Genomic DNA, 72089 nt, shown 5'->3' with positions numbered 1-72089 from the left:
GTTATTCACACATCCGGGTTTTTTATGGAGTGTGTGTCTGTTGCAAGAAACTCACAGCATGTTCTACTCTGGTCTGCTATTCCGGACCATACTCATCCATTGAAGTCTATAGGTGCGTGAAAATAAAACAGACAGCACATGGCCAACATCCGTCTGCTGTCTGTTTTCAACTGAACGGTTGATAAGAAATGCAGAGAAAAAAAGAAAAGTGAAACCTGGAAGTGCATAAAAAGAACAGAACGGACGAGAAAAATGGATGACACACGGAAACCACACGGACGCAATACGGACGTTAATATGCATTATAAGAATGTCCTTTTGCATATGCAAATAGGACATTGAAAACATGCCACTCGGCGGGCACACACCATTCCCACAACGCAGTTAACACACTGGACACATGCCACACACAGACACCACTCATAAATTGGACACACACTGACCACATACTACACATCCACTCACACCGCACAGATGCTATTTACACACTGACCCATACTGCACACACGCCACTCACCCTGGACACATACCGCACAGACGCCACTCACACTGAACACATACCACAAAGGCGCAACTCACACTGAACACATACCGCAAAGGCGCCACTCACACTGGACACATACCGGACAGACGCCACTCACACTGGACACATACCTCACTGACACCACTCACACTGGACACATACCTCACTGACACCACTCACACTGGACACATACCTCACTGACACCACTCACACAGGACACATACCTCACTGACGCCACTCACACTGGATCCCCCGTTGGGCCAGTCCAACGGTGCCCCTAGGGAGTATGACAGATTACTAATAACATTGGCGGAATTGCTGAGTGGGTTTTTTTCTCCCCGAAAAAATAAAATAATAAACGTTTATCTATAAATTATATGTACCCTAAAATTCCAATAAACAATATTATTCGTTCTTCAAAAAAACAATCCCTCACGTGGCTACGATGATGGGAAAATATAAAAGGCATGGCTCTTGGAATGCAATGAGATAAAAATTATAATTTTTCAATAAAATACGCTACTATTGTGCAAAAGTAGTAAAACATAAAAAGATATAAAAAATAATAAAAAGTGATTGGTCAGGAATGCCCAAAATAGGCTGGTCCTTTAGGAGTTAGGGGTATTCCCTTTTCTGACATTTAAGGCATATCTGCAGGAGGTTTTGTGGGTGATCCTGGGCGGATCAGGGTTTGATAAGACCCACAAATAGAGATTCAAATGTTGGGAAGTATGAATCCCACCCCTAGAACCCGCACCTATGTGGAGAACGTGGGTACCTCGACCCCTGTCCCCAGGGCCGCCATCAGGAATTTCAGGGCCCCCTACAGCTAAATTTTCTGGGCCCCCCTACCATGGCACCGCCTGTTAACGGTACTCCGTCCAGCACTATATCATGGTACCCAGGGCCGCCATCAGGGGGGGTATTAGGGGTACTGATGTCAGAGGCCCGGCCAAACCTAATTGAAAAGGGGGCCCGGCAAACTGCCGCGACTTGCCTTTGGTAGAAAAAAAACAGGCCCCTGCAATGGGGCCCGTTTTTTTCACAAAAAGAATGTCATGAGCTGCGGGCCCCCCTTTCAATTAGGTTTGGCCGGGCCTCTCACATCAGTACCCCTAATACCCCCCCTGATGGCGGCCCTGGGTAGCATGGGGGTCGTCATGGGGGCCGTCAAACACAGCCACCCGTGCGACCGATTGCATGCACCCGCAAACTCCCGCGCATGCGCACCGGCGACCGCCTGGAACCGCGCACCGAATTTTGAGGCAGATTTTGACCTGCCCACACTATCTTGCCGCGTTTTTTGCCCGCGGCGATTGATGACAGCAGACAAAAAACGCAGGGAAAAATGCATTTTCTGCCTCCCATTGATTTAGATGGGAGGTCAGAGGCAGAACCGCGGCAAGAAAGGACGTGCTGCTTTTCATTTTTTCTGCGACTGGCTCCCATTGATTTCAGATTAAATCAATAGGAGGCGGTTTTGGAAGTTTTTTGGTGCTGATTCTGACGCAGTGTCCGAGTCAATATCAAGGCCCAAAAACTCTGTGAACTGGGCCTTAGGGCAGATTCACACGAGCGTTGCGTTTTTGCGCGCGCAAACAACGCGGCGTTTTGCGCGCGCAAAAACCATTTGACAGCGGCGTGTGTCATCCGTGTCTGATGCGCGGCTGAGTGATTTTCGCGCAGCCGCCATCATAGAGATGAGGCTAGTCGACGGCCGTCACTGTTCAAGGTGCTGAAAGAGCTAACTCTTTCAGCACCCTCGACAGTGAATGCCGAACACAATATCGCAAAACCTGTAGAAAAAAAAGAAAAAGTTCGTACTTACCGAGAACTTCCCGGCCGTTGCCTTGGTGACGCGTCCTTGGTGACGCGTCCTTGGTGACGCGCCTCTCTTGACATCGGGCCCCACCTCCCTGGATGGCGCGCCAGTCCATGTGACCGCTGCAGCCTGTGCTTGGCCTGTGATTGGCTGGAGCTGTCACTTGGACTTAATTGTCATCCCGGGAGGTCAGACTGGAGGAAGAAGCCGGGAGTTAGCGGTAAGTCAAAACTTCGTTTTTTTTTTCTACAGGTTCATGTATATTGGGATCGGAAGTCACGGTCCATGGTGCTGAAACAGTTTAACTCTTTCAGCACCATGGACAGTGACTATCTCCTGACGTCGCGTACCGATCATTTTTTTGCCGGGTTCGGCCAAAACGAGTTTTGCCGAACCCGGTGAAGTTCGGTACGCTTGTCCGGCTTCGCTCATCGCAAAGACACTCCGTTTGGATGTTCGGAAACAGAAAAGCACGTGGTGCTTTTCTGTTTTCATTCATCCTTTTCACTGCTGTTGCGCGAATCACGCTCGTCCCACGGAAGTGCTTCCGTGTGGTGCGCGTGATTTTCACGCACCCATTGACTTCAATGGGTGCGTGATGCGCGAAATACGCAGAGTTATTGAACCTGTCGCGCTTTTTGCGCAGCAGACAAACGCTGCGCAAAAAGCACGGACTGTCTGTACTGCCCCATAGACTTGTATTGGTCCATGCGTGCCGCGTGAAAACCACGCGGCCCGCACGGACCGAATACACGCTCGTGTGAATCCCCCCTTATTGTTAGGGCTTATTCAGATGAACGTGTAATACATCCGTGCAACGCCCGTGATTTTCACGTGCCTCGCACGGACCTATGTTACTCTATGGGGCCGTGCGGACTGTCAGTGATTTTCACGCAGCGTGAGTCCGCTGCGTAAAACTCACGACATGTCCGATATTTGTGCATTGTTCGCGCATCACGCACCCATTGAAGTCAATGGGTGCGTGAAAATCACGCCCAGCACTTCCGCAGCAGTATAAACTATGAATGAAAACAGAAAAGCACCACGTGCTACAAACATACAAACAGAGTGTCATAATGATGGCGGCTGCGCGAAAATCACGCAGCCACGCATCATACGCTGCTGCCACACGGAGCTGTTATGTACCTTTTGCATGCGCAAAACGCCACGTTTTTGCACACGCAAAAAAGCACACGCTCGTGTAAATCCGGCCTTAGGGTAGGAACACACTAGGCATGAACGCTGCGGATTTTATGCAACACATTTTATTGTGGAAAATCCGCAGCGTATCACAGTCGCAGCAGAGTGGATGAGATTTGAACAAATCTCATCCACACGCTGCAAAAAAAATGGACCTGCAGTGTGGCTTTTGCCTTTTTAAGCTGCAGCATGTCAATGTATTCTGTGGGATCGCTGCTCCTCTGTTGCGGAAATGCTGCGGTTCTGCCGCAAAAATCACAAATGAGAAAAAAAAAAGGCACTTTTTTAAATTTATAAAAAAGTTTAGACTTGCCCCGGCCGTAGTCCTGGTGACGCGATCCTCTATTCTTAGCGCAGCCCCGCCTCCTGTCATGACGTTTCATCCCATGTGACTTCTGCAGCAGTCACATGGTCTACCGCGTCATCCCAGGAGGCGGGGTTACGTTCAGAAGAGAGAGATGCGTCACCAGGACTACGGCCGGGGCAAGTCTAAACTTTTTTTTCCCTGCAGGATTCCCGCAGCGGACACGCCTCACGAAACCTGAGCCACTATTTGGTGCGGTTTTGCTGGCAGAATTCCCTGCGACTACAGGGGCGGATAAGCTGTGTAGTTTTACTCAGCATATCCGCCTAGTGTGTCCCTTATGATGTCGCTCCTGGAGCTGCTGCCGGTCTCTAAATAGGCAGTTGGTCCAGTAGAATTTGGAATTATATTTTTTTGTGAACAAGCTTAAAAAAATACAAAACTTTTGTGTTAGGGCCTGTTCACATCACCGTTCGCTTCCATCACGGGGTTCCGTCTGAGGTTTCCGTCGGGTGAACCCCGCAACGGAAAGTGAAAGTGACAGCACAGCTTCCATTTCCATCACCATTAGCGCAGTCGACTACGCTATTGATTCCGTCCGAAAACCAGCCGGAATGGTGACGAACGGAAACCATTAGCGATGTTTCCGTCACCATTGAGATCAATGGTGACTGAAACGGAAGCTGTGCTGTCACTTTCACTTTCCGTTGCGGGGTTCACCCGACAGAAACCTCAGACGGAACCCCGGAACGGAAGCGAACGGTTATGTGAATAGGCCCTAACACAAAAGTTTTGTATTTTTTTAAGCTGGTTCACAAAAAAAAATAATTCCAAATTCTACTGGACCAATTGCCTATTTAGAGACCGGCAGCAGCTCCAGGAGCGACATCATAAGGGACACACTAGGCGGATATGCTGAGTAAAACTACACAGCTTATCCGCCCCGGTAGCCGCAGGGAATTCCGACAGCAAAACCGCACCAAATAGTGGCGCAGGTTTCGTGAGGCGTGTCCGCTGCGGGAATCCTGCAGGGAAAAAAAAGTTTAGACTTGCCCCGGCCGTAGTTTAGGTGACGCGTCTCTCTCTTCTGAACGTAGCCCCGCCTCCTAGGATGACGCTGTAGACCATGTGACTGCTGCAGCGGTCACATGGGATGAAGCGTCATGACAGGAGGCGGGGCTGCGCTAAGAATAGAGGATCGCGTCACCAGGACTACGGCCGGGGTAAGTCTAAACTTTTTTATAAATGTAAAAAAGTACCTTTTTTTTTTCTCATTTGTGATTTTTGCGGCAGAACCGCAGCATTTCCGCAACAGAGGAGCAGCGATCCCACAGAATACATTGACACGCTGCGGCTTAAAAAGCCAAAAGCCACACTGCAGGTCCATTATTTTTGCAGCGTGTGGATGAGATTTGTTCATATCTCATCCACTCTGCTGCGACTGTGATACGCTGCGGATTTTCCACAATAAAATGTGTTGCATAAAATCCGCAGCGTTCATGCCTAGTGTGTTCCTACCCTAAGGCCGGATTTACACGAGCGTGTGCTTTTTGCGTGCGCAAAAACGTGGCGTTTTGCGCATGCAAAATGTCCATAACAGCTCCGTGTGTCAGCAGCGTATGATGTGCGGCTGTGTGATTTTCGCGCAGCCGCCATCATTATGACACTCTGTTTGTATGTTTGTAGCACGTGGTGCATTTCTGTTTTCATTCATAGTTTATACGGCTGCGGAAGTGCTGGGCGTGATTTTCACGCACCCATTGACTTCAATGGGTGCGTGATGCGCGAACAATGCACAAATATCGGACATGTCGTGAGTTTTACGCAGCGGACACACGGACACACGCTGCGTGAAAATCACTGACAGTCCGCACGGCCCCATAGACTAACATAGGTCCGTGCGAGGCGCGTGTAAATCATGCACGTTGCACGGATGTATTACACGTTCGTCTGAATAAGCCCTAACAATAAGGCCCAGTTCACAGAGTTTTTGGGCCTTGATATTGACTCGGACACTGCGTCAGAATCAGCACCAAACAACTTCCAAAACCGCCTCCCATTGATTTAATCTGAAATCAATGGGAGCCAGTCGCAGAAAAAAGAAAAAGCAGCACGTCCTTTCTTGCCGCGGTTCCGCCTCTGACCTGCCATCGAAATCAATGGGAGGCAGAAAATGCATTTTTCGCTGCATTTTTTGTCTGTTGTCCTCAATCGCCGCGGGCAAAAAACGCAGCAAAAAAACGCGGCAAGATAGTGTGGGCAGGTCAAAATCTGACTCAAAATTCTTTAAGGAATTTTGAGGCAGATTTTTTCGGCCTGCAAAATACTGTGTGAACAGGGCCATACATAAACAGCACTTTGAGACACTTTACTCACCGTGTCAGAAGAGCTGCTCCCACTCCAGTCCTCGTCAGGCGATGTCTTCGGTCCAGATGTCGTCCTTCACCTCCAGCCTCCAGCCTCCAGGCTCCAGGCTCCAGAAAATGGCGGGGATCGTAGAACTGCCGCCGCGCAACAACTAGACTCCTCCCCCTCGCCTTACGCAGCCACGCTCTGAAGAAGAAGGAGGAGGAGGCGGAGTCGGACGAGGAGGACGAGGAGGCGGAGGCGGACGAGGAGGACGAGTCGGAGGCGGGCCAGCAGGTAAGTAGACTGCGCCGCTGTCCAGTGTGGCTGTCCTTCCCCCTAGATCTTGTGTTGCGGGCGCACCGCCTCCCTCTCGGCGGCGCGCCTGGTCGTTCGCGCGTGGGCGCGCGCGCTTGCGCTCGTACGCGCGCAAGCGGGCGGTGTTTCGCGGCGGTGATGAGAGGGGGCCCGCAGCTCACGGCGGTGTTTCACGAGAGGGGGGCCCGCAGCTCACAACATTGTTTTGGTGAAAAAAACAGGCCCCATTGCAGGGGCCTGTTTTTTTCTACCAAAGGCAAGTCGCGGCAGTTGCCGGGCCCCCCTTTCAATTAAGTTTGGCCGGGCCCCCTACAGGAGTACCCCTAATACCCCCCTGATGGCGGCCCTGCCTGTCCCACCTGGTGAGGATGATTGTAGAGGTAGTGTGCATGTGCATGGCTCTCCCCATTTACTTCTATGGAAGTTACTGAATTAGTTGAGCACGCACCTGTCAGACATTTATGGCATAACCTGTAAATATACCATAGATTTCTGAGATGGGAATATCCCTTTAAGTAGAAGAGTTAGGGTATGTGCACACGATGAGAGGCTTTTACGGCTGAAATGACAGACTGTTTTCAGGAGAAAACAGCTGCCTCGTTTCAGCCGTAATTCCTCCTCCTCGCATTTTGCGAGGCTTCTCTGACAGCCGTAAATTTTGAGCTGTGCTTCATTGAGTTCAATGAAGAACGGCTCAAATTACGTCTGAAAGAAGTGTCCTGCACTTCTTTTGACGAGGCTGTATTTTTACGCGTCGTCGTTTGACAGCTGTGAAACGACGACGCGTAAATGACAGGTTGTCTGCACAGTACGTCGGCTAACCCATTCAAATGAATGGGCAGATGTTTGCCGACGTATTGTAGCCCTATTTTCAGACGTAAAACGAGGCATAATACGCCTTGTTTACGTCTGAAAATAGGTTGTTTGAAACCCAGCCTTTGGGTATGTTCACACGCACTGTTTTCAGACATAATTCGGGCGTTTTACCCGAAAAATCGGAATCCGACGGAGCATTTTTCACGGCATTTTTTACGCAGTAGCAAAATACGTCTGAAATTACGGAGCTGTTTTCAGGCGAACACAGCTCCTGATTTTCAGATGTTTTTTAAGCCACTCGCGATTTTCGTGGCGTTTTTTACGGACGTTTTTGGAGCTTTTTTCGATAGAGTCAATGAAAAACGTCTCCAAAAACGTCCCAAGAAGTGACCGGCACTTTTTTTTCGCGCCCGTTTTTTTAAATGTAAAAAAACGGAGCGAAAAACGCTCCGTTGGAACAGATCGCCGTTTTATCATTGAAATCAATGGCCAGATGTTTGGAGGCGTTCCGCTTCCAATTTTTCTGCCATTTTTCGTCCGTTTACGGCTCGAAAAACGTCAGAAAATAAGCTGTGTGAACATACCTTAAGGCTACATTCAGACGATCATATCCGATTTGCGCGCGTAGAAGAGGCAGCGTTTTTGCTACATTTCATGTCCGTGTGCCATCAGTGTGCGTTGTGTATTGGCATCAGTGTGCTTTGCGTGTGGCATGTGTTTTTTCACGTCCGTGCAAGCACTTTTTTTTTTTCTTTGTCTGCATTTCTTTGTAACTAATGCGTGAAACACAAACAGCATCCGTGTGCGGTGCGTGGTTTTCACACACCCATAGATTTCAATGGGCTACTAGGTGCGTGAAAAAGCAGCAATATAGGACATGCAGTGAGTTTCCTGCAACGGACACACGCTGCGTGAAAACCCACGCATGTCTAAATAGCCCCATCAAAATGAATGGGTCCGTGTGCTGTGAGTTTTAACAGACAGCACACGGACGAGGAACACGCTCGTCTGTATGAGCCCTGTATATATACATGTAGGTGTTGCAGATTTTCGCTTTTATGATAGAACAATTATGTCTTCTAAGGGTATGTTCACACGCACTATTTACGGACGTAATTCAGGCGTTTTACGCCTGGAATTACGGCCGAAAATACTGCTTGAAAGCGTCGGCAAACATCTGCCCATTCATTTGAATGGGTTTTACGATGTACTGTGCAGACGGTCATTTTTTTTACGCGCCGCTGTCAGATGACGCCCGTGTCAAAGAAGTGCATGTCACATCTTGGGACGTAATTGGAGCCGTTTTCCACTGACTCCATAGAAAAACAGCTCCAATTACGTCCGTAACGCTGCAAAAAACGCCTGGACATGCCATTACGTCTGAAATTCAGGAGCTGTTTTCTCCTGAAAACAGCTCTGTAATTTCAGCCGTAACAGACGTGCACGTGTGAACATACCCTGAGGGTATGTTCACACGGCAGCGTCCGTAACGGCTGAAATTACGGGGCTGTTTTCAGGAGAAAACAGCACCGTAATTTCAGCCGTAATGGCATGTTGAGGCGCTTTTTGCTGCGTCCATTACGGACGTTAAATGGGGCTGGTTTTCCATGGAGTCCATGGAAAACGGCTACATTTACGTCTGAAGAAGTGACAGGCACTTCTTTGACGCGGGCGTCTTTTTTACGCCTCGCCTTTTGACAGCGGGGCGTAAAAAAAATGACCGTCTGCACAGAACATCGTAAGACCCATTCTAATGAATGGGCAGATGTTTGCCGACGCTTTTGAGCCGCTATTTCGGATGTAATTCGGGGCAAAAACGCCCGAATTACGCCCGTAAATAGTGTGTGTGAACATACCCTAAGTATTATATGGATGCTCTTCATACTTGACCGTCTCTGATTGTATTATAAGGGTATGTTCACACGCAGTGAGCAAAAATGTTTGAAAATATGGAGGTGTTTTCAGGCGAAAACAGCTCCTGATTTTCAGAGGTTTTTTTAACAACTCGCGTTTTTCGTGGCCGTTTTTGGAGCTGTTTTTCAATGGAGTCAATGAAAAACACCTCCAAAAATATCCCAAGAAGTGTCCTGCACTTCTTTTGATGACCCGTCATTTTACACGCCGTATTTTGACAGCGACGTGTAAAATAAAAGCGCGTGGGAACAGAACATCGTAAAACCCATTGCAAGCAATGGGCAGATGTTTGTAGGCGTATTAGAGGCGTTTTTTCAGGTGTAATTCGAGGCGTAAAACGCCCGAATTATGTCTGAAAACATTGTGTGAACATACCCTCAGTCGACACAGAAGTATCCACTTTTATACTACTGAGGTTCTGTTCAGAACAGGGGTCCTCTGCTGTGAGTGTCTGTTCCTGCATAGCATATCAGATTTGCCTGGAGTAGCGGCATACATTGGGAAGGGACTGGCGTGTCATGTGTCCTGGGGTGCTGGGTGCCAAAAGGGACTGACAACAACAAGCCACTCTGCTTTGGCCAGCGTATTTACATACAGGGCTAGGGCAACAAACTGAAACTTCACCCCAGGTAAAGGAAAGCCTGGCAACAACTCTGCTATAGGGGTGTTGTTTTAACCCCTTCCCGTATTTGGACATAACTGTTTGTCAAATTTAGCTGTGCCATTCTACAAATAGGCGTCCAAAGTGCTGAAGGAACGGCCTAATAGATTGCTTTTTAGTTTGTTACTCACTGGCAATAATGCTTTGGTGTACGGAGTATAAACTGCTTGGTGAACGACGTAAAAGAAAAATGCCTTGTGGTAGGCTTAGCTACAGGGTCTAACAGACCGTGTCACACATGGACCCTGTATCTAAGCCTACCACATGGTATTCTTAGATACATGGCCCATGTCTGATCCTGTCTGATGGGCCCTGTATCTAAACTTACCACATAGTAGGCTTAGATACAGGGCCCAAGCAGACCGTAATTTTATACAGTATAAGATTACTGTCTGCTGGGGCCCTGTATCTAAGCCTACCTTGTGGTAGGCCTAGATACATGGTCTAACAGACAGTATCACACATTATCTAAGCCTAAATTGTGTTACTAATGGGTTTTTTTTGTGTTTGTGTTTTTTTACAGGTTCGGTCGTTGGACTACGTCAGATTTGAGGACTACTTCGATGACGGCTTTTTTAAATTTGAATAAAATGGTTAATGAGGGTTGTGTGGGTTTTTTTTTTTTAAGTTTGAATGCATTTTAATCCTCCGCCTTGCAAATCAGCAAACTATTGTAACTGAATACAATGCAAATATAAAGATTATTTTTCCTGTGTGAGTTGCAGGCGCACACTCTGGATAAATATTTCTGTACTAGTAATCAGGCAAAAAAGGACTATTGCAGAGATAACATGGGCAACCTATGAACTGGGAGGAAGGGCATTTTCGTGTTGAAATGTTTTGATTAGATAACTTATTTTTACCAAAAATAAAATAAAAAAATAAAACGTGAGGGAATTTGAATATAGCACAAGACAAAAGGCAAATGACTTTTCACGATTCTTAGCAATATTGAGGTGATTGACAGCGTCCATTACTAAGGTGGGGCTTAAATGCAGTCCACTCTGATCTTTTATAGACTTTGGTACAGCTCCCAAGTCACGATTGCTTGACGCAGTCTCCTATGAAAGAATACTCAGAAGGCGTCTTCTTAAACAACAAATCCTTTTCTTAGTGATGGAGCCGCTCTTCGTAGCCGTGTCTGCATGGGACTGGTATCCAAGCACTACTTTTGGGGGAAGTCCTAACCTTTCCTTGTAAACTCTCCCTATATGTGTAACAGCGTCCCTGTTTTCACATTCAGTAGTCCAGATCGTTATTTTATCTCCTTTTGCTCTAACATTTAGAAAGCTCCACATAAATCATCACTGTGTTCATCAAAGGACTCTCCAATAAGGCACATGAGCGTTTCTAACCAAAAGCGATCTAGGTCATTTCTTCTTTGCTGTTTATTCAGAGTAATTAGCCATCTTCCTCCACGCTTATTCTTTTCATCCTCCCACATGGGTTCAATCCCATCCTTAAAGAGCGAGTAGTCACAACCTGACAATAAGTTACTAGACAACTGGATATGATTGTAAAGCACCCAAAAATCTTCAACTGTGTCAAACTTTGAAATTACACGAAGACTGGCCTGCCAAGTTTTGCTTTTGTCATTTTTGAAGAACCACCGGGCCCATCTGTTCTGTAGTGGATGCTTAATGTAGTGCTCAGGGTTAACAATCTCCTGACTAGTCTCAGTTTCCGGTTCCACGGTCACCATTTTAGATAGATGTGACTGCACAGCAGCCGCTGGCAGGGAAGAAGAGGAGACGAGCTGTGTAGGGTTTTTTAAATTTTATTTATGTCTGTATTTTCTTTTACATTTTATTACTACCACTTTAGTAATGGACGCTGGCTGATTGACAGCGTCCATTACTAAGGCGGGGCTTAGTGTTAGCTGGTGCAGAGGCTAACACTAACCCCCATTATTACCCTGTGTAACGTCTATGGCCGAGGGCCATCGCCCAGACTTACCCTCTGATGGCCCCGGCCATGGATATTCTCGGCGACATCTCCCACCAGGGAGACGCCGGTACTCACTTCTGTGTTCTGGGACTGTTTCCCGAAGGGCGTGCGTGCCCGTGCGTGCACGGCCTTAAAGGGCCAGTGCGGGTCCAGCTGTGATTACTCAATAATTAGCCCAGATTGCTGCTGGACTATAAAAAGGGCTCTGCCCACTTGATCCTTGCCTGAGATTTGTTGTCTACCTAAATTTTGTCTTGAAAATGGTCTCCCAGTGTTTTCCAGTTCCCAGTGTTACCCGTTCCTGCTGCCTGTACCCTATATCCCGTGCTATCGTATCTACAGAGAGAGTCAAGTCGTGTCTTCCGCTGCATCTACTAGCCCTCTACAGTGATAGTCAAGTTGTGTCTCCGCTACTGTCTACATTGCTTCAGGTACCCGTTCTGGACTATAGACATTGTTTTGTACCTAGTTGGCCAGCTGCTAAACCGCTACGCGGTATGGCCTGGTGGGCCACACCCCGCGCCGTGACAGTACGCTCAGGCCAAGGACCCCGCTGGTCAATTCAAGGGCATAACACCCTCCCAAGCCATGTGTAATGACGGGGTAGGGAGACAGACAGGTGAGCCCTAATCTACCCGCCACTCAGTCCCTGCCTACTTGCAACAGCCCGTCCTAGGCGACGGCGTACAACTGGGCGACGGTCCCTACGCTCAATAAGTGCATGACAGACAAACAGACAAGGGTACACAGAAGCTAAGGGAAATGGGGCGGTTGCCCACGGCAACACAGTGAGCAACAAGAGTAGTGAACGAGTCGAGTCAAACCAGGAGTGTATGAGGTACAAATCGCAGAGCAGGAGCGTAGTCAGTAAAGCCAGGGTCAAAACGAAGCAAGGTCAATAATCATAGCAGGAGCAGCAGAGCCAGGAAACAGGAAAGAATTACAGGCACTGGAGGAGCAGGAAATGCAGGTATAAATAGACAGAGGGCGGGAGCTAGCCCCTGTCTGGCCAGGCTGTGATAGGCTCTCCCACTCCTCAGCCTCCCAGCCTGACTGGTAGAAGATCGTGTCACTCTCTCAGACTTAGGAGCAGGTACAGACTGATTACCCACGGGCGTCGACACAGAAGCTGTGTCTGGCAGATCCTTTACACCATGCAGGCGGACCTGCAGGATCTGCGAGCACGACAGGATCAACTCCTTGTGGCAGTAGAGTCCATAGCACAGCAGCTAGGGCCGCTAGCTACTTTCTTCACTGCTCCTATTCAAGCTCCTCCGATCAACCGTCCTGCTACACCTCTTGGCAGCTCCGGTTCGGATCCTCGGTTCTCGCTGCCATTGCCATCTCGGTTCCATGGAGAGGCAAGTTCGTGCAGGGGGTTTCTGAACCAATGCCATATCCACTTCACTCTGCATGCCCGAGCATTCCCTTCGGACCGAGCCAGGATCACCTTCATTATATCTCTACTTGCCGGCAAGGCCCTGGCATGGGCGAATCCAATCTGGGAACGACAGGGACCCAAGACCAGAGACTTCCAGGGGTTCGTGCGGTTGTTCCATACCGTTTTTGAGGAGCCTGGACGAGTCTCGTCGGCAGCCACTGCTATCTTTAACCTTCGCCAGGAGGACGCCTTCGTGGGCGAATACACCATGCAGTTCCGGACCCTGGCAGGAGAATTGTCCTGGAACAATGAGGCCTTGGTAGCATCCTTCTGGCATGGCCTTTCGCCCGAGATCAAGGATGAACTTGCTGCTCGAGATCTACCAGCTGCCTTGGACGACCTGATTCTACTTGCTACTCGAGTGGACATAAGGCTCAGAGAGAGATCTCAAGAGGTTCGACAGGAGAGACGGCTTCCTAGACTGGCGCCCAACTTCCAGCAACCCCTCTTGCCTTCTTCTACTGCTGGCCATGTTGTGTGTCTCTGTCCCCAGAAGCCAAGAAACGCAAACCCTGGGCGATACTACATTTAATAGAGAAATCTCCTCTAAACATTCCTGTTACCATCGTCGCTGGCGAGAGACCTCATCCAGTGTCTGCCTACCTGGACTCTGGCTCTGCAGCCAATTTCATCTGTCAAGACCTTGTGGATCTTCTTCAGTTGCCCACTGTTCTGCTGGAAAGACCGTTGTTCATTGCCTCGGTAGATGGACTGCCTTTGCCCGACCCAGTTTTGTCTGTGACCAAGCCGTTAAGACTCCAAGTGGGAGTCCTTCACTCTGAACTCATCTCCCTGTTTGTCCTGCCCAAGGCCGTCAACCCCGTGCTGCTGGGTTTGCCTTGGCTCCGTCTACATGCCCCAGTCCTGGATTGGAACTCTGGAGAGGTTCTCCAGTGGGGCCCCAAGTCTCTCGACCGCTGTCTGGTGCATGTTCATCCGCCTCAGTCTCCTCTGCATCAGTTACTGGCAGGGTTGCCTCCTTGTTAATCTCAGTTCGCAGATGTCTTCAACAAGAAGGAAGCAGAGACATTGCCACCACATCGAGCATATGATTGCCCTATCGACTTGGTTCCTGATTCGTCCCCTCCTCGCGGTAGAGTATACCCTCTCTCCTTGCCTGAGACCCAGTGTATGTCAGCCTACATTAAGGAGAATCTGGAGAGGGGCTTCATACGAAAATCCTCATCCCGGCCGGAGCCGGGTTTTTCTTTGTCAAGAAGAAATATGGATCCCTCCGACCCTGCATTGACTACAGAGGCCTCAACTAGATTACGGTGAAAAACAGGTACCCTTTGCCTTTGATTTCAGAACTGTTTGATCGCATACGGGGTGGCAAATTTTTTTTCCAAGCTAGAGCTGCGGGGGGCTTAGAATCTAATCCAGATTCGTCAGAGTGACGAGTGGAAGACTGCATTTAATACACGTGATGGACACTACGAATATCTGGTCATGCCCTTCGGCCTGTGTAACGCCCCCACGGTGTTTCAAGAATTTGTCAATTACATTTTTCATTATCTCCTCTATGTCTGTGTTGTGGTGTATCTCGATGATATTTAGATTTTTTCCCCAGATCTTGTGACTCATCAGGGTCATGTCCGCCAGGTGTTGCTTCGATTAAGGGAGAATCATCTTTACGCCAAGCTGGAGAAGTGCGTGTTCGAAGAGAAATCTCTACCCTTCCTGGGCTATATCATCTCTGATCAGGGTCTCAAAATGGACCCTGAGACGGTAAAGGCTGTACTGGAATGGCCACCCCCCAAGGCTTAAGGGCCATACAACGCTTCCTGGGATTCGCCAACTTCAACTTCTCTTCTTTGACTGCTCCCATCTCCACCCTCACTAAAAACGGTATGAATGCCAAGGTATGGACTCCAGAGGTGGAAGTTGCATTTAAAACCTTAAAAAAGGCCTTCACGTCAGCCTCTATTCTTCATTACCCTGATGTGTCCCTACAGTTTTCATTGGAGGTGGACACTTCCTCTGTTGGTGCCAGTGCACTTTTGTTCCAGAGAGGTTCAAAAGGTAAGACTGTGGTATGTGGCTACTATTCTAAGCTGTTTTCTCCCACAGAGCGCAACTACTCGATTGGGGATCGGGAGTTACTGGCCATGAAGCTGGCCCTGCAGGAGTGGAAAGCCGCAGCTCATCCTATTCTGGTCTTCACGGACCATAAGAACCTGACCTATCTACAGACGGCTCAACGGCTGAATCCTCGTCAAGCCAGGTGGTCGCTGCTGTTCTTTGCTCGGCTCCGGTTTGAACTCCACTACCGACCTGCCGACAAGAATGTGAGGGCTGATGCCTTGTCTCAGACATTTGAAACAGAGGACACTGTGGAGTCTTCACAGAATATTATTGATCCTTCCTGCATCTACTCTGTTAACCCTCTGCAAGTTAGAGACATTCCTCCAGGAAGGACTTTTTGTACATCTGGCAGACAGAGGAAGAATCCTTCGCTGGGGTCCCAGTCCCAAGCTGGCAGTTCACGCGGGTGCCTGTAAGACCCGAGACCTAATTGGCCATCAGTTCTGGTGGCCCACGCCGCCCAAAAGACGTCATGGACTTTGTCTCCTCCTGTACGGTGTGTGCAGCAAACAAAGTTGCCCACTCCAGACCGACCGGTCTGCTCCAACCAATGCCTGTGCCCGATGCCCCCTGGCAGCATGTTGCTATGGACTTTGTCACTGATCTGCCTCTCTCTGCGGGATGCAGTGTGATCTGGGTGGTGGTGGGTAAATTTTCTAAAATGGCTAATTTTGTTCCCCTGACTGGTCTGCCTTCTGCTGCTCGACTGGCCGACCTCTTCGTTCAACACATCTTCCGTCTGCACGAATTGCCTCTGCATATTGTCTCGGATCGAGGAGTCCAGTTCACCTCGAAGTTCTGGAGAGCACTCTGTGGCCTCCTCAGTGTAAAGTTGGACTTCTCCTCGGCTTATCATCCTCAGTCCAATGGACAAGTCGAAAGGGTTAACCAAATTATTGAGAACTATCTGCGGCACTTTGTCTCCAGACGGCATGATGACTGGGTACCGCTGCTCCCGTGGGCTGAGTTCTCCTATAATAACCATACTAGTGAGTCAACCACCTCCAGTCCGTTCTTCATCGTCTCCGGCCAACATCCTCGTATGTCCCAGGTGCCTGCAGCTGACTCTACCTTCAGGGACTTTCTACAGATATGGCAACAGACACGATCTTCTATTCTGCTGGCGGTGGACCGCATGAAGAGAAAAACAGACACTAGAAGACGAGAACCTCCCCAGTTTCTTCCAGGTACGAAGGTCTGGCTGTCTTCCAGGAATATTCGGCTGAGGGTGCCATCTTGCAAGTTTGCTCCCAGGTTCCTCGGACCCTTTGAGATTCTGCTACAGATCAATCCTGTGTCGTACAAGCTTCGGCTGCCTCCTACCTTCAAGATCCCTAACTCCTTCCATGTCTTCTTGCTGAAGCCCGTTGTCCGGAACCGCTACTCCAGGACTCCTCGTTCCGCAGTGGCTCCTGGCGGTTCGTCTGGGACTTTTGAAGTGAGGGAGATCCTGGCCACCAAGAAAGTGGGAGGAAGGACGTTTTATTTGGTGGATTGGAGGGGATTTAGTCCAGAGGAGAGGTCTTGAGAGCCAGAGGAGAACATCAATGCCCCTGTCCTCGTGAAGAGATTTCTCTCCCGCTCTGGTCCCAAGAAGAGGGGGCGTAAGAGGGGGGACACTGTAACATCTTTGGCCGAGGGCCGTCGCTCAGTCTTACCCTCTGACGGCCCCGGCCATGGACATCTGTGTTCTAGGCGACATCTCCCTCCAGGGAGACGCCGGCACTCACTTCCATGTTCTGGAACTGTTTCCCGCAGGGCACGCGCGCCCGCGCTTGCACGGCCTTAAAGGGCTAGTACGCGTCCAGCTGTCATCACTCAATAATTAGCCCAGAATGCTGCTGGACTATAAAAAAGGGCTCTGCCCACTTGAACATTGCCTGAGAGTTGTTGTGTACCTAAAGTTTGTCTTGCAAATGGTCTCCCAGTGTTTTCCAGTTCCCAGTTGTAATGGCAGGAAGGAGGTGAAGGGAAAGTGAGCCCTAATCTACCCACCACCCTGTCCCTGCCTACTTGCAACGACCCGCCCTAGGCGACGGGGTACAACTGGGCGGCGGTCCCTACGCTGTCTAAGTGCACGGGAGAACAAACAGGGAACACGCAAGGGAAGGGGCAGTAGCCCACGGAACGCCGCGAGGAAACGGAGCGGTGAATGAGTTGTCAGGACCAGGATGAAGTGGAGTATTCCCAAGTGAGCACGGAGGAGGAAGCAAGCCGGAGGCAAAGCAAAGCGGGTTAAGCAGAACAGCAGCAAGGCAGAAGCACGGCAGAAGCAGGCTGGAGCAAGCAGCAGTGGGGCCAGGAATCCAAAAGAATTACAAGCACTGTGGAGGAGAACACAGCAGGTAATAAAGGACAGGGGGCGGAGCTAACTCCGACTGACCAGGCCGCGATAGGCTCTCCCACTCCTGAGCCTGCCACCCTGGTTGGTGGGAGATGGTGTCAGTCGAACAGGTCTGGCCTCAGGTGTGGATTGATTAATCCCAGGAGTATACCTAGACGTAGTACCTGGCAGATCCCTAACACCAGTGTTACCCGTTCCTGCTGCCTGTATCCTGTATCCTGTGCCTCTGTGCCATCTAGAGTTGAAGTCGAGTTGTGTCTTCCGCTGCCTCTACTGCGTCACGCCCCACCGGGTGTCTGCCTGCTGCCGGAGCCCTATCGTCAACCTGAATCACCGCTACTGTCTGTATTGCCTCAGGTACCCTTCCTGGACTATAGACTTTGTATCGTACCTATTTGGCCAGCTGCTATTCCGCTACATGGTGCGACCCAGTGGGTCCACACCCCGCGCCGTGACACCCATTTGAACGCTCAATGCTGTGGGCAGAGGCTAAGAGATTGAAAACCTCTGTATTTTATTTACAAGAAACGCATCTGAACCAATCAGATATCTTTAGGCTTAAGCATAAAAATTTTCCGCATATTTATACTGTTCTGGCCGTTTCTAAGAAACGAGGTGTAGCTATAGCGATAGACCAATCAGTAGCCTTTAAAGAGGCTCTGTCACCGCATTATAAGTGTCCTATCTCCTACATAAGGAGATCGGCGCTGTAATGTAGGTGACAGCAGTGCTTTTTATTTAGAAAAACGATCTATTTTTACCACTTTCTGAGCGATTTTTAGCTTTATGCTAATTAGGTTCTTAATGCCCAAGTGGGCGTGTTTTTACTTTAGACCAAGTGGGCGTTGTACAGAGGAGTGTATGACGCTGACCAATCAGTGACCAATCAGCGTCATACACTTCTCTCCATTCATTTACACAGCAGATAGCGATATAGCCATATCGCTATGTGCAGCCACATAAACACACTATAACGTTATTGCAGTGTCCTGACAATGAATATACATTACCTCCAGCCAGGACGTGATGTGTATTCAGAATCCTGACACTTCTGAATCTTTTCTGTGGGATTTCCAGCAAGGCAAACATAATCTCACGAGATTACGCTGTAAACTGTCATTTAAAACGAGATTACGTTTTCCTTGCTGGAAATCTCCCAGAAAAGATTCAGAAGTGTCAGGATTCTGAATACACATCACGTCCTGACTGGAGGTAATGTTTATTCATTGTCAGGACACTGCAGTAACGTTATAGTGTGTTTATGTTTCTGCACATAGCGATATAGCTATATCGCTAGTGCAGTGTAAATGCATGGAGAGAAGTGTATGACGCTGATTGGTCACTGATTTGTCAGCGTCATACACTCCTCTGTACAACGCCCACTTGGTCTAAAGTAAAAACACGCCCACATGGGCATTAAGAAACTCATTAGCATAAAGCTAAAAATCGCTCCTAACGTGGTAAAAATAGATTGTTTTTCTAAATAAAAAGCACTGCTGTCACCTACATTATAGCGCCCATCTCCTTATGTAGGAGATAGGCCACTTATAATGTGGTGACAGAGTCTCTTTAAGCAAGACTCTGTTCACATAGACTCGGAAGGGCATTATATTAATTTTGTTTGTCAACTTAATACTATTCAATATACTATTGTTAACATTTATGCGCCAAACACTCACCAAACCAGATTTGTAAACAAAATACTCAGATTGGTACAACAACATATACGGGGTTATCTTTTGATGGTTGGATACTATAATAAAACAATGTGGCCCTCTCTTGATTCGTCAGCTTCAGGCGCTACTCACTCTCTCTCAGATTTGTTTCAAACCATCTCTAAAGAGGGTTTGATGGATGTGTGGCATTTTTAACATCGGACTGAAAGGGATTATACATTTTTTTCTCATCCTCATGCCACTTATTCTAGAATTGATATGTTCTTTACTGACAAACCTTTGTATGACCGTACTATTTCTTCACATATTGGTCTGATCACTTGGTCAGATCATGCCCCTATCACACTTTTGATATTTGTAGGTTTTAATAAACCTCCTACTTTTCCTTGCAGGATTAACCATTTTATTAGCTTGGCAGCAAAAGATAAAAAAGAAAGAGCATCTAAACGTCTCCAAATCTCTAGTGAAATTCTGCAACTCACTCAATTAAATAAAAGTCTGATATGCCCTGCTAGAACCAAATTGATTAGTCATCTTCAGAACCAACGACATCAACTTGACTATAAATCCGATTTGGCTTTGAGAAAATTAAAAACCAAGTATAATAGTCATAGTAACAATTAGGAGCTCTTTTGGCGTCATAACTAAAGCATCAATTCTATAAAGCGAGAATTCCCTACCTCTATAACCAAAATAATAATTTACTACTTAATCTTCAAGAGATTGCAAATTCAATTGCATAATATTATTCCTCCCTTTATAATTTAAATTTAGACTCCTCCACTCCTCAACCCTCCCCGAATGCCATTGAAGATTTTTTGGCTTCTGTTTCTCTACCGATTGTCACACCATCTCAATTAGAAGATTTAGCTAAACCCTTTTTATTAACAGAAATTACTGCAGCCATAACGAATTTGAAACCACAAAAATCCCCTGGCCCTGATGGCCTTACTAATGAATATTTTCGAAAATGTCAAACCACCCTTGCTCCACATCTCCTCCAGTTGTTCAATCATATTCACTCTACAGGGAACATTTCTCCGGAAATGCTAAGGGCCACGATTGTTACTTTACCTAAACCGGGAAAGCCAGCAGATAGGCCGAATTTTAGGCCCATTAGTTTGCTTAATACAGACTTAAAACTATACTCGAAGATCTTGGCTTCTCGTTTGACTAATATATTACTGGACTTGGTCCACAAAGACCAGGTTGGTTTTATTAAAAATCGATTTTCAGTTGATGGAACTCAACGTTTTATTGATATCATGGACTGGGTGGAGCGCCGTCGTATGCCTTCTCTGCTCCTATCGTTGGATGCGGAGAAGGCATTCGACCTCGTACATTGGGGTTACCTGGATGCTGAACTAGCTAAATTTGGTATTATAGGGACAGCGCAAGATATTATTAAGGCGTTATATACTACACCCTCGGCTACTGTACTAACTTCAGGGTATCAAGCTACACCTTTTACAATATCCAATGGTACTCGCCAGGGTTGCCCTCTCTCACCGTTAATTTTTACTCTTATTATGGAACCCTTAGCGCTTTTCACCACAAATACAGGGAATTACTATCGGCAATACCATACATAAAATAGGATTATTTGCTGACGATGTGCTTATAGTGTTATCTGACCCGTGTGACTCCCTTCCTCAAGTTATAAAGGTGTTGAACCATTTTAGTTCTATATCTTATTATAAACTCAATGTTAGTAAATATCTGATCCTGAATATGGGCTTATTACCGGAAACCGTACAAACTTTCCAAAATAAATCTTCATTTACGTGGTCCTCCCAGGGCTTATCTTATTTAGGTATTAAATTGATGTACCCTGTGTCACGTTTAAATACCCTTAATTATCTCCCGTTACTTACCCAATTGGAAAGGGAACTTGAGGACTATCTTAGGTTTGAAGTTTCTTGGGTTGGTCGTATTGCAGCTATAAAAATGTTAATTTTGCCAAAAATGTTGTACCCTTTTAGAAATCTTCCTATCCCGCTACCTGTCTCTTATATGACTAGATTACAACCAGTGGCGTAACTACCGCTGTAGCAGCCATAGCGGCTGCTACGGGGCCTGCAGCATGAGGGGACCCATGCCACCCGCCTGCACGAGCCCCCCCCCCCCATGGCCGGAGGCTCTGCTAACAGCTGCTATGGCTGCTACAGCGCGACACCACTGACGGGGTTGTTCCTACAAAAGACATGCATCCCCTATCCATAGGATAGGGAATACATGTTGGATCGCTGGGACACCCAGCGATAAGGAGAACGGGGGACCGAAAGTCCCCTGAAGTTCTCCATGACAAACCTCGGACTTCCAGGGTCTGTCGGCAGCTCCATAGAAATGAATTGTGCACCGGTCACGCTTGTGCGCATGCGTGACCAGCGCTCCTTTAATTTTTATTGAACTGCGCAGACCCCGAAAGTCCGAGGTTTCTCATGGAGAACTTCAGGGGACTTTCGGTCCCCCGTTCTCCTTATTGCTGCCAGCGATCACACATGTATCCCTATCCTGTGCATCTCTTTTGTAGGACAAACTATAGGCCGTTTTTTTTTTGTTTTTTTGGGGGGGGTTGGGGGCTGTATGGAGTTATTTACAGGGGGGTCTGTATGGCGTTATCTACAGGGGGCTGTATGGCGTTATCTACAGGGGGTTTGGGGCTGTATAGCGTTATCCACAGGGGGGCTGTATGGCGTTATCTACAGGGGGCCTGTAAGGCGTTATCTACAGGAGGCTGTGTATGGCGCTATCCACAGGGGGGCTGTATGGCGTTATCTACAGGGGGCCTGTAAGGCGTTATCTACAGGAGGCTGTGTATGGTGCTATCTACAGGGGGGCTGTATGGTGCTATCTATAGGGGGGCGCTGTGTGGTGGAATCTATAAAAACTCTTATGCATTTGATTCCTAATTTAGACCTATATAAGACTGGGTTCACAGAGTTTTTTGAAGGCGGAAAATCTGCCTCAAAATTCCATTTGGAATTTTGAGGCAGATTTTGCTCTGCCTGCATGCCGATTTTCGTGGCGTTTTTTGCCCGCGACCATTGAGCGCCGCGGGCAAAAAAACACAGCGAAATAGGCTTTCTCTGCCTCCCATTGATGTCAATGGGAGGTCAGAGACGTAAACGCCCGAAGATAGGAGATGTTGCTTCTTTTTCCCGCATTTTCGGCCGTTTTTTGCCGCGTTTTCTGTGTGAACTGGCCCTAACTGGGAGAAACAGGGTATTGGAAATCTGGTGGATATTAGAAGTGGAAGTTTTTTGTCAGCCTTTGCAGAGATCACAAGTAAATACTCTATACCACAGGTAGATTTTTACAAATAACTGAGAATCCGGCACTTTATGCTCTCTATTGATATTGGCGCTAATCCTCCTAAAACTCCTTATAAATTATATTTACATCATTATAGTAGAACTGCAAAAGGAGTTTCTAAGGCATATTTAGCTATCTCGGAGATTCTGCAGAACAAAACTATATCGTGCCTATCACACTGGGAAAACTATTTCAATCTAACCCCAGGTTCTGTAGATTGGGACTCAACTTTCCTTCTGGCACCTAAATTATCCAGATCCACTCAACACTTGGAAGCTACGAGGAAGTTGTTGTACAGATGGTATTTCACACCTCATCGTTTGTCTTTGATATACCCAAACTCTTCCAATTTATGTTGGAGGTGTTGTAACTCCGTTGGAACTCTCAGACATGTTTTTTGGGATTGCTCTCATCAGATTGTTTTGGTATAAAACTACTGACTACTGTTTTACAACATCCGTTCATATGCAGTCCAGAATTGGCCTTACTCAATGTAGGTGTTGCAGATTTTCGCTTTCATGATAGAACAATTATGTCTTCTAAGTATTATATGGATGCTCTTCATACTTGACCGTCTCTGATTGTATTATACGAAGCTGTTTTCAGGCGAAAGCAGCTCCTGATTTTCAGACGTTTTTGCAAGTACTCACGTTTTTCGCGGCGTATTTTACGGACGTTATTGGAGCTGTTTTTCAATGAAGTCAATGAAAAACGGCTCCAAAAACCGTCCCAAGAAGTGACATGAACTTCTTTGACGCGGGCGTCTTTTTACGCACCGTATTTTGACAGTGACGTGTAAAATTACACCTCGTGGAAACAGAACACCGTAAAACCCATTGAAAGCAATGGGCAGATGTTTGTAGGCGTGAGGGTATGTGCACACACACTAATTACGTCCGTAATTGACGGACGTATTTCGGCCGCAAGTAGTGGACCGAACTCAGTGCAGGGAGCCGGGCTCCTAGCATCATACTTATGTACGACGCTAGGAGTCCCTGTCTCTCCGTGGAACTACTGTCCCGTACTGAAAACATGATTACACTACGGGACAGTTGTCCTGCAGAGAGGCAGGGACTCCTAGCATCGTACATAAGTATGATGCTAGGAGCCCGGCTCCTTGCACTGTGTTCGGTCCGGGACTTGCGGCCGAAATACGTCCGTCAATTCCGGACGTAATTAGTGTGTGTGCACATACCCTAATGGAGCCGTTTTTTCAGGCGTAATTCGAGGCGTAAAATGCCCGAATTACATCTGAAAACACTGCGTGTGAACATACCCTTATTCTTTATCTTGTATCATCTACAATGGTGAGCTTCTGTTCTGTTGGTTATATTTCTTGTTTGTTTTTATTTCTATGTTATATTTCAGCACTATCTTATTATTTTTGTGTACACATTTCTGTGTGCATAGGAATGTGTATTTTGACCTATCCCTGTATACTTTTTGATGTGTCTCGATGTAAAGCCTTATCTCGCAAATGTTATCTCTCGATGCACATTTTACATTCCTATTTTGTACGATTAATGTACGACCTTATCGTTCGCTATGCTAATGTGTACTTTGAATATGTTCAATAAAAATGTTTAAAAAAAAAGATACCCCCTTTAGTATTTCTTACATGACCCCTCACTAGCAATGTTGACATGTGGCTGCGACCCAGCTCGTATATGACCCCCCCCCCCCCTTCCCGTACATTGTGCTGAGAAGAGCTTTTTACAGTAACCATGTGACCTCGTCACAGGCCATTAAATACAATAGCTCTGCTGCAGTTGGATGAAGCGTCTAAAAAAGTGGTGTGATCGCCATGCGCCAAATATACTAGGGGTTAATGGGTACCATCACTTTTAGGCTGGCACTCCATGGCTACCTGCGTTGCATGGCAATGCGTTGTGATATTATAGGAGATTATAGTGCAAACTTGCAAGTGACATGTGAGCCGTGTTTGTCAGCACTGAGGGGAGCGACTTCAATATGATTTCTCTCATAATCACAAAAAAATCCAACATTGATGGATTTTTTGCGTTCACAAAACCGCAGAAGCATACAATGTCATGTGATACCATAAACTACAATTGCATGCAATATTGCGCCATATCTCACTGAAATTTAGCGTGCACGTATGATAATCGCTCGCTTTTAAACCTAGTGGAAGTCTGGTTTTGCATCTACCTCTAGGGTTTAGAAAACTCTCTAAAAAAAAGAGCCCACATTTATTAGGCCTCATGCACACGAACATAAAAACGCCCGTAATTACGAGCCATAATTACGAGCCATAATTACGGGCCATAATTACGGGCCCATAGACTTATATTGGCCACGGGTACCTTGCCGTATGCTTACAGGAAGGTGCCCGTGCCGTTGAAAAATATAGAACATGTCTTATTTCAGGCCATAATTACGGCACGGGCAGGTCCATAGAAGTCTATGGGGCTCCCGTAATTACGGGTGGCTACGTGTGTGCACCCGTAATTACGGGAGCGTTGCTAGGCGACGTCAGGGGATAGTCACTGTCCAGGGGGCTGAAAGAGTTAACTGATCGGAAGTAACTCTTTTAGCACACGGGACAGTGACTACCGCTGGAGTTAATAGTATTAACCCGTTAGTGACTGGCCCATAGTGTTTCTACTTCGGTCACTAACGGGCCATATTCCGATGTAATAGACTTTTTATGTCGCTGCATCGGAATAAATAAACAGAGCAGGGAGCTGTCAAATCTCTCTGCTCTCAGCTGCCAGAGGTAGCTGAGGGCTAGGGGCGTCCCTGCACGACCGGGTGAGATCGATATTAGTATCGATCTCACCCGTTTAACCCCTCAGATGCGGTGCACAATAGCGAGCACCGCATCTGAGTGGTTTTGGAGAGAGGGAAGGAGCTCCCTCTCATCCCACTGACACCCGGCGATAAGATCGCCGAGTGTCTGTGTCTCCGATGGCAGCCGGGGGCCTAATAAAGGCCCCCAGGTCTGCCTGTCGTGAATGCCTGCTAGATCATGCCTCTGGCATGACCTAGCAGATGCCTGTCCATTTTAACCCCTAGGCGCACCAGGACGCAACTGTACGTCCATGTGGCCAGTGTCTTAAGGCACAGGGACGTACAGTTACTGCGTGGTTCCCGGTGCACACTGTCGGCGACAGTGTGCACCGGGAACCGGGAGGCCAGCTGTCCCTGACAGCTGACACTCCGCTGTATGCCGATCAGCGGCTTATTTCCGCTGATTTCGGCAATTAACCCCTTGATTGCGGTGATCGATTGCAATCACCGCATTCTGGGGTTTCTAGCTCATCGGCAGACCTCACGATGAAATCGGGAGGTTTGCAGATGGCTAGTATGGCGATCGGAGGCCAAGTAATGGCCTCCGTGTCTGCCATGTACGGAAGCCTATCAGGATCAGCCTCCTGATAGACTTCCTGTCAGAGTGACAGAACGTCACTGCCGTTCGCGATGCACACTGTCGATGACAGTGTCTGTGACTGTGTCTGTGACAGTGTAGGTGACAGTGTGCATCGAGAACTGGGAGGTCAGCTGTCCCTGACAGCTGACACTCCACTAGTTGCCGATCAGCGGCTTATTGCCGCTGATTTCGGCAATTAACCCGTTACATGCGGGGCTCGATTGCGATCTCCGCATGTAGTGGGTTTGTAGCACATCAGCAGCCCCCATGCAATTGTGGGGGCTACTGATTCTTGTGATGGCCCCGGGTCTGCCATGTATGGAAGCCTATGAGGATCAGCCTCTGGCTGGTCCTCGTAGACTAACTGTCATAGTGACTGTGACGTCACACTGACAGTTGGAATACGTTACACTACCTAGGTAGTGTAATGTATTCTAGCAGTGATCAGAGCTGCAGGTAAAAAACGAAAGTGTAAAAAGTAAAGAAAAAATTAAAAAAAAAGTTAATAAAAATGTTTTACAAAAGTGTAAAAATAAAAGATTTTTTTTTCCTATAATAAGTCTCTTATTATAGGAAAAAATGAAACCGTTCAAAAATAGTACACATATTTGGTATCACCGCGTTCGTAACGACCCACTCTATAAAACTGTAATGTTATTTTTACCGCACGGTGAAGGCCGCAAATAAAATAAACTAAAAACAATGCCAGAATCACTATTTTTTGGTCACCACCCCTCCCAAAATATAGAATAAAAAGTGAACAAAAAGTCGCATGTACCCGAAAATAGTACCAATAAAAACTACAACCCGTCCCGCAAAAAACAAGCCCTTACACCGCTTTTTTGACTGAAAAATAAAAAAGTTACGGCTCTCAGAATATGGTGACACAGAAAATAAATGATTTTATAAAGAAGTGATTTTATTGTGCAAACGCTGCAAAACATAAAAAAAAACTATATACATCTGGTATCGCCGTAATCGTACCGACCCGCAGAATAAAGTAAAATTGTCATTTATAGCGCATTATGAACGCCGTATGAAATAAAGAATTTAAAACGCCAAAATCACTGTTTTTGGCCACCAAAGCTCTAAATAAAATGTAATAAAAAGTGATCAAAAATTTGCATCTACCAAAAAATGGTACCAATAAAAAGTACAGCTCGTCCTGCCAAAAATAAGCCCTCACACCGCTCAATTCATAGAAAAATAAAAAAGTTATGGTGTTTGGAATGCGGGGAGTGAAAAACGAAAATGGAAAAGCAAAAAAGGATCAGTCCTGCAAAGGTTAATTAATTTCTATTAAAAAAATTAATTATTACCACATGTGCGGTATTGTCGTACGGGCGACTTTTTCTCCTTTATCCCTTGTAAAAATTAAAAAATTCAACATTTTAGTGGACAAAAATGTTTATATTCATTTTCACGGCCTAATAATACTAAATTCTGCAAAAGACCTGTGTGGTATGAATGCTCACTATACACCTAGAAATATTCCTTGAGGGGTCTATTTTCCAAAATGGGGTCACTTTTGGGGTGTTTCCACTATTTTGTTCCCTCCAGGGCGTTGCAATCGCGACATGGCACTAAAAACCAATCCAGCAAAATCTGTGCTCCAAAATCCAAATGGCGCTCCCTCCCTTCTGAGCACTGCCGTGGGTCCAAACAGCCGTTTATTAACACATATGGGGTATTTCCGTAATCGGGAGAAGATGCTTTACAAATGTTGGGGTGCATTTTCTTCTTTATTCTTTGTAAATATTAAAAATTTCTATCTTATTTCAGAAAAAAAGTAGATTTTCATTTTCACAGACTAAGGGGGGATTCACACGAATGTGTATTCGGTCCGTGCGGGCCGCGTGGTTTTCACGCGCCACGCACAGACCAATACAAGTCTATGGGGCAGTACAGACAGTCCGTGCTTTTTGCGCAGCGTTTGTCAGCTGCGCAAAAAACGCGACATGTTCAATATCTCCGCGTATTTCGCGCATCACGCACCCATTGAAGTCAATGGGTGCGTGAAAACCACGCAGGTCGCACGGAAGCACTTCCGTGCGAACCGACTGAAACAGCGCACCAGCTGTCAAAAGGATGAATGTAAACAGAAAAGCACCACGTGCTTTTCTGTTTCCAAACATCCAAACGGAGTGTCTTTTTAGATGAGCGAACCCGGACAACCGAACCGAACTTCACCGGGTTCGGCCGAACTCGTTTTGGCCGAACCCGGCAAAAAAATTTCCGGTACGCGACGTCAGGAGATAGTCACTGTCCAGGGTGCTGAAAGAGTTAAACTGTTTCAGCACCATGGACAGTGACTTCCGATCCCAATATACATGAACCTGTAAAAAAAAAACTAAGTTCTGACTTACCGCTAACTCCCGGCTTCTTCCTCCAGTCTGACCTCCCGGGATGACAATTCAGTCCAAGTGACAGCTCCAGCCAATCACAGGCCAAGCACAGGCTGCAGCGGTCACATGGACTGCTGCGTCATCCAGGGAGGTGGGGCCCGATGTCAAGAGAGGCGCGTCACCAAGGACGCGTCACCAAGGCAACGGCCGGGATGGAAGTTCTCGGTAAGTACGAACTTTTTCTTTTTTTTTAACAGGTTGCTGTATATTGTGTTCGGCATTCACTGTCGAGGGTGCTGAAAGAGTTACTGCCGATCAGTTAGCTCTTTCAGCACCTTGGACAGTGACGGGCGTCGACTAGCCTCATCTCTATGATGGCGGCTGCGCGAAAATCACGCAGCCGCGCATCATACACTGATGAGACACGGAGCTGTCAAGTGCCTTTTGCACACGCCAAACGCTGCGTTTTTTGACCTGCGCAAAACGCACACGCTCGTGTAAATGAGGCCTCACGCTGAGTAAAAATCACGCACATGTCTGCACGGCCCCATAGACTAATCTAGGGCCGTGCGACGCGCGTGAAAATCATGGATGACACACGCAGCTGTCAAATGGTTTTTGCTCGCGCAAAACGCTGCGTTGTTTGCGCGCGCAAAAACGCAACATTCGTTTGAATCTGCCCTAACTCCAATAAATATAGCAAAATACCTGTGGGGTCAAAGTGCTAACTATACCCCCAGATAAATTCCTTAAGGGGTCTAATTTCCAAAATGGGGTCACTTTTGGGGAGTTTCCACTGTTTTGGCACCACAAGTCCTCTTCAAACTCGACATGGTGCCTAAAATATAATCTAAAAATAAGCAGGCCCCAAAATCCACTAGGTGCTCCTTTGCTTCTGAGGCCGGTGTTTCGGTCCATTACCGCACTAGGGCCACATGTGGGATATTCAGAAAAACTGCAGGACCTGGGCAATAAAAATTGAGTTGTATTTCTCTGGTAAAACCTTCTGTGTTACACAATTTTTTTTATTACAAATGAATTTCGGCAAAAAAATGAGAAATTTGTAAATTTCCCCTCTACTTTGCTTTATTTCCTGTGAAACGCCTAAAGGGTTCAAATACTTTCTGAATACTGTTTTGAATACTTTTAGGGGTGCAGTTTTTAAAATGGGATGATTTATCGGGATATTCTAATATATAAGGCCCTCAAAACAACTTCAGAACTGAACTGGCCCCTGTAAAAATCGCCTTTTGAAATTTTCTTGAAAATGTGAGAAATTGCAGCTAAAGTTCTAAGCCTTGTAACGTCCTAGAAAAATAAAAGGATGTTCAAAAAACGATGCAAACATAAAGTAGACATGTGGGGGATGGTAACTAGTGACTATTTTGTGTTGTATTACTATCGATTTTACAAGCAGATACATTTAAATTTAGAAAAATGCATATTTTTGCAAATTTTCTCAAAATTTTGGTGTTTTTCACGAATAAATATTGAATTTATCGACCAAATTTTTCCACTATTATAAAGTACAATATGTCACGAGAAAACAATGTCAGAATCGCTTGGATAGGTAAAAGCGTTCCGGAGTTATTACCACATAAAGTGACACATGTCAGATTTGAAAAAATCATCTGTGTCCACAAGGCCAAAACAGGCTGCGTCCTAAAGGGGTTAAACGGACAGGCAGTAATACACTGCAATACAGAAGTATTGCAGTGTATTATAAATGCGATCAGATTATCGCATAGTGAAGTCCCCTAGTGGGACTAGTAAAAAAGTAAAAAAAAAGTTTAATAAAAAGTGAAAAAAAAAAAAGTGAAAAAAAAATGAAAAAACCCACTTTTTCCCCCTTACAAATTTCTTTATTGTTAACAAACAAAATAAAGTAAAAAAGTCACACATATTTGGTATCGCCGCGTCCGTAACGACCCCGACTATAAACTTATTACATCACTTAACCAGCACGGTGCACGTCATAAAAAATAAAATAAAAACACATGCAAAAATTGCTGTTTTCTTTGAATCCAGCCTGAAAAAAAAATGGGATAAAAAGTGATCAAAAAGTCGCATTTACTCCAAAATGGTACCGATAAAAACTACAAGTCGTCCCGCAAAAAAAAAGTCCTCCTACAACTGCATCGGCGAAAAAATAAAAACGTTACGGCTCTTCAAATATGGAGACACAAAAACAAATAATTTTGAAAAAAAAGTGTTTTCACGGTGTAAGGGCGGATTTACACGAACGTGTAATACGTCCGTGCAACGCGCGTGTTTTTCACGCGCCTCGCACGGACCTATGTTAGTCTATGGGGCAGTGCAGACTGTCAGTGATTTTTGCGCAGCGTGAGTTCGCTGCATAAAACTCACGACCGGTCCTATATTTCTGCGTTTTTAGTGCATCACGCACCCATTGAAGTCAATGGGTGCGTGAAAATCACGCGCATCACACGGAAGCACTTCCGTGGGACGTGCGTGATTCGCGTAACAGCCGTCAAAAGTATGAATGAAAACAGAAAAGCACCACATGCTTTTCTGTTTACAAACATACAAACGGAGTGTCATAATGATGCTGGCTGCGCGAAAATCACGCAGCCGCACATCCTATGTGATGACACACGGAGCTGTTAAGTGCCTTTTGCGAACGCAAAACGCTGCGTTTTTTGCGTGCGCAAAAACGCACTCGCTCGTGTAAATCCGGCCTAAAAGTAGTAAAACATGCAAAAACTATAAAAATTTGGTATTGTTGCAATCGCAACAACCCGCTGAATAAAGTTATTGTTTTATTTATATCACACGGTAAACGGCGTAAATTTAGGACGCAAAAAAGTGTGGCAAAATTGCTGTTTTTTTTCTATTCCCCCCCAAAAAAAAGTTGATAAAAGTTAATCGATAAACTCTATGTACCCCAAAATGGTGCTATTAAAAATTACAACTTGTCCCGCAAAAAAACAAGACCTTATACAGCTATGTCGACGCAAAAATAAAAAGTTATAGTTCTTTGAATGAGACGATGGAAAAACGTAAAAAATGGCTTGGTCATTAACGTCTAAAATAGGCTGGTCATTAAGGGGTTAAATGTTAACTTACCTGCTTCTTCCTCCAGTCCGGCCTCCCGGGATGACGTTTCATCCCATGTGACCGCTGCAGCCAATCACAGGCTGAAGCGGTCACATGGACTGCTGGGTCATCCAGGGAGGTCGGACTGGATATCAAAAGAGGGACGCGTCTCCAAGACAACGGTACGTATGAACTTCTTTTACTTTCAATCGCTGCGGAAACTCTGCCCGAAAGGGCTGCCCCTTCTCTCTTTCCAGCACTGATAGAGAGAAGAGGCTGCCGATTAGTGCAGAGAAAACGGGTCAGTAAATACGGGTTGAATACTGGTGACACCGGACCCGTATTTACCGGCACGGGTCCGTAAATACTGGTGGAATACGGGTCGAATACGTGTGACAAAGGACCCGTATTTACGCCAGTATTTACGGGAGGAAAAAAATACGTTCGTGTGCATGAGGCCTTACCGGGAACATTTATTTCAGAAAAATTGCGAATTCCAATAGTATCATTTTCAAACGCGCTGGGAATATGAAAGCTGGAATCTGATTGGTTGCGATGGAATATACTGCCGCTATTTTCTTAGGATAATTTTTTTATGCATACTGTGTACCTGATGAAACTTTAGACAGTCAAAAAAGAACACGGAAATGGTGATAACCTAGTGTAGCAATTGCGCACTGTAGGAGCCAATCAGATTTCAGCTTTTATTTTTCCAGAACAGAAAAAATAAAGATGAAAGCTACGCTCTGATTGGCTAGTATGGGAACAGTTGCTCAGTTAGAGAATCAAGTTCCAGCTTTAATTTCTCTATTGTATATAAAAAAATTAAAGCTGTGCTCTTATTGGTTACTATGTGCACCTGCTTCCATAGCAACCAATCAAATTCCAGCGGTCTTTGTACTACCGCGGGTTGATAAAAAAAAGCCGTGATTTGATTGGTGGCATAGTTTCCACATGAGGCAGATCTCGGTAATGATATAGGACTTGTATAGCCGCCTCTTCAGGTTCCGGTGTCATCTCCCGGTCGCTCAGTCAGAGTGTGCTGAGTGGGAGGCTCCAGGCCCGGGCCAGCCCTCTATAGACATAGATGTGTGCTGGCACTGCCCACAGGGAGGTGTGCCTCTTGTATAACTGCGGCGGGGGGCACGGGGCATCCGGCTCACACTAAGGGAATGCTCGTACTTCTGTCTAACATGGCTGCCCTGAGAGCTGCGACCCGGCTGCTGACACACAGTGAGTGCAGGGTCTGCTTCCTGCTCACCCCGGGTGTGATTACACTGAGGAGGGGACAGGGAGCGCCGGACACTGCAGCTGTCTCCTTGCTACACTCTGTATACTGACCTGTACACTGTATTCTATATACTGCACTCTACATACTGACTCCTATATACTGCACTGTATACACCGACTCCTAAATACTTCCGTCTGTATACTGGACTCTACATACTGCACTGTATATACTGATTCCTTATTTACTGTATACTGCCTCCTGTATACTGCACTGTATATACTGACTCCTATATACTGCACTCTACATACTGACTCCTATATACTGCACTGTATACACTGCCTCCTGTATACTGCACTGTATATACTGACTCCTATATACTGCACTCTACATACTGACTCCTATATACTGCACTGTATACACTGCCTCCTGTATACTGCACTGTATATACTGACTCCTATATACTGCACTGTATATACTGCACTCTACATACTGACTCCTATATACGGCACTCTACATACTGATTCCTATATACTGCACTGTATATACTGCACTCTACATACTGACTCCTGTGTACTGTATATACTGCTTCCTATATACTGCACTCTACATACTGACTCAAATACTTCTGTCTGTATACTGGACTCTACATACTGCACTGTATATACTGATTCCTTATTTACTGTATACTGCCTCCTGTATACTGCACTGTATATACTGATTCCTTATTTACTGTATACTGCCTCCTGTATACTGCACTGTATATACTGAATCCTTACTGTATACTGCACTGTATAAACTGAGCTCTGTATAGTTCATTCTATATACGGACTCCTGTATACTACGCTGTATATATTGTCTCCTAGATATTGTGTACTGTGTATACTGCCTTCTATATACTAATCTGTATACTGCACTGTATATATGTCTCCTATATATTGTGTACTGTATATACTGCCTTCTATATACTGACCTGTATACTTCCCTTTATATAAGGCACTCTATATACTGACATGTATATTTTATACTGCCTTCTATACTCTATATACTGCATTGTATATGCTGCCTTCTATTTACTGACATGTATACAGCACTGTATATACTGACTCCTACACTGCACTTTGTATACTGACTCCTATACTGTACACTGTATATACTGAATATACTGAATTCTATATACCGACCGGTATACTGCCTTGGTGTGTTCTGTAAATATCTATCTCTGTCCTGTATCACAGTCTATATTTTATATATATATACATTACTACATTGCTCTTTTTTTTCAGTCACATAAAATATTGAGAATTCTGTTATTCTGCTTTTTAAATCTGATTCATGTCAATCTTATATTGTAGATGTCACGGCTTTCAATGAGAGTGAAATCCACAGGATATGTCCGATAGATGCGGGTTCCACCTCTGGGACCCCCACCTATCTCTAGAACGGGGCCCCCTAAACTCCCTTCTAGTTTTTTGTTCTCATTCTGCCTCCCGGCCACTTACTGATTACACGGTCGGAGTTCCGGAAACCTCGTAACGCGCTGAGCTACGCTGTTTCTGTAACTCCCATAGTAGTGAATGGCAGTTACGGAAGCAGCGAAGCATGCGAGCTCCGTTATTTCCGTAACTACCCTTCAGTTCTATGGGTCTTACGAAAACCGCATAGCTCAGCGAACTGCGCTGTTTTCTCCTTCGTGGTCGGTAATAAGCCGGAACACAGAGGTAGAACGGGGTTTAGGCCCCCCATTCTAGAGATAGGTGCGGGTCCCAGAGGTGGGACCCGCATCTATCTGACATTTATGACCTATCCTGTGTAGTGTAGTGGAAAAAACGCCATGTCCAGATGTTACATGTAAGGCCTCGTTCACAGCCTTGAACCGGAACAACGAAAATACTGCAAGTGTCTGGCGTCTTCGGAGCCTGACAGAACACATTGACTTTAATGAGTTCTGTCCGGTTTCCGCCATGGAGTCCATCGTTTTACCTGAAACCATAGTAGAGCATTCTGCGCTATTTTTTTTCTGGTATTTTTGGTCGCTAACCGAACCTCCAACGCAGATGTGTGAATGAACGTCATGTGGATTGTTTGAGATCTGACGCATACACTAGACCTATCCATAGAGTGCTGGGGACACGCGGATCCTGAAAGTGTGTCCTTTTGGCATTGGCAGGACTGGTATATATTGGTTTACCATTTATTATTTTGGATTATTATCTGTATAAGGAGGGGTTGTCTGCCGCACTTTCCTATAAGGGGTCACTGGAGGCAGGGGATATTACATAATGTTCATGTCATAACACTGATCAGATAAACACTAATGGAAAGAGGAAGAATTATTTAACCCAGGGCTTCATTTTCTACAGACACGTCTTGTTACTTTATACAGGATGTTTGCTTTGCAGGGGCAGGATCTCCGCCATGGCTGGTGTACATGTCTTACGATCCTATCATTTAAATGCCTCTTAGGCAGAGACCACACCAACGGCCCTAATAATCCTCACTCACAACATCGTGAACGCTACCATAGGGTCTATTCATACTGCGTTTGTAATGTATGTGCACTGGGAAAGCTCCTGGGCCATATGTCCGTGGTATCCATGGGACCTCATCCACCTAAGGGTATGTTCACACGGCTTATTTTCGGCCGTTTTTCTGGCCGAAAAATCGGAAGCAGAACACCTCCAAATATCTGCCTATTGATTTCAATGGGAAAAACGGCGTTCTCTTCCGACGGGCCGTTTTTTTAAGCCTTATTTTCAAAAAACGGCACGTAAAAAGAGGCCCGCGAAAAAGAAGTGCATATCACTTCTTGAGCCGTTTTTTTGGAGCCTTTTTTGCATTGACTCTATAGAAAAACGGCTCCAAAAAACAGAGTGAAATACGCGAGTTGCTAAAAAAACGTCTGAAAATCAGGAGCTGTCTTCCCTTGAAAACAGCTTCGTATTTTCGGACGTTCTTAGTAAGCGTATGAATTTACCCTTAGGGATGCAAAGCGTTCTAACGACATGTGTTGGGCCTGTCTATGTCTGTATACTTTTTTTATTATTTTTCCAACTGTATGGAATACGTTTAACGTATACATTATTTTTACTTGATGGCACGTGATTGTCTTGAAATGTTCTAATGACGAATTGTATAACTTAACGCAATTCATGAAAAGTTAAAAGCGGACATATCTGTACCTCTGACCTACATTGCAAATTCGGTGTGAATAAACCCTGAGTTATTACCGTGCAGTAAATAAAAAAAAAACAAGAACATTATATATAAATATATATAGAGACTAGTATAGAAAATCCATTACACGGGTTTGCTAGCAAAAGCAATGCAGTGGTCTGTTAATAAATATATATATATATATACTCCCCATAGCTGCCCCCACACAGTATAATGCCCCCATAGATGTCCCCACACAGTATAATGCCCCATAGATGTCCCCACACAGTATAATGCCCCCATAGATGTCCCCACACAGTATAATGCCCCATAGATGTCCCCACACAGTATAATGCCCCCATAGATGTCCCCACACAGTATAATGCCCCATAGATGTCCCCACACAGTATAATGCCCCCATAGATGTCCCCACACAGTATAATGCCCCATAGATGTCCCCACACAGTATAATGCCCCCATAGATGTCCCCACACAGTATAATGCCCCCATAGATGTCCCCACACAGTATAATGCCCCCATAGATGTCCCCACACAGTATAATGCCCCCATAGATGTCCCCACACAGTATAATGCCCCCATAGATGTCCCCACACAGTATAATGCCCCCATAGATGTCCCCACACAGTATAATGCCCCCATAGATGTCCCCACACAGTATAATGCCCCCATAGATGTCCCCACACAGTATAATGCCCCCATAGATGTCCCCACACAGTATAATGCCCCCATAGATGTCCCCACACAGTATAATGCCCCCATAGATGCCCCCACACAGTATAATGCTCCCATAGATGCCCCCACACAGTATAATGCTCCCATAGATGCGCACACACCGTATAATGCCCCATAGATGTCCCCACACAGTATAATGCCCCCATAGATGTCCCCACACAGTATAATGCCCCCATAGATGTCCCCACACAGTATAATGCCCCCCCTCCCTCCCATACACAGTATAATGCCCCCCCTCCCTCCCATACACAGTATAATGCCCCCATATGTACGGACCAAATAGAAAAATAATAACATACATACTTACCTATCCCCGTTCCCACGACGGGTGGAGGATCTTTTGCCTCCTCTGCACTGTGCTCAGTGTGCTATGAGCGGCTCAGCGAAGGCAGGCGCGATGTAGTGACGTCATCGCACCTGTCTGCACCGAGTCCCTCACATCGCACAGACCAGAGGAGGAGAAGGATCCTCCACTCGGCGGGGGAACGGGGATAGGTAAGTATGTATGTTATTATTTTTCTATTAGGTCCGTAGATATGAGATCATTATACTGTGTATGGGAGGGAGGGGGGGCATTATACTGTGTATGGGAGGGAGGGGGGGCATTATACTGTGTATGGGAGGGAGGGGGGGCATTATACTGTGTATGGGAGGGAGGGGGGGCATTATACTGTGTATGGGAGGGAGTGGGGGCATTATACTGTGTATGGGAGGGAGTGGGGGCATTATACTGTGTATGGGAGGGAGTGGGGGCATTATACTGTGTATGGGAGGGAGTGGGGGCATTATACTGTGTATGGGAGGGAGTGGGGGCATTATACTGTGTATGGGAGGGAGTGGGGGCATTATACTGTGTATGGGAGGGAGGGGGCATTATACTGTGTATGGGAGGGAGGGGGCATTATACTGTGTATGGGAGGGAGGGGGCATTATACTGTGTATGGGAGGGAGGGGGGGCATTATACTGTGTATGGGAGGGAGGGGGGGCATTATACTGTGTATGGGAGGGAGGGGGGGCATTATACTGTGTATGGGAGGGAGGGGGGGCATTATACTGTGTATGGGAGGGAGGGGGCATTATACTGTGTATGGGAGGGAGGGGGCATTATACTGTGTATGGGAGGGGGGGCATTATACTGTGTATGGGAGGGAGGGGGGGCATTATACTGTGTATGGGAGGGAGGGGGCATTATACTGTGTATGGGAGGGAGGGGGGGCATTATACTGTGTATGGGAGGGAGGGGGGCATTATACTGTGTATGGGAGGGAGGGGGCATTATACTGTGTATGGGATGGAGAGGGCATTATACTGTGTATGGGAGGGAGGGGGCATTATACTGTGTATGGGAGGGAGGGGGGCATTATACTGTGTATGGGAGGGGGGGCATTATAGCTACGCCACTAATTACTCACATCTCCTTCCTCAGTCTTCTGGCTGTGGGCGGAGCTAACTGCTGGTTGGGCTGTGGGCGGAGCTCTATGTGAGCTTCGGACACCACGTCCTTCTCGGTTATATAATAGGTGTGTGTGTGCGTTCGTTCGTTTGTTCGTTTGTTCGTGTTCTTTCCCTTCAAAGCTAAATGTTACCTAAAATCTCTGCACCATAAACCGCTACAGTGACTTCTACTGGCTGCAAGAAGGTATTACAAGTACCACTCAGCGACTATATTTTAGTTTAATCCTGTCATTTCTGCAACTTTCTTATAGATGTGAGATATACAGATAAAGGATCAGTTTGCTTAAAGGGTAACTAAACTTTTGAAATGTCATAGTGCCATGTCAGAGGTTTTGAACGGTTGGAGACCCCACCGATCGCTAAAACGAAGCGGCAGAAGTGCTCGGGTGAGCGTTGTACCGCTTAGTTTCTGATGTTCTTTTCTCGTAAAGCCCAGCGGTGTATCGACTTATAGACTTTCTATTGAGCCCGCACCAAGGAAAGTCGATCAGAAACCAAACGGCACAGTGCTCACCCGAGTGCTTCTGCCGCTTCGTTTTAGTGATCGGTGAGGATCTCCGTGCTCGAACCACAAACCGATCAATACTTCTGGCATGTCACTATGATGTGTCAAACGTCTTTTTGTTTTTTTTAAAGTCTGGTTAACCCTTCAAGTAAATAAAGAGGCTGAAAACCTGTTTTTAATGCCCCTCAGGTCTAGACAATCCATAATGGCAAAAAAAATAACGCTTCATCACTTTCACTTTTTTATTTTGTGCAGCTCTAAAGTCAGACAAGACGGTATCTTCAATGAATCAGCGCTGGAAATCTACAGCAGCAGCTGCTGCAGCAACCCAGGGCGTTGAGGCGAAGGCTCGTGCTCACCCTGATAAGAGGTTTGTATCCACACGTCTGTTGTGGGTGAGAAGCCTGGTCAGGCAGATTTCAACTACCGTAAATGCTGAAATAAAGGTCACTGAACTGTAGAGCTGTGTAGGGACTGTTCAATCTGGATAACCCTCTCATGTCCTATTCGGGTATTTGGACATCATAGATGAGGAGGGGGGGGGGGGATAATCCCTTGTCAGATCCTTCTTAATTATCTGGAGGGGGGACGTCAACGCAAGGTGTTCATTCATATGAGGAGCTGTCCGCTGTGGTTTTCAGAAGCTGGACTTGTGATTATCGGTTAATGGTTGGGGTGTCCAGTTGTTAGACCCCATTTAAGGCTTGGGATACTTACAATTTTGTCATGTGACAACACCGAGTCACAGTTGAATAGAGACGTTACCGCGACATCAATGTTTCCCTGTGATAAATTGTAGCACCACTTTTATCCCTATAGTTAAATATTGAGGTCATGCACAGTACCGGGGGGCCTTATGGTGAGAATCCCAATACTCCAAACGTGTGTATATATATATATATATATATATATATATAATTGCTTGCTGGTTACGGCGTCTGCTTCTCATTCATTACAAATTGTTCAGTTTAACCTATAAACACCTCAGATTTCAGTATTGAATTGTAAATGGACAGCGTAGGTTCTACTATAGATGCTGCCACCATATTTCTATCACATATGTGTCGGTCACAGCTGATTTCTTGTACAATGTTGACAATGTCATATTGCTGACTATGACCCGTACTATTTATCCAGGAAACCTAAAACCGGGATTCTGATGCTGAACATGGGTGGCCCGGAGACTCTCGAAGATGTCCACGATTTCCTCCTCCGGTTATTTTTAGACAAAGATCTGATGACGCTTCCAGCACAGAGGTAAATCTATCAGCATGTGATCCCCCTTTTTTTTTTTTTTTTTTAAGGCTCACCAAGAATAGTAGTGTAAATTGCAATCACTTTAGGATGTAACGTGTTTGCAAATTTTCTGACTGCTGTACAAAAGATCGCTCGACCGCATGCATGTGACGTCAGGGTATGATGATACCTGCTTCCCTGATGGTTTAGGGTGATGCAGGGTTGTACGATTCATTGATACTATTTCGATACCGTGCACTCTCAAACATGTCAATGCCGTGGATTCATGTATTTCGATACTAAGCGACACAGCTTAGTATTGCACTACATGAAATTAGTTACTAGCAAGATGTGATGCGCTAATGAGCAGTAGCGCTGGCCCTGAAGACAGAGCATGGTACGCGGACACTGCACAGCACCCCCATGTTCTCTGTCTTCAGTGCCAGTCGCTCATTAGTGTAGCACCAGCCACATTATATCATTCTGATCGCGCAGGCACGACAAGTATGCGCGACCAGGAGCGGGACAATGGCTGTCATTCGCCATCGCAGCCCTGCTCTAATGCTGGAGATCAGACAAACCTCTGATCTCCACAGTCATTCCCTTGAATACCGCCGCGATTTATAGCTGACCTCGGCATTCAAAGGGAAAATGAGCAGGGGGGACCCCCCTTTGATCGCGTCAAAGGGAATACCTGTGACACATCGATGGACATACCTTATATGGGCAGACAGCTCAGGGTCTATTGAAGGACCCCAGGGCTGTCTGACCAGATTTCCTGCTTTTCGGGCATAATTAGGTATGTTCTAACAACTGCCTGTATACGATCAGTACACAGGCTAATGTACTGGCATATAGATATATGCCAGTACATTAAAGGGTAACTAAACATTCAACAAACTTCTGACATGTCATACTGACATGTGAGAAGTTTTGATTGGTGGGGGTCCACCACCCACACCTATCAATATAACGAAGCGGCAGAAGTGCTCGCGTGAGCGCTCAGCCGATTTATTTCTGTTTGGCTTTTTCTTGGACAGCCGATGTATCGGAGTACGGGCTCATAGACTTTCTATTAAGTCCGTACACCGCTACATTGACTTCTGGAAAAAGCCGAACAGAAACAAAGTGGCGGAGCTCTCACACGAGCACTTCTGCCGCTTTGTTTTAGCGATTGGTGGGGGTCTCTGTGCTCGGTCCCCCACCAATCAAAACTTCTGACATGTCATTATGACATGTCAGAAGTTTGACCGTTTAGTTACCCTTTAAGGTTAAAGAGTAAAATTGAATACAAAAAAAGTCTGTAAATACACAAATGCACACTTTTACAATAAACATTATTACAATAAGTCCCAATTCATAAAATAATATACACCTATTCGGTATTGTTGCGACCGTAATAACCTGCACAACAAATTTATAGCGTTATTTATGATCGTTTATGCAGTAAAAAATTAAAAAAATTATTTTTTTTTGACAAAATATAAATTGAACGATAATTTAAATGTACCAAAAAACAGACTTACAGCTACGTCAAGGGGAAAATAATTAAAGTTATGTCCACGGGATTCAAAGATAAAAAAAATAATAATTGTTCTGTCCTCAATTGCCAAAATTGGCCATGTCCCTAAGGGGTTAACCCTAATCTTGTCACTATGTGAAGGAAATTATGGCGTCACTTATTATGGTAGGCGCACACACACAGCGTAAATTTCCAATGGATTAATTGCGGGAAATCCGCAATGTATTACAATAGCAGCAGCGTGGGTGAGATTTCAACAAATCTCGTCCCCACGCTGCCAAAAAAAACACATAAATTGACCTGCGTTGCAGTTTTTTCAGCCGCAGCGTGCCAATGCTGCGGAATCGCAGCTCTTCTTCTGTTGCAGGTTTTCCCCATTGAATTAAATTCGATGCTTAAACCCGCAACAAAGTGGTGTGTGCTGCGACATTTGCAACAGAACTGCAGCTATTCCACTGCAAAAATCGCAAGTAAGAAAAAAAAAGTTATACTTACCCAAAGTTATACTTACCCAGAGTTCCCTTCTTCTTTTCCAGTCCGGCCTCCTGGGATGACGTTTCATCCCGTGTTACCGCTGCAGCCAACCACAGGCTGCAGCAGTTACATGGCCTGCAGTGTCATCCCACGAGGCCGGACCATTCACAAAAGAGAGGGAGGGGGTAAGTATGAACTCTTTATTTTTCTGGCGCTGCTTTACACAGCGAAAATTCCTTGCGGTGTTCAGGGCAGATACGCTGCGCAGCTTGACGCAGAGTATCCACTCTGAACACACTGTGTGTGTTCCTACCGTTGGGGTATGTTCACACGGCCTATTTTCAGTTGTTTTTTGGGCCGTAAATGCCCATGGCCTGGGGGGTTGTCGAGCATTGATTTACTCACATCCTCCGGCTCCAGCGATGTCTGCTGTGTCCTGTCTGCATGATCTCACAAGGATGACACTTCACCCACGGCCATATTGTTTACATACACCATGGGTTTTGTACAGTGGGACAATTTAATGTACACTTTATTAATAAGTGACTAGAAGATAAAATCCTTTTAATGTACTACTAGACTGTCATTTCTTAAAAAAAATAATGTTTTTACAATGAATCTAAATCATCCTCTTCTATCAAGCTATTAAAATCTATTCAGCCATTTCTTAGTCTTGGTCATAAATGTTGTCAGATTTGACAGGAGCAATAGTGCTGTGTGCATTGATGTAACAGACACAGACAGACCCCGTCAGAAGTCAATGCGGTAAAGGATTTGTAACTTGACAGAAGAAGAAAACTTTCTGGGTGATTGTATTTATTTTATTTGATCTTCGTTTATGGAGAAATACTCTATACGTCTCTTTCTAGATTTAATTTACTATTATGTATTGGATGTTGTTGCTCTTGTATTCTACATGTGAAGTAATAAACAATTTTATTTTTCAGCAAACTTGGACCTTTTATTGCCAAACGCCGCACACCAAAAATCCAAGAACAATACCGAAAAATTGGCGGGGGATCCCCTATTAAAAAGTGGACAGCGCATCAAGGAGAAGGCATGGTGAAACTGCTGGATGAACTGTCCCCGGCCACAGGTGAATATTGTGTAGCATTAAAGGGTAACTTAACTGTCAGAAAACTCCTGACATCTCATAGTGACAGGTCAGAAGTTTTGATCAGTGGGGGTCCAAGCACCGGTTGCTAAAGTGAAGAGGTAGAAATGCTCGGGTGAGCGATGCGTCGTTCAGTTTGTGATCGGCTTTGCTTGACTCTACAAACTCACAGACTTTCTATTCAGCCCGTACATTGCCTGAGGAAAGCCGATCAGAAATGCGTCGGCGCAGCGCTCCCCTATCTGGAGCATGCTGCAATTTTTTGTTTTTTTTAATTAAAACAAGATAAACCATTCTACATACATACACATTAGCACTTTTATTTGGGATCTATTTGATTCAGATCCCAAATACAGACCCGTGCATAAGCTCAAAGACTTAGACTAAATTGTTAGGCTTAAAGGGGTTTTCCCACGAGAGACGTTTGACATAAAGGATATGTCATAAATGTCAGATCGATGCTGATCCCACCTCTGGGACCCGCACCTATCTCCAGAACGGAGCCCCCTAAACCCTGTTCAGCCGCTGTGTGTTGCGACTGAATGAGGTCAATTCGGACCATGAAAAATGTTATATGGTCGTGAGTTACGTAAACAGCCGTACTAAGGCCTTTTTCACACGGCGCTAAAAAAAAACGACTTGTAATTACGTCATAAACGCTAGCGTTTTGCAAAGCACTTTTTAAAGTACAGGCTTTTTTGGGCGTGTAATAAGGACGCGTTTTTAACATGTTCTTCACGTAAAACGCGGCAAAAACGAGTCGAATACGTGCTGTGAACAAGGCCTAAATAGTCGTACAGGCTCTATTGTGTGCATGAGTCCTTCGTGTGTCTGAACTAAGTGGGTTGTTTTTTTTGGTTTTCTTTTTACATAGCACTACTTTTATGTAAAACGTTCTGGTTTTATTTGTTGCCGTGCTGTAGACCCACTGCAATACCCTAAAGAAAATATTTTACGATATTTGCACATGCTGTTTTTTGTCAAGCAGAAAAAATTTGCCTCAATATCCTTCCGGATTTTTGAGGAAATATGCGAGCGTGTTTTTTTTTTTTTTTTTTTTTTTTTACATTTCGCAATTGGAGAGGTTTCGGTCAAAAATCGCTCCAAACCAACGGCGCATGTTTTTTGATTTTTTTATCTTTTTCCCATTTGATTTTAAGGGTATGTTGACACGGCTTATTTCCAGCTGTATATGTATTCAGAATCCTGACACTTCTGACTCTTTTCTGTGAGATTTGCATCAAGTGAAACGAAATCTCGTTTATCTCCGAAATCTCGCGAGATTTCGTTTCCCGTGCTAGAAATCTCAGAGAAGACTCAGAAGTGTCAGAATTCTGAATACACATGACGTCCAGGCTGGATTTCATGTGTATTCATTATCAGGACACTTGATTAACGTTAATCTCTGTGTATGCGGCTGCAGATCGCTGCTGTGTAAATGAATGTAGAGGAGTGTATGACGCCGACTGGTCACTGATTGGTCAGCGTCATACACGTAAAAACTTTACTGTTATCTACATTGCAGCGCCGATCACATGCAATAGGAGATGGGGATTTGAGAATCTGGTGACAGAGCCTCTTTAAGTCAAATGCTGTTTTTTGGAATCTGCACCGAACTTTTGCAAGAAATGATAGTAGAATGTAAGGGAATGAGGTTTTAACAAAGCCTATTCCATCACCGCGTATAACCATTTGCAGCGGATTCTAGGCATGCTGCGGACTTTTAAACCTGCCCTATATGTCACAAAAAGACTGCAAATTCTCACTGCCATGCAAAAAGAGAAATCCACAATGACAAGTCATTCAGAAAACATCCGTCTGATCTCCCTGATGTACAGTCCGCTGTAATCTTCCGGCGGTTGCAATGTGTCCTGTCATCTAATAGGCTGCTGGTTGAGATACTGGTTTTTGGGGTGGATGTCTTTTGATGTTTAGTAAAGGGAGAGTCCCATGCAGTCTGTGATGATTAGATAGATCAGGGGGTTGTGGTGTTTTTGCTGATGTAGTAAATGCTACATAGAATATTCCCCTCCCCCTTGTGTAGTCTATAAAGAACTAATTCACTATCTTGAACAGTTCAACCTAGGAATTTTAATTTTCTGAAATTCACTTTTGCTCCGAGTCTTCCATCGCTGAGGACCCCCATGTGCGGATGTGATTTATTGCCTAGGGATTATAATTCATGGTCCGGTAATATTAACCTTCTTTGTGGACATCCGGATTAGGGGAAGATCTTACGGCCTGTTCGCGTTACATTTGGCCGTCCTGTTGAAACGTCTATTTGTGCTTTTTTATTCTTGTTCTAAAGAACTGATCCATTGGGCTTCCGTCGTGCCAAAAAATGGCCTCTTGACTGTCTCTTATTTTTCTGTCCTGTTGGACAACCAGATACTGATAGAACTTTTTTTTTTTTTTTAAATCAAAGAAGTCTATGGCAACGGGACGCTAAAGGATAGTCATCTTGTTTCTTACCCTGTTATTGTTAATAAACTTACAATAAGGCTCTGTTCACAACTGCGTCACTATTTTCGTTATTCTGATCCATCATAGGAACATCGGAACAGAAGCGCCGGGTACGTGAAATAATGCAGTCCTTTGACTTAGGCTTCCGAAATGGTTTCGGTCATTTTGCCAGACAAAATGGCGCGGAATGCTGCACTATTTTGTCAGGCAAATTTCACGGAATCTGTATTTGAGGCAGATGTGAACAGAGCCTAAAATAAACACCTTATTAAAAATTTGTCAAATAAACATTTTTTTTTTAATGGAAACCGGAAGCTTTTTAGGAACAGTAAGGCCTCATTCACACGGCAGGGTTTCCCGGCCGGGTGCCGGCCGTTCATAAATCGGCCGGCACCCGGCTGCATTAGGAATAATAGACCCCTAATGGGGCTATTCACACGACCGATTTTTTGACGGCCGGGAAAACCGCCCGTCAAAAAATAGGACATGCTCTATTTTCGCCCGGGTACCCGGCCGCCCGGCTCCCATAGAAGTCTATGGGGCCGGGTAATACCCGGCCATCACCGGGATGTGTCCCGAGTGACGGCCGGGTTTTCCGGCTCTTGCGCTCTATCTCCTCCTCTTCACAGCGCAGAGTGCATGTGAGGAGGAGGAGTTGATGCCATTCTGACGAATGGCATCGCTGTACACGGTGTGGCAGGGCCGGGGTGTACAGCAGGTGGAAGGGAGCGCTGCGCTGGCTCCCTTCTCCTGCTTGTTAAAAGCACCCTGGCTCGGCGACACCTTTGATGGCGCCGCTAGCAGCTGCAGCAGCTGCTGCTGCTGCGGCTGCTACTACTGTAGCGACGCCACTATAGCAGAGCGGGGAGGTATCTCCACGCTCTGCTATGTGCTAGCCGCACTTTAGCTCCTCGAAGGAGCGGAATCCACGTGTGTTCGGGGATTCCGCTCCTGGACAGAGCGCTTGATGTCTCTGTCAATATCTGGGCAGTGACATCAGGGGAAACTCCTGAAGCGGAATCCCCGAACACATGGGGATTCCCCTTCAGGAGTTGCCGCTGATGTCACTGTCCGGATCTGCCCGGCCCGGCACGGATGCATAACTTTATGCAAACCGGCCGGGCAGAATGGCCGATTTTACCGGCCGGCACTCGGGCTCGGACGCGACCCGGTCGTGTGAATCCCGCCTTAGTTTAAAAACAAAAAAAGGTTTGAAAACATCTGGATGCAAACACAGGGTGTGAACCTAGCCGAAGGCATTTTTCACATGAATACTTTTTTCTTGAGGAAAGATCTGACATGGATTTGGCTGAGATTTCGCAGAAAAAATCCTCGAACTTCTACCGCGGTTTAGCAGCAAAAACTGCCGCAGTTCTGCACACAGATCAGCCTCATTAAATGGGGTGAATTTGCACGTGGTTTCCCGATGATGTTTTCAGGGGGAAATATACTGCGGAAAACGTGACATGTCCCGACCGTTTTAAATTCCATGCAATGAAAATGAACAGGGTGTTTTCCTGTTGAAAGGCTTTTTACAAGCGGTATTGGTGGGCCTATTGCGGATATGATGGTGATGTTTTGCTAATGGCAGGGGCCATTTTTTTTGGACCCGGCCCATGCTCCGTTGCAATGTCGAGGCTGCTTAGTGTACGGACTGCCACTAGTGCTGTGCATGTTCTCTCTATGTACAGATTATATAATACACTACAGAACAGATATGGCTCAGTACAACTATACTATAGACCTGCGTGTAGCCTCTCTAGCACTACAGACCACGACCATTGGCTGCAGCCTGTCACGTCACGTCACATGACACATTGTCTGTAGTAACAATAAAAACTAACCGGTTCACTTTAAAGGGTGATCTCCGAGACTGTGGGCAATAAGTCCACCGTGGTTAAGGTGATCCTCTTCTGGGATACTTTTTGTGTTTGCTATGTTTAATTTTTGTAGTTACCACCTGTTGTTTTTATCACTTTTTATTAACTTTTTTTTTTTTTTGTTCATTCATAACTTTTTATGTACTTTTGTCTTTATTTTGCAGGAATGATCGTCGTAGTTAAACATAATCCAGATTTTCTAGCACTAGTTCTAAAATTGATATTCTATAGCTCTGAGTTATGTTTATTATGGAATGAGCCAGGAACTGGTTATTTTACGTCTCTTTCCTTGTTTTGACAGCACCTCATAAATATTACATTGGTTTCCGGTATGTTCATCCGCTTACTGAAGCCGCCATTGAAGAAATGGAGAATGACGGAGTAGAGCGAGCAATTGCCTTCACACAATACCCCCAGTATAGCTGTTCTACCACAGGTTAGAATTAAGGATTTTCTCATCACACGCCACCCCTTTGACCTCCGAACCGCATCTGCCGGGTAAATGTAGTAATGCGTGATGACCATTACATAGTTACATAGTTACATAGTTACATAGTTAGTACGGCTGAAAAAAGACACATGTCCATCAAGTTCAACCAAGGGAAGGGAAAAGGGAAGGAAAAATTTCTACACATAGGAGCTAATATTTTTTTGTTCTAGGAAATTATCTAACCCTTTTTTAAAGCCATCTCCTGTCCCTGCTGTGACCAGCTCCTGCGGTAGGCTATTCCATAAATTCACAGTTCTCACTGTAAAGAAGCCTTGTCGCCTCTGCAGCTTGAACCTTTTTTTCTCCAGACGGAGGGAGTGTCCCCTTGTTTTTTGAGGGGGTTTTACAAGGAACAGGATTTCACCATATTTTTTGTATGTGCCATTAATATATTTATATAAGTTAATCATGTCCCCCCTTAGTCGTCTTTTTTCAAGGCTAAATAGGTTTAATTCTTTCAATCTTTCCTCATAACTTAAATTCTCCATGCCCCTTATTAGCTTCGTTGCTCTTCTTTGTATTTTTTCCAACTCCAGGGCATCCTTTCTATGAACTGGAGCCCAGAACTGAACTGCATATTCTAGATGAGGCCTCACTAATGCTTTGTAAAGTGGCATTATTACATCCCTGTCCCGCGAGTCCATGCCTCTTTTAATACACGACAATATCCTGCTGGCCTTTGAAGCAGCTGATTGACACTGCATGCTGTTATTGAGTTTATGATTTACAAGTACACCCAGATCCTTCTCAACAAGTGAATCCGCCAGTGTAGCGCCCCCTAGGACATATGATGCATGCAGGTTGTTGGTACCAAGATGCATAACTTTACATTTATCTACATTAAACTTCATTTGCCAAGTGGACGCCCAAACACTTAGTTTGTTTAAATCTGCCTGTAATTCATGAACATCTTCCATAGTCTGAACTATATTACATAGCTTGGTGTCATCTGCAAAAATAGAAATAGTGCTATTAATCCCTTCCTCTATATCATTAATAAATAAGTTGAATAATAGTGGTCCCAGCACTGAACCCTGGGGTACACCACTTATAACCGGGGACCATTCAGAGAAGGAATCATTGACCACAACTCTCTGGATACGGTCCTTGAGCCAATTCTCAATCCAATTACAAACTATATTTTCTAAACCTATAGTCCTTAATTTACTCATTAGGCGTCTATGGGGGACAGTGTCAAATGCCTTTGCAAAGTCCAAAAACACTAAATCCACAGCGGCCCCTCTGTCTAGACTTCTGCTCACCTCTTCATAAAAACAGATTAGGTTAGTTTGACAACTTCTGTCCTTAGTAAAACCGTGCTGGCTGTCACTTATAATGCTATTTATTGTCACATAATCCTGTATATAGTCCCTCAATAGCCCCTCAAACATTTTCCCCACGATGGATGTTAAGCTTACTGGTCTATAATTACCCGGGGAAGACCTAGAGCCCTTTTTGAAAATAGGCACCACATTTGCCCTGCGCCAGTCCCTTGGCACTATACCAGTCACTAGAGATTCTCTGAATATTATGAAAAGGGGGACAGAAATAACTGAACTAAGCTCTTTAAGAATTCTAGGGTGTAACCCATCTGGTCCCGGAGCCTTGTGCACATTTATTTTATTTAATTTAGCTTGGACCATCTCTACATTCATCCAATTCAGTATATCAACTGATATATTAACAGCACTGGCACCAGCTACATCAGCTGCTCCTTCTTCAGTTGTATATACAGAGCTAAAGAACCCATTTAGTAACTCTGCCTTCTCTTGATCCCCTGTGATCAACTCCCCATTACCATTATCTAGGGGTCCTACATGTTCAGACCTGGGCTTTTTTGCATTTATATGCTTGAAGAATTTTTTAGGATTTGTTTTACTATCCTTGGCCACCTGCCTTTCATTTTGTATTTTTGCTAATTTTATTACATTTTTACAGATTTTATTAAGCTCTTTATATTTTACAAAGGCTACAGCTGTACCCTCAGATTTGTATTTTTTAAATGCCCTTTTTTTGTCATGTATTGCCCCTTTCACAGAAGGTGTAAGCCATGTGGGGTTTAATTTGAGTCGTTTATACTTATTACCTGTAGGAATAAATTTTGCACTATAATAACTCAAAGTAGATTTGAAAATCTCCCATTTATCATTTGTTCCATTATTTGACATTAGTTCTTCCCAGTCTATATCCTGAATTGCAGCCCTCATCCTGGGGAAATTGGCTTTCTTAAAATTAAATGTTTTTGCCCTCCCAGCCTGCGTTTGTTTTTTACAGTATAGGTAAAATGTAACTATATTATGATCACTGTTACTGAGGTTTTCACGAACATTGACATTCCCAACAAGATCTGCATTATTAGAAATGACCAGATCCAACAGAGCTTCACCTCTAGTCGGGTCTTCCACAAACTGGCCCATAAAATGTTCCTGCAACAGGTTGAGGAAATGTCTCCCCTTTGCAGTTGAAGCCGAACCATGACACCAATTAATATCCCGGAAATTAAAATCTCCCATTATCACTACAGTACCCGCCTGTGCAGCCCGCTCCATCTGTTTATATATCTGACCTTCCATCTCCTCAGTTATATTGGGGGGTCTATAGATTACACCAAAAGTAATTTTTTCAGTGTTTACCTCCCTTTCTAGTTCCACCCACAAGGTTTCAACCTCCTCACAGTCTTGACCCACTATTGTCTCTTTCACACTCACCTTCATATCACTTCTCACATACAGACATACACCACCACCTTTCCTATTTGTCCTGTCTTTACGAAAAAGTGTAAAACCCTGTAGATTTACAGCCCAGTCATGTGAAGAGTCCAGCCATGTTTCAGCAACACCAACTATATCTATATTTTCTTCCAGTATCAAGGCCTCCAGCTCCCCCATTTTGCTTGCTAGACTTCTGGCATTTGTGAACATACACTTTAACTTGCCTGTCAGTTTTTCACTTTTATTATCAGAAATGTGATTTGACATTAATCGGTCCTTTTTATTTACACTGATGTTTTGTAACGAAAGGATCTCCTTATCTTGTTGTCTAGCCCTCTCCCCACATTCTGTTTCTCCCCCCACCAATATAGTCTGACCCCTCTCTAACCTGGCTACCCCTTTTTTTTCTACATTGACCTCCCTCCTCAGCCCTAGTTTAAATACTCCGCCACCCCAGCTAGAATTCTCTCCCCCAGCACAGCGGACCCCCTTCCATTTAGGTGCAAATCATCTGCAGAATACAGTTTGTACCCCAATGAAAAGTCAGCCCAGTGCTCTAGGAACCCAAATCCTTCTCCTCTACACCAAGACTTCAGCCATGCATTTAACTCCCTGAGCTCCCGCTGTCTTTCCTGTGATGCGCATGGCACAGGCAGTATTCCTGAGAATACAACCTTGGAGGTCCTTCCCTTCAGCTTGTAGCCTAGTTCTTTAAAATTATTCTTAAGGCTCCTCCACCTACCATTTATTCTGTCGTTGGTACCGACATGGACCACGACAGCTGGATCATCACCAGCCCCTCCCAGCAATTTGTCCACCCGTTCCACCACATGCCGAACCCTGGCACCAGGGAGACAGCAAACCATTCGGTTGAGGCGGTCTTGGCGACAAATTATTCTATCCGTCTTCCTGATTATAGAATCCCCTACGACTATCAATTGTCTTGGCTTGCCTGCATTACCATCCCGCCGACTACTAGCTGGGCTGTTCTCCCGGCTGTTAGGGAGATCAGTATCCACTAGGGCTGCCTTTTCTGAGACTGACACCCTCGCATCATCACCCAACGTGGCAATTTTGCTTGGAATGCCAGAAACCGGATCGGCCTTCCTTGTCTTTGACCCCTTTCTACTGCCCCTAACTACATTAACCCAGCTACTTACCTGATCCTGCTCACCCATGTCTTCACCCTCCAGTTGTAACCCACTAACTGCATGCTCTGTGAGCAGCAAGCTCCGCTCAAAATTGTCTATCCTCCTCAGTGTTGCATTCTGCTCCTCCAGATCTCTAATACGAGCTTCCAGGTGAACAACATGCTCACATCTGCCACAGAGATATTCACCCTGGAACTCCGGCTCCAGTCGTGTATACATATGACAAACTGTGCACTGAAGAAAACCTCCAATCTTGCTATCCATTATCCAAGTTACACCAAAACAGCGAACAATTGTCAAAGAAAAAGAAGAGTACTTACTGGGGCTTCAACTCCTCTTTTCGAACTCCGGTTTTAGAACTCCACTTAGTTCACAAGCCACTTAAACCACCAAGCTCAGAAAGAGCAAGCTCAAAATGAGGTCTGATGACTAATTTATACCACCTGTGTCCAGTTAACCCCTTCCCCCTCGTCAACTGCTCAGCTGGAACGAATCTGCAAGGGAAAAAAAAAAAAAAAAAACCATTCAGGGCAATGGCTGCAGGTAATATACGGATGGCCTAGATCTATCAAAGCAGGAGCCGCTGTTTGTGAGCAAATCTTTGCTCTGGCTCATAGAGGGGGTCCAAAGTGGGAGATCCCTCTCTATGACGTCCATATACTCTAATAAGGCATATAGTCAGGGGTTTATAGTGTAAGGTCTGAACCATCTTGGGGTGCAGACCAGTTGTTTGATTTGTTTTTGTTTTTTTTCTCAGGAAGCAGCTTGAATGCAATTTATCGATACTATAAATCTAAAGGTGCAAGTCCCAGTATGAAGTGGAGTCTTATTGACCGGTGGCCGACGCATCCTCTTCTTGTCCAGGTAAAAAGAACACCGTAGGATTTTTGTATTTTTGACAAGGAGAACCTGCTTTTTAGTGTTTTTGTTTTATACTGACATTTTATTATTTTGTTTAAGTGTTTTGCTGACCACATACGAAAAGAACTGAACTTGTTTCCAGAAGAAAAGAGGGCAGAAGTGGTTATTCTCTTCTCCGCTCATTCGTTGCCAATGTCGGTATGTACACTGCGGTACTTTTTTTCAAAACATTTTTCTTAAGTAGATATTCTGCTCTTTTTACATTAGAAATACTGATGTAATACTCTGTTTGACTGTTATCATCCAATCCCAATTCAGTTTGCTCTGAACATTGAGTAAAACTGTTTGCTATGGATACTCTGCTTAAAGTGGTTCTCCATTTTGGACAATCGCTACTTTTGAAGAGGGTCCCTTGACGATAAGCTGATCATAAAGTGTCCTCCTGCTGGGACCCCTAGCGATCAGCTGTAATCTGTGGGGAAACCTTGCAGTAAATTTCCCTGCAGCACCACCACAGGAGAAATGAAGTATTACACAATGTCCATTCATATCAATGGTTGTCTGTGTAATACAGGACCGGTCCTGGAGAGCGAGAGACGTCATTTATAACCGCTCTACACTCTGGCCACGAGATGACACACTCTATTAAATTAGAATTTACTAATAGGGTGTATGGAAATGAGTTTTTTATAAACTGGACAATCCCTTTAACCACTACAGCTGGTTGTATGGGTCTATCGGGCAGTGCATCCATAGAAACCAATGTGTCTGGGATCACTCAGGTCTTCAGATCAGGGCCAAATTGGCCATAAGTTGAGTGCTAAGAAGGGGCCAAGAGGTTTGACAGTACTGAAAGCAAGATTCTGTCTGTCTTGTACTGTCATATTAGGTTTATTTAAAAAAAAAAAAAAAAATGGAGATACAAAATTTTTACCCTTCTTGGATCACTGTCATGTGTTTGCGTCCATCAAGTGACCATGACAGATTTTTATCCGCCGGAAGTTAAAGAGGCTCTGTCACCAGATTTTGCAGCCCCTATCTGCTATTGCAGCAGATCGGCGCTGCAATGTAGATTACAGTAACGTTTTTATTTTTAAAAAACGAGCATTTTTGGCCAAGTTATGACCATTTTCGTATTTATGCAAATGAGGCTTGCAAAAGTACAACTGGGCGTGTTGAAAAGTAAAAGTACAACTGGGCGTGTATTATGTGCGTACATCGGGGCGTGTTTACTACTATTACTAGCTGGGCGTTGTGTATAGAAGTGTCATCCACTTCTCTTCACAACGCCCAGCTTCTGGCAGTGCAGCACTGTGACGTCAATCACAGGTCCTGCATCGTGTCGGCACCAGAGGCTACAGATGATTCTGCAGCAGCATCGGCGTTTGCAGGTAAGTCGATGTAGCTACTTACCTGCAAATGCTGATGCTGCTGCAGAATCAAGTGTAGCCTCTGGTGCCGACACGATGCAGGACCTGTGAGTGACGTCACAGTGCTGCACTGCCAGAAGCTGGGCGTTGTGAAGAGAAGTGGATGATACTTCTCATCAGAAAGCCCAGCTAGTAAAAGTAGTAAACACGCCCCGATGTACGCACATAATACACGCCCACTTGGACTTTTACTTTTCAACACGCCCAGTTGTACTTTTGCAAGCCTCATTTGCATAAATACGAAAATGGTCATAACTTGGCCATAAATGCTCGTTTTTAAAAAATAAAAACGTTACTGTAATCTACATTGCAGCGCCTATCTGCTGCAATAGCAGATAGGGGCTGCAAAATCTGGTGACAGAGCCTCTTTAACAATGATTGTTCCTATTGAATGACGGCAAGCAGAGATATTGAAAACCTTGAGGTATTAAAAAGGAAAGTCTATTACAAAATTGTATAAGTTTTCATTATACAAAAAATAAGATTTAGGCCTAGTTCAGACTGAGGTTTTTTTACGCGGAAACCGCGCCAAAAAACGGCCGGAAAAGCGGAAAAAAACGTCTCGTGGGAAAAAGAAGCGACATGCCCTATCAACAGGCGTTTATGTCTCTGACCTCCCATTATCAATGGGAAGCAGAGACAGCGTATTTCGCTGAGTTTTTGCCTGTGTCGCTCAATGACCGCGGGCGAAAAACGCAGCGAAAATCGCAGCAAGTGGCGTGTAGGCAGATAAAAATCCGCCTCAAAATTCCAAACGAAATTTTGAGGCAGAATTTTCTTCCTGCAAAAAGACTCAGTGTGAACATAGCCATACTGAAACTGGAGAACCCCTTTCTATAATGGATATTGACTTTATCAGGTTTGGTGGTGTCGACTCTACTAAGACATTTTTCTTTTTCTTGATTTAAAGGTGGTAAATCGAGGAGATCCGTACCCACAGGAAGTTGGAGCTACAGTTCAGAAAGTAATGGAGAACCTTAATTTTTCAAACCCTTACAGGCTTGTGTGGCAGTCCAAGGTACGTTACATGCCTTCAGATCTGTAATCATAAAGCTGCCAAGCACAGCCGACTCATAGGGTATTTCCAGTCACATTTGATATTCATCTCAGTAAAGCTTTTCACACCTTCAAAACATTAAAGCAGGTTTATTTTTAATTCTGAATAATTCCCATCATGCCTCAGGATGAAACGCCAATCCTTCTCTCTACGCATGCGGGAGCTTTCTACTGCTCTCACTGTTGCTTATTTGCGGTGCTGCTGTTTGCCAAAGCTGAGTAGCACATTTAGCGTTTTTTTTTTGCTTATCACATTTCTAGCCAACAACTAACAATATATGGATCGGGCTATAGCAAAATGTGGACCATTCTATAGATCTGAATGGGTGGGTAGGAGATTTCAGATTGCTCTTTAAATGGGACTATTGCAAATTTGCAGTGCTCCCCCCACCCCAATGCTGAATTTACCATGTGATTCAGCTGAAAGGATTTGACTTATAAAGCCGATCAGCAGGAACGTTAGTCCCAGATTGTTCTAGAGAAGAGTGTTTTTTTGTTTTTGACGAAAGATCTGTAAGTCTGGGAAGTAAGGAATGTGTTAAATCTGGATGAAGCCTTATTAGGTTTGGGGCTTTGCATTTATGGTTTTGCATTCACGTGTGTGTATATATGTGTATGTATGTATGTATATATATATATATATATATATATATATATAGTATGTCAATGTACGCAGTAAACCAGGTTTGAGGGCTCCAGTGTGGATCTATTTACATGAGAAGAGGTTAATGCTGTGCCCCTATAGATATTCCCTTTCATGAGTTTTGATGGCGTAGGGGGTTACAGGCACATCTGGCACCTATGGGTTCACCGACTTCATTAGCAGCAATGTTCTAAGGTAGGAGCGCTTATTCTGTTTCACTATGATCTAGTCACACTAGATGGCACTATCTCACTATAGAAATAGATACTTTATTTGATGTAGTGTACATAATATAGTTATATATCGTTACTATAGTGTGATGTCATTGGGTTTTGGTGGATGGTCATGTATAGCTTTTGCCATAAGGCCCAGGTGATAAAGTTTTTACCTAATGAGCCGCCCGGCACCAAGGGGAGGGAAAAAATTAATTTACCTAGAAATTGCCGCATGGCCTCATGAAATGGCATCATTCATGTAGAATAAGAGGGCTTTGCAATTTTACAATAAAAAAAAAAACTCCCTGCTGACCGGAGCGCCTCTGTATGTCAACAGTGCAGCGGCACTTAGGTTCGTATACGGGTCTCGCCTCACTCTCCCAGCTGGGACACCCATAAACCCACAGGGAGTGTGTCCCAGCTGAAATCGAGCCACAAACAGGCTAGCTTTAAAATACAAAAATATATATTTATATTTTTGTATTATTTTTTTTTTAACCCCTTCCGCTGTGGCCACTTTTGACCTGCCAGACAGAGCTTGATTTTTCAAATCTGACATGTTTCACCTTGTGGAAATAACTTCAGAATGCTTTTACCTATCCAAGTGGTTCTGAGATTGTTTTCTCGTGACACATTGGACTTTATGTTACTGGCAAAATTTGCTCGATACTGCTAAATATTTAATTGTGAAAACCACAAAAATTTTGCAAGAAATTGTAAAAAATAAGCATTTTTCTAAATGTATCTGCTTGTAAGACAGGCAGTTATACCATCCCCCATATATCTACTTTATGTTGGCATCATTTTTTTCACATCCTTTTATTTTTCTATGACCTCACAAGGCTTAAAACTTTAGCAGAAATTTCTCACATTTTCAAGAAAATTTCAAAAGGCTACTTTTACAGGGGCCAGTTCAGTTCTGAAGTGGCTTTGAGGCCCATACAATACAAACCCCCATATGTCACCCCAAAAACTGCACCCCTCCAAGTATTCAAAACAGCATTTACAAAGTTTCTTAACCCTTTAGACGTTTCACAGGAATAAAAGCGAAGTAGAGGTTGGACACATCAGAGGGTTCATAAGAAGTGTAAGAAAGAGTGGTATTTGACTTTGAGCGTAGATTTTGCTGGAATGGTTTGCGGACGTCATGTCGCATTCGCAAAACCCTTGATGTACCAAATAAGAAAGTGACCCCGTTTTAGAAACGACACCCCTTAAGGCATTTATCAAGGGGTGTAGTGAGAATTTAGACCCCACAGGTGGTTTTCATAAATGAATACACAGTGGAGGATGCAAAGTGAAAATTGCAATTTTTCCACTGATCTGCATATTCACCGTACAATATGTTGTGCCACTGGAGAATCTTAGCCCATAATTTGTTAAGTGGGTTCTCCCGGGTATGGTAATGCCTTACATGTGGACGTAAACTGCAGTTTGGGCACGCTGTAGGGCTTAGAAGGGAGGGGCCGCCATTTGGAGCGTGGATATTGCTTGGTAGTAGTTTCGTTTGAGTATTACTGATATTTCAGTTTATGATGTGGGGGCATATGTAATCTGTGCGGAGTACATCAGGGCATAATAAGAGGGTATAATAATGGGGTAATTAATAAAACTATCCATAGATGTGTGGTACTCTGTGAAGCGATCCGTTATGCACAGGCCAGTGTCGCGCTGATCAATGGTGTTGTTTTCTTATCCCCTTTTGTAACACACTGCACCTTTTTGAGGACTTTTTCTCCTTTGTAGTTTGGGAAATTTTGCTGGGAAAGTGTTGCCCTGGCATAATACGTGCGCCCTCGCTTGCAGCAGATGTTCTATGTCCCTTCTCTTCCTGGTTCCTAAATGATAGGGCCCTAAAAATAAAGGAATGTTCCCCTCCGGCCTGCACATTGGGCTGTTTTTTCATCACCGCATTACTAGTGCCATAAGGGCTGATTCAGACGAACGTGGCGTTTTTGCGCACGCAAAACACGTGGCGTGTTGCATGCGCAAAAGCCACTTACCTGCTCCGTGAGGCAGCATGATATGATGCGCGGCTGCGTGCTTTTCGCGCAGCCGCCATCATTATGACACGCCATTTGGATGTTTGTAGACAGAAAAGCACGTGGTCTACGCGGCCTGCACGGACGCAATTCACGTTCGTGTGAATCCACCCTAACTTTTTATTATTTTTCAGTTGATGGAGCGGTGTGCTGGCTCGTTTTTTGCAAGACAAGCTGTGTAATTTATTGGTGCTTTTCTGTTTACAAACATCCGAACGGAGTGTCTTAGACATGAGCGAACCGAACTTTACCGGGTTCGGCCGAACTCGTTTTGACCGAACCCGGCAGGAGACAGTCACTGTGCAGGGTGCTGAAAGAGTTAAACTGGTTCAGCACCCTGGACAGTGACTTCCGATTCCAATATAAGTGAACGTGTCAAAAAAAAAAAAAGTTCTGACTTACCGATAACTCCCGGCTTCTTCCTCCAGTCTGACCTCCCGGGATGACAATTCAGTCCAAGTGACAGCTGCAGCCAATCACAAGCCAAGCACAGGCTGCAGCGGTCACATGGACTGCCGCGTCATCCAGGGAGGTGGGGCCAGATGTCAAGAGAGGCGCGTCACCAAGGCAACGGCCGGGAAGTTCTCGGTAAGTACGAACCTCTTTTTTTTAAAACAGGTTACGCGATATGGTGATCGGAATGCACTGTCGAGGGTGCTGAAAGAGTTACTGCCGATCAGTTAACTCTTTCAGCACCATGGACAGTGACTGACGTCGACTAGCCTCATCTCTATGATGGCGGCTGCGCGAAAATCACGCAGCCGCGCATCATACACGGATGACACACGGAGCTGTCAAGTGCCTTTTGCGCACGCAAAACACTGCGTTTTTTGCGCGCGCAAAACGCACACGCTCGTGTAAATGAGGCCTTACGGCGATACCAAATTTTATATCGTTTTTTTTTTCATGTATTGCAGCTTTTGCACTTCTTTTTTTAAAAAAAAATCATTTGTTTTCTGTGTCGCCATATTCTAAGACCCATAGCTTTATCCACACAAAAATAAAAAAAAGTTAATTCCAGGATTATTTTTTGCGGGACGGGCTGACTTGGTACTATTTTTGGGTAAATGTGACTTTTTGATCACTTTTTTTATTATATTTTATGTGAGGAGATTTGACCTGGCTTTTTTTTTTTTTTACGGCGTTCACCGTGCGAGATAAATTCCGTAACATGTTTTTATAGTCTGGCATCGCCGTGTCCGTAACGACCCAATTATGTATAGTTTTTTCTTTTTCCAATAATAAACACTTGGGGTATGTTGACACGGGCTATTTTCAGCAATTCAATGGAAAATACGGCGTTCTGTTCCGACGGGGCGTTATTTTATGCCTCACTTTCAAATAACGGCGCGTAAAAAGACGTAAACTGAAGTACATGTCACTTCTTGAGCCGTTTTTGGAGCCATTTTTCATTGACTCCATAGAAAAACAGCTCCAAAAAACGTCCGTAAACTCCGCAAAAAACGCTAGTTGCTTAAAAAACGCCTGAACATTAGGGGCGGTTTTCCCTTTAAAACCACTCTGTATTTTCAGCCGTATGTGTGTGAACATAACCTCATTATGAGAAAGGAAATGTTGGATTTTTTTTAACTTCAAACTTTATTTTCTTTGTCCCGCTAGGGGACTTGAAGGCCTGAACCTACAGTCTCTTTACTCTTCACTGACAGCAAGCCTATGAGAACCCGCCGCAGGCAGGTCCTCATAGACTTTTGTACAAGGCAGAGCCGGAGGCATTGTTAGGCCTCCGGTTGCTATAACAACCATCGGCAACCCAGCGATTATGTTGCTGGGCTGCCGGTCGGCTCAAAACCCCTCAGATGCTGCGCTCCCTATTGAGCCAAGCATCTGAGGGCTTAATCGGCCAGATCGGAGACCTAGCTCCTGTCCTGGCCGTTACAGCGGGATGTTGGCTGTAATTTAAAGTTGACACCCGGCGGTAATGGTGCGGGCTCTGCTTCTGAGCCCACACCATTACCGCGATGTAATGGTACTGCACGTTGCAGGAACCCCTGCCTGACAGCGCCATATATACGGTGGATGTTGGGAAGGGGTTAAATTATCTCTTTATTGGCAGAGGCATATAACTCTTTATTGGACATCTTCTAGCCTAGTTTAAACCTCTTCCAGAACCAGTGTTTGAAGTGTTAAATACTGTGCTTGGCATCCAGCTGAAAAGGTCATCCGCATTATTGAGGACAAGGCCTTGCTGATTGGCTGTGAGTCAGCTGCTCTTCTAACATAGCTCCTCCCAAATTTACTTTTTAGCTGAATGCCGGGATAGAATACGGAGATCTCTAAGCATCCTCTAGTTTAACCCTTTTGGGGGTCTTAGATCTTTGATCTCTGTATTCAAAATGCCTCTTTTCCATTAAAAGGTTTTCTTAAGCAAATTTGTCACTAGGATGGACCCTTAAAAGCAACTGGGATGAGAGTTGAGGTGAATAATAACATGTTTGCAAATAGTGTGCTCCCCCACTTTCTGCTTCAAACAAGGCAGGCGTAAAGGCAACCCTTGGCCATCCTGTAGCGGCATTGATGTAAAGGAGTCTATCTTACGACTGTTTTCCTCTTAAATCTCCTCTTAATCTGCCAATGTACTGACCGTATCCTGTGCTTTGACTTTTCAGGTCGGACCCATGCCCTGGTTAGGTCCTTCTACAGATGAATCGATTAAGGGGCTCTGCCAGAGAGGGAAGAAAAATATTCTGCTAGTCCCTATTGCCTTCACCAGTGATCACATTGAAACTCTCTATGAGCTGGATATAGAATATGCGGAGCATCTGGGTAAAGAGGTAATGTGCACTTTGAACTTCAATGTTTATTACTATTTCGTATGATGTATTAATGCGATTGCCCTGAATTGTATTTTTATTCCCCCTCCGAGCTGATCCTTCAAGAAGAATGAGCTTTGAGACTCTGATCTGCTGTGTTGGACAAGTTCAATGCAGTAGTCTTGAGTTTGTCATTTGGCACAGTTCATCATGCGGTCTGTGGATTTACACAGGTCTGCAAATTAATCTATGAAGTTGTGTAGGATAAACTCTGGTCCGTCAGGCTCTCTAATAAATGAATCATTCTCTTCTATCTACGGGCTGTTTTGCTGAGCACTGCATTACTATGTTTACCGTTCTACAACCCAATTTCTATTGCATGTCCTTATGAGCAACCGAAGTACAGTTTTCGCATCTCCACAAGTAGTAATCGGGGTGTTATCCAGTAAAAGCTGAACGATGTTTGAAAGAAATACGCTGGCGAGGCATTTTTTACACTTTTGACATTACCCAAAATGTGAATTATAAAATGCTCATTTTATACCACTATACCCATATATTTTGTGAAAGTCGACTCTCTACATATTGTAAAACCGCCAAACAGCCCATTACTCATGTGCGCCTTCATGCAATTTTGCCTCAAAGCTTAATGTTATGTAAAAATTGCGTGAAGTCAGCAGAGCCTGATACCCCCGTCCCTTAAATGTGACAATGGGAGAGTACATATCCTCTGATTGGTAAGAGGGGTGATGGCCTTAAGAAATATTCCTGTATCCCACCCCTGGGGTCATTGGAGGCTGTACAGGGGAGAGATGATAGGAACATGTAATCCTGTTCTTCAAATGAGTGCTGCGCCCTGAATATTGCACCTAGAGCCCGGCATTATTTGAAAGCTGATTCTGGGCTTTACTATAATACCAAGATCTAAACTTTAGACCTTGTATTATAAGCATGACCTATTACATATGTCCTTGGCAGCAAAAGGGTTAAAGCCTAACCACATTCCAAATCCTGAAAATTCAGGCGTGACTGCAAATAATCTCAATACATTCTATCTACCCACATATCACCCTTAAAGAGGCTCTGTCACCAGATTTTGCAACCCCTATCTGCTATTGCAGCAGATCGGCGCTGCAATGGAGATAAGAGTAACGTTTTTATTTTTAAAAAACGAGCAATTTTTGGCCAAGTTATGACCATTTTTGTAGTTATGCAAATGAGACTTGCAAAAGTCCAAGTGGGTGTGTTTAAAAGTAAAAGTCCAAGTGGGCGTGTATTATGTGCGTACATCGGGGCGTGTTTACTACTTTTACTAGCTGGGCGCTCTGAAGAGAAGTATCATCCACTTCTCTTCAGAACGCCCAGCTTCTGGCAGTGCAGACACAGCGTGTTCTCGAGAGATCACGCTGTGACGTCACTCACAGGTCCTGCATCGTGTCAGACGAGCGAGGACACCGGCACCAGAGGCTTCAGTTGATTCTGCAGCAGCATCGGCGTTAGCAGGTAAGTCAATGTAGCTACTTACCTGCAAACGCTGGTGCTGCTGCAGAATCAACTGTAGCCTCTGGTGCCGGTGTCCTCGCTCGTCTGACACGATGCAGGACCTGTGAGTGACGACACAGCGTGATCTCTCCAGAACACACTCTGTGTCTGCACTGCCAGAAGCTGGGCGTTCTGAAGAGAAGTGGATGATACTTCTCGTCAGAACGCCCAGCTAGTAAAAGAAGTAAAAACGCCCCGATGTAACACACATAATACACGCCCACTTGGACTTTTACTTTTAAACACACCCACTTGGACTTTTGTAAGCCTCATTTGCATAACTACAAAAATGGTCATAACTTGGCCAAAAATGCTCGTTTTTTAAAAATAAAAACGTTACTGTAATCTACATTGCAGCGCCGATCTGCTGCAATAGCAGATAGGGGCTGCAAAATCTGGTGACAGAGCCTCTTTAAGGCAGTCCTGCAAGGTTACAGCTAGGGTTCTGTTTAGTTGGAAACTGCAACTGTACTGCTGCATTAAAGCAAACCTGTCAGGTGATTTATGCCGCCCTATCTGAGAGCAGCATATACTAGGGGGAGAGAAGCCATGTCCTGCTCACCCTGCACACAACCAATGATTGACCGCTTTCCTGGTTTCAGTGTGTATGCAGAGAAGGCTGTCAATCACTGTGTGGGGGGAGGTAATTGGGACTCACTATCTCTTTTAGGAGTCTTGTCAGGAATCTTGCTTTTAATCACAAACCTTTAGATCATCCAAGCTCAGCTTCTATCCCTACATCGTGTGCTGCCTTCAGATAGGACAGCATATTGGCCCTTTTACACTAGCCAAATGATTGAGCAGACGAGCATTCATATGAACGCTCGTTCCCGATCATTGCTCCATAAACAGGGCAACAATCAACTGATGAACGAGCAAACGCTCGTTCATCGGCTGATCAGATCTTTTATTCAGTAGTCCTCCGCACATCTCCCTGTGTAGACATGATGCAAATGCATGTTACGAACAATCGTACATTACTGATCATAGCTCCTTGTGATGCAGCAAACGAGCGCCGATTGATGATACAGCACCTCGATTGGCCCTCATTTTCACGGCCAATTTCATGGCAGTTTAAAAGGACTTGGGACTTAAAATCACCTGAACTTGTAGGGTAACTAAACTTTTCAAAAACTTTTGACATGTCCTAGTGATATGTCAGAAGTTTTGATCGGTGGGGGTCCGAGCACTGAGACCCCCACGACCGCTAAAGCGAAGCAGCAGAAGCGCTTGGGTGAGTGCTGTGTTTCTTTTTTTTCTGATCGGTGACTTTCTTTTGAGCCCATACACCGCTCCAAGGAAAGCCGATCAGAAACAAAGCGGCACAGCACACACCCAAGTTCTTCTGCCGCATAGTTTTAGCGATCGGTGGGGTCCATCTAATCAAAACTTCTGACGTGTCACTATGACCTGTCGAAATTTGAGCAGTCACACAACTAATTTTAGGTTGTGAGTTGAGGTTTCTACAGCAACAATTGTACAGGGAAAGCACGCTATATGGGCCGCTTACTATTGGAGGTTTCTCCGTACCCAGTTTGTCCACACACTGTCCCCAGCATGTTAGCATTGGGACCGAATTTTAGTAATGTCCGTGGCAAGCTCTTTCAACAACATGTATTCAGACCATAGAGCCTTGGAAGCTTTCCAGCAAGTTTTTCCCTACATACGGTTTGACAATATCGTCGTATCATATACAATGTGATATAAGAAACTTAGTCTGTGAGACTCATTCTTCTTTCTCTTCTATTCTTTCAGTGTGGAGTCGAGAACATCAGACGGTCCGAATCGCTTAATGGAAATCCATTGTTCTCCAAGGTATCAGTATTGTTAAACTAGGTTTAATGCTATTGACTGCGGGATGGTGATTATTGGTTCTTGTTTCTTACTGCTGGTACAATGCTCAAAAATCCATTCTCGTTTTAAGTGGGAAGAAGCCAAGTTAGCATAAACACTCCCAGACTTGCGTGGCTATATGCACCATACACAATTGGAAGAGACAGCCTGTGCTTAAGTCACAAGGTTTCCTTTGTACAATGTCTTCCCAGGGGTGCCTGGGATTGAGAATGGGAAAGCAGCATGGAGTAATCGATGAGGGAAAAGTTGGAGATTTGCCTTAGTTTTGTTGTGTTAGATTGCAGCCAACGCGTTTTACGTGTGCAACTATGTTTACATTTTATCGGTTTTCTTTTGTTTTAATTTAGCCTTTCCTCTAATATATATATTTTTTTTTCTTTTTTCAGGCTCTTGCCGACTTAGTTCTTTCCCATGTAAAGTCCAACGAGATCTACTCAAAACAGTTAACCCTACGATGCCCAATGTGTGTTAATCCTGTCTGTGGAGAGGCAAAAGAATTCTTCACAAAACAGAAGCTGTGAGGCTGCACAAGAGGGAAGCACGAGCTTCCATGATATTATTTTTCTTAATTTAGTTTTTTGTGTTTTTTTTTTTTTTTTTTCTTTTGCCCATATTTACACAATTTGTGTACATTTCTGCACTTTTAGTTGCATATTATTTTTTTATTTTAAGCAACGAGGAAGCCTGAGATACTGTGTGCTGCTCTCTAGTAATACACACAGTAGTGTTTAAAAAAAAAAAATAGCCGTGAGTTTAAAAAAGCAAATAAAGCGCAAAATCATTATAATAACTTTTATTTGCCTAAATGTAAGTGCACTGGAAATGACACACATTCAGTTCCAAAACAATAACCACATTTACCCAGTTTGTGTTCATCCTTTACAGAAAGTAAAGAAATCGGAATATTAGGCCGTTCAAAATAACAGCAGTGTCAGCATTTTTCTTTAAAAACTCAAATGTAATGTATAAACTGAAAAAATGGTTGGGATTTCACGTTACTGAACTAATATTTAGTGGTATTACCATTGTTTCTGGGAACTGCTTGACAACTGTGTTGCATGGAGTCAACCAACTTCTGGCACCTCTGAACAGTTATTCCAGTCCGGGAAGATTGGACGACATTCCACAGTTCTTCTGCATTTTTGGGGTTTGCCTCATAAACCACATTTTTTTTGTCACCCCGTGAGTTCTCTATGGGATTGAGGTCAGGGGATTGGGCTGGCCACTCCATTACCTCCATCCTGTGTGTGTGTAACCAAGATGTTGTTCGCTTACTCATGTGTTTTGGGTCATTGTCGTGTTGAAACACCCATTTCAAGGGCATTTCTTCTTCGGCATAGGGCAACGTGATCTCCTCAAGTATTTTGATATATTCAAAGTGATCCAAGATCCCTAGTATGCTATAAATAGGCCCAACACCACGGTATGAGAAACATCCCCATATCATGATTTTTGCAGCACCTTGCTTTACTGTCTTCAGTGTACTGTGGCTTGAATTCAGTGCTCGGTGGTCGTCTGACATACTGTCTGCGGCCACTAGGCCCATTTTGCTTTCATCAGTCCACATAATGTTGCGCCGTTTCTCATTGGGCCAGTCTATGTGTTCCTTGGCAAAATTGAACCTATTCAGGACATATGTTTTTTTCAACAACAGGACTTTGCGGGGATTTCTTGCTGGTAACTTCACTTAATGGTCTTCTGATTATAGCAGAACTCATTGGTAACTTTTGATCTTTCTGGAGGTGATCATTGACTGAGACCAACATTTGCCACCCTCCTCCCTCAAATAAGGGCCAAAATTGACACCTGTTCCACAGAATGAAGCACTTCACCAATTTAACTCCTCGCTGCTATTATTTTTAACAAGCCCCTTTCAATTAAAGGGGTTGTCCAATATCGGACAACTGATGACCTATAGGTCATCAGCACATGATCTGTGGGGGTCAGACACCCAGCCACTGCACCGTTAAGCTGCTCCGGCTGCCTCCGGGCACCGGACGTACAGTGGATATAAAAAGTCTACACACCCCTGTTAAAATGCCAGGTTTTTGTCATGTCAAAAATCAGTCCAAGATTAATCATTTCGGAACTTTTTCTACCTTTAATGTAACCCATAATCTGTAAAATTCCTTTGAAAAACAAACTGAAATCTTTTAGGGAGGAAAAATAAAGACACAAAAATAATGTGCACACCCTTAAACTAATACTTTACTCACAGAGTGAACCTGCTCCATACGATGCGGGTGTCTGCTGTATGTTACAGCCGACACTTCAGAGTAACTAGCGGGATCGCACTCGAGCGTGATCCCGCTCGTTTAACTCGTTAAATGCTGCTGTCAATAGCGACTGCGGCATTTAAATAGTTAGACAGCTCATTGAGCCCCCCGCAATGCAATCGCGGGTTGGCGATGGTTCCTATGGCTGCCTGGCGCCATCTTTGTGCTCCTATTAAGCGCTGCCTCCGGCAGGGTTTAATAGATGCCTCTCAGAATCACGATATACTGCAATACATTAGTATTGCAGTATATCGTGCAAGCGATCGAACGATCGCTGGTTGAAGTCCCCTAGGGGGACTAGTAAAAATTAGTAAAATAAAGTGTTTTTTTAATGTAAAAAAAATAAATAAATATTAAAAATTTTAAAAAAACCCTTTCCCATTTTCTCCCTAGAGCATAGTAAAAAATAAATAAACATAATTGGTATCGCCGCATCCGTAGAAGTCTGAACTATTACTATATATTATTTAACCCGCACAGTGAACGCCATAAAAAAAAAAAAAATGTATATGCCAGAATCTCTATTTTTTTTTTGGTCACCTAATCTTCCACAAAAAATGAAATAAGTGATCAAAACGTCATATGTACATCAAAATGGTATCATTATAAACTACAGCTTATCCCGCAAAAAATAAGCCCTCATACCGCTTAATTGATGGAAAAATAGAAAAGTTACGGCTCTCAGAATTTGGCGACACAAAATAAATGTTATTTTTTACATTTAGGTTATTGTAAAAGTAGTAAAATATAAAAAAAAAAATATATATATATATATATATATATATTTGGTATCACCGTAATCACCCACAGAATAAAGATAACATGTTGTTTTAATTGCACAGTGAATTCCGTAAAAGCGAAGCGCAAAAAACCACGAAGGAATCGCTGTTTTTTTCATTTTCTACCCCACAAATAATTTTGTTTCCTAGTACATTATATGGCCCAATAAATGGTGCTACGAAAAACAACAACTCGTCCAGCAAAAATCAAGCCCTCATAGGACTAGATCGACAGAAAAATAAAAAAAAGCTATGGCTTTTGGAAGTTGGGGAGGAAAAAACACAAAAATGACAATCTGAAAAATGGCTGCGGCGGGAAAAGGTTAAAGGTGGAAAAAGTTCTGAAATTATTAATCTTAAAATGCCAGGTTTTTGTCATGTCAAAAAATCTGTATAACGGGTGTGTAGACATTTTATATCCACAGTACATGCCGGAAGCAGTTCGTAATACATGCTGCGGAATAGCGGAAGTTCGGCAGCACGGCCGCTATGCTATGTATGGAGCCGACTGCTTCCGTCTCCGTGCGTCGTATAATGGGCAATAACATCCGCTGTCCTGATCGGTGCAGGGTCCGGGTGTCGGACCCACACCAATGATATACTGATGACCTATCCGGTGGATAGGTCATTAGTTGTCCGGTAGTGGACAACCCCTTTAATGATTCAATTCCTCAGAATGAGCCTCATGCATGTCCCAATTGTTGCCTCTGGTTTTTTTTTCTACTACACTTAAAAGTAAATTATTCGCTATGTAGAAATGTCACTTCTACCAAAAACTTTTATTTATCAGGTTAATGGTGTTGGACTGCTATTTTTTTTGAACACTACTGTATGTTATTATCATTTACAGACTTCCATATACTGGCTGAAGTTATCATATAATGTCACTCTAAAGATGGCCGTACAAATGTGATCTTTTAATACAGTGCTAGATTCTACATGGTTTTACTTGGGAGCTTATGTTACGAAAGACTAAATTGTAGCCGACGAGCTCTTATAAAAGAGCACCCACAAGAGCGTTTTATTTGTGAATGGTCTTCTATGTATATAATTCTATCTAATACTACTGACCAATCATTCATCTCCTGGCCAGTCTCTATCTTCTGTTTATGGGCAGCTTTAGGCTCCATGCCTGTACAGCGACATATTAAGACCCTAAGACTAATACAATAGAAGAAATGGCAACGCGTTTTGCTAAATATTCAAGTCTTTTTGCCGGGTGTTGCTGCTGCCTGATGATGGCGGCGTTGTTCTTAAATGCAACCGTGCCGTCAAGTTAACATTCCCGCTGCCCATTGATCACAGCTGGACAGAATAGGATGCCCCATGGATTAAGCCATATTATTGTTTTCAGTCTAGCACCTCTTATATGAAAGATGGTTGCCGGTGCTTGCTGGGAGTTGTAGTTCGGCGAACATTTCAGCAATGCTGTGGACTTCTGCTGTGTATTGAAGGATGACCAGCAGAAGCTTTCTGTAAATAAGTTCTCAGTGATCTGATAATAAATGGGTTCTGTGATAAACTGTATTCATTGAATTTCTGTTGTTGTGGAATATCGCAGTCATATTAAAATGCAGAAAAAAAACGCGGCTAAACCCAAGTGTGAACTTGGTCCTGAGCTGGGTGAAAATTCAGCCGAGGACTTTTTTTCTTATTTAAACAATAATTGAACACGCTTCTGATTTTTCAATAGTTATCCATTCTAACATTGACCAGATGTAGTACCTATTCTATATGGGCATGTGAAAGTTTTGCTGCCACAGGTCACTTTATTTATTTTATAACGTGGACATAAATGGGGGCATTTTATTTATTTTTTTAAAACGTTTTATTGAAAGAATTGTACAATACAAATGTCCATAGTACATAACAGAAAATAAACACATTTATGTAGTCATACAAATTTTGAACACAGAAGCATAGTGGCTATGGTGGTATTTAACATGTCATAACCTAATAGATCACATAGTTAACCCTCAGTAATAACATAATGACATCCCAGCGGGCAAAATACTTTTCCAGGCCAATTTGAGTTATTTCAGACAAAATATAGAAATCCTATAAGTAACCAATCATGCAACATCCGCCCTCCTCAAGGTTGCAGCAACTGGTCCCTCAGGTCTGTGAATCTATGCGGAGTATACAGAGTACACGATGAATCGCACCAAATCTGCCATATTTTATAAAATTTACCAATACACCCTCTTTTCTTATATAATACTCGCTCATATGGAATAATGGAATTGATCAACGATTTCCATTTCGTCACCCTAGGAGGTCTCTGATCCATCCACCGAAGTGCGATGGTTTTCCTTGCCATGAACAATACTTTTTGCAATAGAATACGCATGTGGAATGGCCACTGATCTTCAGGCAGCACCCCAAATAGACAGATCTTGGGTGAAAAGGGGATCGGCTGCTTCACCACTTCCTCAACCACTTTCACCACCTCCCCCCAAAAGGAGGCCACCATTGGACAATCCCAGATCATATGCCAGAAATCAGATCTGGGAAGACGGCACCTGTGGCATTCAGTGCTAGGATATCTGCCCATTCTATGCAGTCTCACCGGCGTGAGGTAACTCTGATGAACTATAGATAATTGAATCATTTTGTTATTTGCCGCCGGCGATACAGACATAGTAGATGAAAGTACATCCTCCCATTCCTCCCCTGTCAGATCTGGTATCCGGCTCTCCCATTTATCTTTTACCGGTAACTTGACATTGGCCAGTTTAGCTTGTATAAGGGCCGTGTAGACAGCCGAGATCAGCCCCCGGGGGCCCTGTGATCTAAAAACACCAATCAGAGGGAATCGTGAGAATTCGTGGTCTGACCTAGGGTATTGACTTGCGAGAGCATGTCGCAGCTGCTGATATCTATAGAAGCTTTTTCTAGGGATTTGGAAGTCCTCTTGCATTTGCGCAAAGGATTTAATGACATTATCCGTATACACATCCCCGATTCTACGCACCTCAAAGCCACCCCAGAAAGGGGGGCCTGCCCCTCCATTAGATGTGAAAGAAGGGGATTATCCCATAGTGGCATGTCCACCTGTATATCTGCATATGCATAAATTTGTTTGGCAGCCGTCCATGCCTGCACTGCCACCTTGTGGATTGGGAGCATTTCTTTATAAGTTCCCGGGGAGCTTTCTAGCACTGGCCAAAGGTGTGTTAGATGCAAATATGTAGCGAGGTGCTGTTCCCTCATTGGTAACGGGTCCAGCCCTGTCCATAGCTGTAGATACCTCAACTGCCCAGCTAGATAGTACATAAACAAGTCCGGCAGTGCCATTCCTCCCTCCTGTTTAGGTCTCTGCAGAGTAGCCAAGCTAAGTTTGGATCTGTTGGATCCCCATATAAAAGCCGGGAATAATGCATGTAGGGATTTAAAAAAGGCCTTAAATACTGGTATGGCTGCGTGCTCCAGAACATACAGACATTTTGGCAGAATAACCATTTTAATTAAATTTACGCGGCCCGTCACTGCCAGTGGAAGTGCCCCCCACACCTTGAATTTGAGCTTAATATAATCTAACAGAGGCAATATATTGGTAATTCGATCCTGCCTATGGTCTCGGTTTATGATAATACCCAGATATTTAAATGACGACACCACCTGCAGACCGTGCTCAGCATCCGCCCACCCCACTTCCTTCAAAGGCATGAAAAATGATTTGTTCCAATTAACATGTAGGCCAGAAAATCTACCGAATTGGTTCAGGATTTCAATAGCTAGCCCCAAGTTGTCCTTCGGGTATGACATATACAATATCACGTCATCAGCGTACAAACTAATCCTCTCCTCTCATCCTCCCACCACTATTCCCCGATATTCTGGGTGCGTTCTGACACGTATCGCCAAAGGCTCAATAGCTATTGCAAACAATAGCGGGGAGAGAGGGCACCCCTGCCTAGTACCTCTACGGAGTTGAAAATAAGGGGACATTATACCATTAATCAAAATTTGTGCCCTCGGATCCTTATACAGGATTTTTATCCATTTAATGAAAATTGGGCCAAAACCAAACCTCTGTAATGCTTCAAACAAATATGCCCACTCAACGGAATCGAAGGCCTTGGCCGCATCAAAAGATGCCATTGCCCAGTCCTCCTTCAGTGCCTCTCCTATTTGAGCCAAAATTTGAACCTTGCTTATATTGTCAGATGTGGACCTCCCAGGCATAAAGCCTGCCTGATCCGGGTGGATGAGTTGTAATATCACCTTATTCAGTCTATTTGCCAGTACCTTTGCAAGTATCTTGTAGTCTAGATTCAGTAATGAAATAGGACGGTAAGAACTACAGTCCCTAGGGTCTTTGTCAGGTTTTAGTAACACTACAATTGTGGCATCATAGAAACTGTCCGGAAGTTTTCCCTCCCCCCGGGCATACGAATACATAGAGCATAATGGGGGAATGAGCTGGTCAGAATAACGAAGATATACCTCCAATGGTACCCCGTCCGGGCCCGATGCCTTACCCTTCGACATATCCCTCAATGCCTGTGTAACCTCGTCTTCCGTGATATCAAGTTCTAAGATATCCCTGCCTGCCTCATCTAACTGTGGAAATTTCAATTCCTCCAAGTATGATACACACTCGGACCAATCATACGTAGACTGGGAGGAGTATAAGTCCCTATAGAATTGGGTGAATCGGGCCGCTATACTAGGGGTATCAGTCAACTCACGGCCCTGACTGTCCTTAATCTTTAGTATTGCTGAGCTCTGAGAGCTGTGGTGAATTAAATGAGCCAGCAATTTACTTGATTGGTTTCCCAATTCAAAATAGGTTTGCCGAGCAAAAAACAGTTTCCTATCCGCTTTTTCTAGTAGTAATAATAAGTATTTACGGCCCATCGTCAGCCATGCATGTTTATTTGCTTCCGATGGGTTTTCTATATATTCGCCCTCCCAATGTTTTACATTGCTGTGCCAACTGACCCTCTTCCTTTGCCGCTTCCCTTTTTATG

The 72089-nt window shown here is 44.6% G+C and overlaps 1 protein-coding gene and 1 pseudogene across 5 annotated transcripts; one reads left to right on the top strand and one right to left on the bottom strand.

Annotated features, from left to right (window-relative positions):
- Window positions 1-10950: 10950 nt before the first annotated feature.
- LOC142690565 (eukaryotic translation initiation factor 4E pseudogene) lies at window positions 10951-11606 on the bottom strand (annotated as a pseudogene).
- Window positions 11607-31638: 20032 nt separating this feature from the next.
- On the top strand, window positions 31639-68635 carry FECH (ferrochelatase). 5 transcript variants are annotated; one of them, XM_075841297.1, is made up of 11 exons: window positions 31639-31687; window positions 38859-38973; window positions 39741-39860; window positions 42783-42931; window positions 47594-47728; window positions 52402-52508; window positions 52605-52703; window positions 54846-54953; window positions 60519-60683; window positions 63960-64019; window positions 64445-68635. In XM_075841297.1, the coding sequence occupies exons 2-11, from the start codon at window positions 38888-38890 to the stop codon at window positions 64577-64579; spliced, it is 1164 nt and encodes a 387-aa protein (XP_075697412.1). In that variant the 5' UTR covers window positions 31639-31687; window positions 38859-38887; the 3' UTR covers window positions 64580-68635. The 5 variants fall into 5 exon arrangements, with proteins under 5 accessions (XP_075697412.1, XP_075697406.1, XP_075697399.1 ...); XM_075841291.1 differs by lacking the exon at window positions 31639-31687 and adding an exon at window positions 32404-32474; XM_075841284.1 differs by lacking the exon at window positions 31639-31687 and adding an exon at window positions 32485-32619.
- Window positions 68636-72089: the final 3454 nt, after the last annotated feature.

This window comes from Rhinoderma darwinii, chromosome 1, assembly GCF_050947455.1.
Source record: "Rhinoderma darwinii isolate aRhiDar2 chromosome 1, aRhiDar2.hap1, whole genome shotgun sequence".
NCBI lineage: Eukaryota > Metazoa > Chordata > Amphibia > Anura > Rhinodermatidae > Rhinoderma > Rhinoderma darwinii.
This window is presented reverse-complemented; position numbering and strand designations above follow the sequence as displayed.

What these genes read in the sequence shown, in the direction of transcription:
- FECH (XM_075841276.1), top strand. Translation starts at nt 32,678, where the DNA reads ATGCTCGTACTTCTGTCTAACATGGCTGCCCTGAGAGCTGCGACCCGG. An exon ending in CTCATTCGTTGCCAATGTCG is followed by an intron (nt 52,704 to 54,845) that starts GTATGTACACTG and finishes CTTGATTTAAAG; the next exon opens with GTGGTAAATCGAGGAGATCC. An exon ending in GAAATCCATTGTTCTCCAAG is followed by an intron (nt 64,020 to 64,444) that starts GTATCAGTATTG and finishes TTCTTTTTTCAG; the next exon opens with GCTCTTGCCGACTTAGTTCT.